The 69766-nt window shown below is 43.1% G+C and overlaps 7 protein-coding genes across 7 annotated transcripts in view; 4 read left to right on the top strand and 3 right to left on the bottom strand.

Annotated features, from left to right (window-relative positions):
* LOC121620053 (trafficking kinesin-binding protein 1-like) overlaps positions 1–7007 on the bottom strand; it is a 12931-nt gene extending 5924 nt beyond the window's left edge. Inside the window, exons 1-8 of the mRNA XM_041955990.1 lie at positions 6949–7007; positions 5009–5103; positions 4808–4954; positions 4457–4651; positions 1179–1255; positions 734–850; positions 232–332; positions 1–88 (exon numbers count right to left, since the gene is read on the bottom strand). The exon at positions 1–88 is cut by the window's left edge and continues 18 nt beyond it. Of these exons, the coding sequence (XP_041811924.1) occupies positions 1–88; positions 232–332; positions 734–850; positions 1179–1255; positions 4457–4651; positions 4808–4954; positions 5009–5103; positions 6949–7007 (879 nt within the window). The remainder of the gene's footprint in view (positions 89–231; positions 333–733; positions 851–1178; positions 1256–4456; positions 4652–4807; positions 4955–5008; positions 5104–6948) is intronic.
* A 2798-nt stretch (positions 7008–9805) lies between these two features.
* si:dkey-166k12.1 (solute carrier family 22 member 6-B) lies at positions 9806–17784 on the top strand. The gene is made up of 10 exons (XM_041955060.1): positions 9806–10852; positions 12063–12166; positions 12690–12844; positions 14122–14290; positions 14481–14595; positions 14993–15093; positions 15244–15455; positions 15603–15711; positions 15824–16036; positions 16284–17784. Exons 1-10 carry the CDS (start codon positions 10514–10516, stop codon positions 16384–16386), a joined length of 1620 nt encoding a protein of 539 aa, XP_041810994.1. The 5' UTR covers positions 9806–10513; the 3' UTR covers positions 16387–17784.
* Positions 17491–25009, bottom strand: zgc:110239 (uncharacterized protein LOC550326 homolog). Its single transcript, XM_041955059.1, has 11 exons — positions 24851–25009; positions 24072–24131; positions 23892–23984; positions 22418–22590; positions 21631–21892; positions 21349–21544; positions 21028–21221; positions 20856–20947; positions 18909–19070; positions 18271–18460; positions 17491–18187 (listed from the first exon to the last, which is right to left on the bottom strand). Exons 1-11 carry the CDS (start codon positions 24891–24893, stop codon positions 18000–18002), a joined length of 1653 nt encoding a protein of 550 aa, XP_041810993.1. The 5' UTR covers positions 24894–25009; the 3' UTR covers positions 17491–17999.
* Positions 25010–29026: 4017 nt separating this feature from the next.
* On the bottom strand, positions 29027–40793 carry LOC121619762 (SH3 domain-binding protein 5-like). Its single transcript, XM_041955644.1, has 9 exons — positions 40489–40793; positions 39856–39918; positions 37368–37496; positions 33103–33267; positions 32821–32951; positions 32501–32543; positions 31742–31958; positions 31201–31584; positions 29027–30186 (listed from the first exon to the last, which is right to left on the bottom strand). Exons 1-9 carry the CDS (start codon positions 40570–40572, stop codon positions 30011–30013), a joined length of 1392 nt encoding a protein of 463 aa, XP_041811578.1. The 5' UTR covers positions 40573–40793; the 3' UTR covers positions 29027–30010.
* Positions 40794–42256: 1463 nt separating this feature from the next.
* mturn (maturin, neural progenitor differentiation regulator homolog (Xenopus)) lies at positions 42257–49291 on the top strand. The gene is made up of 3 exons (XM_041955847.1): positions 42257–42646; positions 47190–47312; positions 47800–49291. Exons 1-3 carry the CDS (start codon positions 42488–42490, stop codon positions 47905–47907), a joined length of 390 nt encoding a protein of 129 aa, XP_041811781.1. The 5' UTR covers positions 42257–42487; the 3' UTR covers positions 47908–49291.
* A 1589-nt stretch (positions 49292–50880) lies between these two features.
* LOC121619710 (E3 ubiquitin-protein ligase ZNRF2-like) lies at positions 50881–56208 on the top strand. The gene is made up of 4 exons (XM_041955572.1): positions 50881–51628; positions 53100–53195; positions 54868–54973; positions 55342–56208. Exons 1-4 carry the CDS (start codon positions 51301–51303, stop codon positions 55397–55399), a joined length of 588 nt encoding a protein of 195 aa, XP_041811506.1. The 5' UTR covers positions 50881–51300; the 3' UTR covers positions 55400–56208.
* A 1140-nt stretch (positions 56209–57348) lies between these two features.
* On the top strand, positions 57349–60211 carry txnl4a (thioredoxin-like 4A). The gene is made up of 4 exons (XM_041955627.1): positions 57349–57468; positions 57700–57879; positions 59455–59558; positions 59741–60211. The coding sequence occupies exons 2-4, from the start codon at positions 57727–57729 to the stop codon at positions 59910–59912; spliced, it is 429 nt and encodes a 142-aa protein (XP_041811561.1). The 5' UTR covers positions 57349–57468; positions 57700–57726; the 3' UTR covers positions 59913–60211.
* Positions 60212–69766: the final 9555 nt, after the last annotated feature.

The following is a 69766-nucleotide window of genomic DNA, read 5'->3' as shown; positions in this document are numbered from 1 at the left end:
GTTCTCTTCTTCCAGATCTTTGAGTTTCCTCTGGAGTGTGTCACTCACAAATCCTCCGGAAGCTGCTTCCACTTTGCTTTTCTTGCCCCTTTGGACAGACAAACACAGAGTGAGTGAGACTCATAGGTTAGAGTTCAGGGTGAAACCAGCTCAGTTTACGTTAGAGGATAGTCGCTTCGACTTTTTGCAGATAGAAAGAGAGATGTTGACGAACACGGGACGGATGCTTACGTTGGGGAGCTGCTGGACTCATCCTCGCTCTCCTCAGCTGCATTGGTGTAAAACTGCAGCAGCTCGTCCTTCAGGTTCAGCTCATGGTGCAGCTGAGCCACCTGGAAGAGGACAGATGATGCTATCTGGTTTGTCTTCAAGCTAATAACAATGACAGCTGTGTGACATCTCTTTTCAAAGGTGACAAACATGACAAATTTTCTTCATGATCTTGGAAACTCAAGCTAACTCAAGGTCCACTTACTAGCTTTTTACTTACTATCCCTTAGTCTTCAACCATATCACATGGTCTCCATCAGTAGATGGAGTTTGGAACTGTTGACTTTATGGTTGACACTATGTTCCTGAGCATCCACTGAAGAAGGGACAGAATTTAAAGCTATAAAAAAATCTAGTAAGTAGACCTTGAGTTGGGATTGTTTTGTTAAATTGTAAAATAATCAGAATGAATCATTATATCGGCCGGTGCCTGATTGATCGGATCGTGTTTGTGTGAGCAGACCTCTTCTGCGATTTGTCCCACTCGTTCCTCCAGGTAGTCGTTCTGCTCAGTCAGCGTTCTGTTCTTCTTAAGAAGCGATTGGCCGATTCTTGCAGCCAACTCCAGATCTCTCTCTTTCTATTGGTAGGAACAGAGGAGGGGGATAGAGTATAGGGTCAATACCCCCAAACCCACAACACAACACTGGTAAACTCCATTTGTTCTTGCAGGTGTCCTGTGGGGGTGGAGGTCCAGCCACTGTAAATTTAGAAGCAGAATTCACTCACTGCTTCTGTATTTTGCTGTTTATTGATCTTTTTTTTCACAAGAATTCATACCACAGCCATGTTTCATTTGGGCAAACCTAGAGTGCAGCATCCTCTCTGTTGCAGCATCACTTGGTGCTTTAAATCCTTCCCGGTGCAGCTTTGAATTAAACTGAACAGACAAAAATAGACCATCTCACCTCCTCCAACAGACGTGTGACAGCATCGATGTCATTGTAGGTCTTCGTCATCTGGCCCACTCTGTCTGCACATAGCACTGTGGAAATGTGAAACACACAGAGTGAGGAGAAGGGAGCGAGGATGTGCAGAGCTGCATTCAGACTCAGATAAAAGCAGCGGGACCTTTCTGCTGCAGCGACCTCTCATCACTCCTGGTGCGATGCAGGAACGTGCACAACAGCATGCACACGCCGCACACGCGTTATGTAACGCAAAGTTTGAAAAGTCATCCCCTCAGAGGTGATGGACGGGTCATGTTTAGGATGTAACGCGTTATTGATGTAATGTTAGTGTATGAGAGAGCAGGACACAGAGTTGTTTTCCATGGCACACAGTGGTTGGCTGTGTTGCCCTGAGGTGAAAGCTCATATTGACTTCAAAGCTCCAATCAATAAAAAGCTGTACAAAGTTATTGAATACATTATGCTAAACCTCTGTAATCCTGTTAGTGTTACAACCAGCACACAATAATTTAACCGTCGTTTCATTAAAGCGACTTTAAAGCTTCTCCTGCAAGTAAAGATAGCAAACTGTTTGAACTCCGGCTCACACAGGCGCATTAGTGCACTGTGGGGATCTCAGTGTGCATGCATGTGTGCTCAGGGGCTGATCTGTCAAAACGGAGCAAATTCAAGGCCGGCGAGCTTCAGGAAATTCCTCTTAATTAGAAGAACAAAGCCCGAGCCTCTAGTGTATGATCGTTAACCAAGAAATGCACAAAACTGTTTCAAAAGGCTGGTTTTGCTGTTCATATATATCCTGGAAAATGAAAATACGACTTTGTAATCTTGTTGCAGCCATTAAACAAACTGTGACAAATTGCTATTGTCAGCTTGCACCTCGGTCTACTGTGCGCAAAACGCCTGGGAAGAAGAAAATGCTACAATTAGATGACATCAAACATGTCTTTCTTGGTTGTATTTTATTTTATACTCTACCTCTCTTGTCCTCCTTATAGTACCAGTCATCCAGCTCACATTCATCCCTCGCTAATCTCTCCATCACGCTGCCGCTGTCCATCACCTCCTGAGCGCCACAATGACCGGCGAGCAAAGACGACAGCGGGTCCAAACACTGATGCATTTCACTGCCCCCTCTCTCACTGCTACTGTTGAGCCACTGTGTAACAGGCCCAGAGACTGAATTACCCTCCGCCCACGTGGACACCCCCTGTGAGTGAGCGTGAGGGAGGCAGAGAGATGAGAGAGAGTGCGTTTGGAAAGGCTCGACAGCAGAGGTGAAACGGAAGTGGAAGTTGTATTATGATTTGGAGGGCGCACGATGGAGGAACGAGCCAATCAGAGCTGGCGGGCCGCAGCGTGGACTCTTCTCTCAGTTTAAGAGTGCTGACTGAACGCCCACATTTCTCCCCTTTTCACCTTTCTTTTATCTCCTCGCTTCCTCTGTCCTCTGCTATGTGCTCAACATCTATCTGCCTCCAGTAACTGTTACCATGGTAACCCTCATTCACAAACAAGCCCCTGATGCTTGCAGATACATACACACTAACTCTCTGCCATTGATCGAGCTGCAAACAGAGCCCCACCCCCCTGCACCAAAAACTACTACTAAAAAAAGTTAAGCTGACAAACAAAGCTTAATTTACCTACAAAGAGCTCATAATAACATCAGACATTAATATTAGCATGGACAAAAAAATACAGATAGAATATCAGAAACAAAGCTAATGTGACACAGGAGATAAATCTTTACATCTATACTCATACAAGCTAAAGAAACAGCATGATAGCAATACTGTCAATGAAATAAGCAACCCTCAAATGAACCAGCTCATTTTATGTTAGAGGACTTATGTCACCAAGATATCACTATAGACAAATTCATCAATATGTAGATTAAATTAAACCACACAACAGTGTGAGAACACGGAGCGCTGCATCTGAATGGTTCCAGATATTCAGAGATACATACAGTAACTCCAACAACGTAAAACTGACAAATTAGACTGTAGATCAGTGGTAAGGACCCCTTTTCTATACTGAGTAAACTGACAAACTCTGACCAAGGCACATGTTTTATGGATATTTCATATTATAGTAAATATATAACAGTAACAGTACAGAACAACTGATAAACTGGGCAATTTACCCAAATGGTGAGGGCAGTAACTGCAGGAAGATTGTGGAAAACGGGCAATGTGGATTAATTTTGAGCACATTATTTCCTGTGAATATTACATCCGAGATGAGTTTTCCAGATTTTAGCTTTTAAACAATATCTATCTGTACTATTATTTCATTTTATTATTAATTTTTTTGTTTTATATTTTTAACAATCATATATGCTTAATAGGCTCCTTTTTTTTTGACAAATTCAGTGTTATCTTCTTCTTGAAGCCAGTGCTCTATTAGCTCTTTGGTTCTTTTAACTGCACATTTTTCTAATGCTCTCAAAATCAAGAAGGCCTAGTGACCCAACGTGAAGCTTTGGCACCCCCTAGTGGGGGTTGGGAACCAGTGCTGATAACCGTGAAAAATGACTGATAGTGGTTACTGATACTGGATAAGAAGGGCAGATGAAATCTTGTTGAATTTTATTCATCTAGATTTATCTGGACGGGATTTATCTGTCAAAACCAGGTAAATGATTGTGTTATACAGACAACATTGTATAATTTACCACATACTATCACAGAAATACATACAAATGGTCTTTGATGTAGAGAAGGCTCTAACACCAATCAGAAGGACTTTGATTAGAATTATTATCAATATACATTTATAATGTATTACAATTATACTATTATTATTATTGTTATTATATATTACACAATAATGAAAATGTTTTCTTATTCTAATGCTTATAAACTGTAGAATAGAAAATGAGGCAATTTCTGTTTTTTATATACTGTATATAAAACTGCTGGCATGCACTGATGAGGTCAAGTGTGTTTCAATCTGTCAAGAGATTCACACGTACATTCACACAAACTATAGCAGATTATCTTTTTGAGAACCTTTTGAAGGATTAAATGAAGCATGTGCCCAGGTGGGTAAATCCTTCACATTTAAAGCCATGTACTCCCTGAGATAAGAATCCCAGCAGTTCAATCTCCAGTGTCCCTCCTCATCTATGTCTTTACTACATTTCCACTGCCTGAATTTGAAACCAAACAGCTCACAAAGGTCCCTTCATCAGGAGCAGAGCATCTGCAGCACAGGAGACAGATGTGTACTGTACAGGATCATGTAACTGCTGTTGATTCAGACAGACTTACAGAAGTATTTGAGAGTCTCCTCGATCTGCTCGGTGGTCAGGTCGAGCCCTGTGTCCGGCGCGACGAGGGGAGTGTGCAGCCAGTCATCGTGGTCGTAGCCGTAGACGGTGTCAGCCCGCAGCCGGTACACTGGCAGCTGCTCCTCTAGAAGACTGATGATCTCAAACTCAGGCAGGTCAGTGCTGTTGCACACATCTGGACATCAGGGAGATGATAGGGGAGGGAGGAGAGTGAGTACACAGCAGCCTGGTGGTGGACTGCACACATTTATCACATGGTCACATGGGGCCTAATATATACAACACCTTTAGATCCCACTGGATACTCTATAACAAAAACACACACACGTACCTGTGATGGTCTCGGCGTCCCTGCAGTTGGGCGGCGCCACGTGTGTGTCAAGCTGGCCGGACTCGCCCTCGCTCACATACTGCTCCTCGTTGGTGTGCCGCCGGTCGGGCTCAGGGTCCGGGTCCGGGTCCGGGTCCAGGTCCAGGTCTGGGGCCGGGGGCAGGGAGGGGGCCGGGGAGGCCAGCTTGGCTCACCTCTCACTGGTGGAGAGAAAAAGGGGCCATGGGCTTCTGGAGCTGGAGCTCCACGAGGTCAGCAGGTCCACCTGACGGACAGGAGACAGCAGGTACGGCAACCTGGAGAGGAGGAGGGACGGAGAGAAGCAAAGAGCTTTACAGAGCCACTCACTCATCAATGCACTGTCTCTTTCCCTACAGAGTCTTTGACTTCAAGTGCTGCTGCTGAGTCGGCACTGTTCTGTCTGCCAGCAAGCTGAATAAATCTACTGAAGGCCCCGCTTTTAATGGGCCAGGAAAGGAATAAGATGGCAAACAGGGGCTAAGAGCAGCTCTTGATAACAGTATGATACGACAATGAGAGCATGCTGCTTAATTCATCCACGTACAGGAAGTAATTTTTTCATGTTCTCCCCTCATGGAAGTTCATACAGCAGGTAAAACTATTGGCTGCGAGGGCTTTTGTGCTTCAATGCCACTTCAGCGGTGAGAATGTATGCAAACATGAGCCTGTCTGAAGTAAACACACCGAGCTTGCAGCTCTTCACTCTGCAGATGTGCAGCAGCCTACAGTCCGTACATGCACCGGATATCTGGATGGTGAAATTCACCTGTGTGTCAGATCAAAGAGCTGCATGGCGATGCGGCTAGCGGAGCAGAATATTAATAGAAACAGAGAGGAGGTGTGTGTGTGTGTGTGTGCATATGTAGAAGTGTCTGTCTGTGTGCCCTTTGAAGCCAGCTGCATGAATCGGTGGTCGTCTCTGTACTTGCATAAGACAGTAAACACCTGGCGATGGGTGAGTGCACCTGACAGACAGTGTTTCTAGCACATGCACATGCATGACCACACCGGTGCATAAAGGTGAGCAGACGCTCTGTTCTCTGTACAGCAGCACAACAACCTTGGGCCGCCTTTCCCATTGCGGCAGTACGGGTGTTGCATTCGCTCTCTGCTGGACGAGAGCGGGGAGGAAATGCATTTGTCCTGTAAACACCCTTTTCAACGTGCAGCTCCAGAGTCACATAATCCGTGGATGAAAGATGTATTTCCGGTTCAAACTGCCAGCATGTGCATGTGGGATTAGAAGTCCTACATCCTAACACTCCCAAAGCGCTCCCCACCAGCCCTACCATACATGCCAGCTTGCACAAACCTCCTCACCCACAAGTCTTCAAAAAAGGACAGAAAGGATGAGCTCTATTTATCTGGATGGTTATGCAAAGCAATATTTCTGTTTAATATCTCCATAAAGACATGGATTAGACCACACCCCGAGGATTTTGAGAACTAGCTCATGTTTATTGAGGACTTAGAAAATAATTACCTGATTATAGTTTGGAATATAACACTGAGGGGGGAGAGAGACCAGGTGAGGGTGATTATTCTTTTAAACTATCTAAGAAGAAGAAAAGAAAACAGTGACAGTACATAAGAGCTCATATTACTCCTGACCTGCAGTGACTGCTGCTGCTGCTGCTGGAGCTGCTGGCAGTATCCTAAGTAAACAGGCCAGGGTTCATTCATGCATGTGGCATAAACAGTGTTATTTGAATGCTGAGGGTGGGGCTTCATCTACATCAGCAGGCCGCGTCACGGATGCAGGTCTGCGTTGGTAAATCGTGTCCTTACAGTAACACGGTAAGTGCCAGCACATGATCAGCTGACCGTATGATGCATGACATCGCCATTGAAATCATTTATGTGTGAAAGCGGCCCCCCGGCACACAGCCGTACTCACTCAGCAGCGTCCGATCCGGAGGGTTTGTTCTTGGTCCAAAAAATCCAAAAGGGGCCCTGGTGCGGCGGAGTGGTGCCGCAGGGAGGAAATCGGTGGATATCGATGAATGTCCCTCGGATGAGCAGGTAGAAACAGTGTGTGTGGAGGCCGGGCGGGTCGCTGTGATGCTCTCTGGTCTGATGCTCTCTCCACAGCGCTGACAGCTCTGGATGATCAAGGTCACCTTAGCTTGGTGTCCAAAGTCGCTCCTGACCCGGTCCTCTCCTCCTTCCCTTCAGCCATGTCCCTCCGTCTCTCTTTTCTGTGTCTCACTCCCTCTGGAGTCTCGCTCAACACAGTGAAGCCGGCCAGGAGGAGAAAAACAAGACTTCTGGTCACCGCCTTCAAAATAAAATATTAGTAGCGGCTTTTAACCCAAAAAACAAGGTAGAGAGTTTATCTTGAGAGATCCGTACAAACAAATAGAGAATAAGCCATAATTGCCTGAAATACTGATGAGAATTGTTTTTATGGAGGATTCTCAGTGTCATATTAGGCAAGCAAAAACGTAAATATGTGTGTAAAATGAGCTCCAGTGTCTACACTGGATATAAATTGACACTGTGTAATAATTTGATGAAAATAATTTATTCACCAGATGATTTTAATTCATATTATGTGTACTTATATGGCTATTGGCTATGCACACCTCGGGATTTCATTGGCATTTTTGGTTTTTATTTGCATGTTACCTGATTTTGGAAATTTGGATGCGACTGTTTGTGCTTTTATTTTGAAAGTCTTTCGTACTGCATCCTACCGTACTCCATCAGACTTGACGTTTTCTCTCCCTGCTGCCATCCAGACAACTAAACCAGGACCCAACCCGTTCTGGACCGAGCATCAGTGACGTCACGAGCACCCACAACAGGAAGGGGACAGACCACGAGGCATCCATTAATCAAGAGACCGTATCAAGAAGGGATATTAAAGATTAACTTTACTTCCTAGTCATCCAATAACAAATACCAGCTGTTAAGATATTTAAATTAAATTCAATACTATCCAAAGGGCGTCGCTGGCATGAATGTTTAGGAGAAAAACGTTGGCAAAGCATCAAAATACAGTTTGTCTAAACATTTGGACACTACATAAAAATAGTAATATGAACATTAAGGCAACAGTAACATTGATACATGTCAGTTTTAAAAAGTATATCGTATACATGTATTTGTTTCTATGTGTGTCTGTGTATGAACGTGTACTACTCATGTTGTAGGCATGTAGGCAATAGTAAGCAGTGATGGTAGTTGCGGTCTCTACCAAATACATTTAGGTTTATGTAATGTCCTCTGAAGTGGTGGAAACATCACCCATCATCCTCTCTGCGTGCGTGTGTGTATGTGTTAAATCTTTCATCCTTTTGACTCATTTCATTTAATTATACCCTGGCTAGGTAAGATAAAAACACCATTCCACCCACAGACTGTATAAAAAAACTTTTTTTTTAATTGAACACTGACTAAACAGAAATCAATCAAACTCCTATGAAACTGCACCGATTGCTTCCCACTTTACCGGCTGGACTGGAGAGAGTGGAGCCATTGTTCCCCAGAGAGTAGACACAGCTGAGTCAGCCAATGCTTGACCTCACTACTCTGGACCTGGTAACGTTGGCCGAATTATTTTTTTCAAAGTTCATTGAAAAGTATAAGAAATGACAGTCTAAAACTAACATGAAATGAAAATTGTAGTTCTAGGTTTTATTAACTGTATACAAAATCAACCCTGCCCTGTCCTTCAGAGGCCAATACACAGCTCTATAGTTTATGGTGAGTGATAGCAGGTCACTAGCACTCCTTTTCATAATATAACTGGTCAGTGTTTTTATTGCATAGCATATAGCAACTGTGCAAAACTGGTTCAGTGTTTTGCATCATTGCACACTGCTGGTGCGTGCACTCAGCCATCACCTCCCACAGTTCCTACAGAAACTAGTAGTTCAAAGCAGCTCTTACATGACTATATTTTCCTATTTAATATGACTTCACTTGTACAAAGTTACAAAACGGACCCAACTGTGCCATTTAACATTTAATTTAATTAATAGGCAGTTTGCTGTATAGCCAGTTCAAGTCGAATTGATCTTTTTTTTTTGCCCCAGATCAAAAGAATGTATGAATCTATAATCTGCACAATAGATGGACCTCTCTATCAGGAAAGACATTTCGGGGTACTGTGCTTCAATTTTACAATACTTTATACTTCTAATCCACTGTGTGTATTTGCCATCTTTAGTCACTGGTTACTTTGCAGATTGTGATTACTGATACAAAATATAAATCAACCAATAAATAATTATGTATTGTTACAGATTAAGCTGCCCAGCAGGTTATACAGTAAGTGAAATTAGCTCTACCTCTACCAGCTGTAACATCAGTGACGCTTATGCATGAATGTTGTAATCCAGTTATATACATATTTTTTTTTCTGAAATTAGCCATTTTACATAATCAAGTATATTCTGATGCTAATAGTTATCTACTTTTACTTAAGTAAGAATTCAAATGCATGACTTTAACTTGATTTAACAGAATATTTCTTTATGTTATTTCTCTAATTGAGAAAAAGATGCGACTAGTTCTCCCACCACTGATGGTGCCTGGTCAGTGAACTACGTTTCAACAGGAATAACTAATTATGTCATGAATATGAGGTTAAATCTGTGATAATATTAGTCTGCAGAGTATGGCAGAAGAAATTTACTGGGGCGCACCTGAAGGCAGCAGAGGAAAGCATAACCTGTTCACCATTGTGATTGTCAACATATCGCCTTTTGAGTATACAGAAACAGGAAGCGAGACAATAAACAACCATTAACACATGATGATTCACTCATTGACTCTCAGTGATAGCAGAAACGCAGAGGTCGGGAAAGAGGGATCTGTAATTCAATCCTTCAGCAGCAGAGGGCCTCTGAAGGCATCACTGTGTTTGTTGCACACATACAACGGAGGTGTCTGTGTTACATATGATTTACCACAGATAAACAACGGTGTGGTGTAGTTCAACATGGTGAATGGCAGCATGTGCGACTGACGCTTGTGCGATTTCCATGACGGGAGAGAAGCGCTCCATTAAATTCATTCGCCTGCAGGATCACTGAGCGTCAGTGGTGTGTTGTGAGTCTTGCATTGGAGCGTCTTTTACGGGATTTTGTAATGAGGCTATGGCCCTGCCCTGCAAGTAACGACATCAAACCATACGCGTTCCCAGCTGTCATTAAAGCTGTCGGGTTTTTCCGTGGAGGACAGCATCTAAGCGGCACTGACAGTCTGTTGGATGCATGAGTGTTTTTTCACTTTCTGCTGTTGTAAACAATGGATCCAGCAGCGCGGACAGTTTCGCATTTAGTTTTTAATGCGTCAAGCGGATGCAGTTGCTCATCTGGTTTCCACATGTTGTTGAACCTTTGGCCAGCTGTCTGATTCTGGAGCGGATGCATCTTTTCATCGACCTGTGTGAACCCTGATTTAGGAAGGATCGATGCCTCTGACTGCAGGAGGGTGAGGATGGTCGGCGGGAAGATGCGATCAGTTCGTGGTTTCCTCAGGTCATCCCGGGACTGCTGTTGTTAGGACATGTTAGTAGACTGCAGCTGGACTGACGAACAACACCTCCTGACACCTCCTGAGCACCACCGCAGCTCACCACCCTCTCTGTTATTGTCTGGTGGGTGTTAGTCAAGCCTTCCGTCTTCTTCTGTGCTGGAACAGCGCCAAACTCCAAATTGACCTACATTCCCCAAAATGAATTTCGACCAGGTCCTCTCTGTCATCGGGGGCTTCGGCAAATATCAGAAAATTTTGTACATATGGATTTGTCTGCCCCAAATCCTCCTCGCCTTCCACATGATGGTGAGCATCTTCACCGGGGCCACGCCGCCTTATCGCTGCCGGGAGAGCGCGAGCTCGGTGGCCGGGAATCAGTCCTCCGTCCCCGTTACACACAGCCTGAACCTCAGCCTGTCGGATTCCTCCTGCTTCTCCTCCGATGTCTTGACACAGGGCAACCGGACCGAGCGCGTCCCATGTGGCCACGGATGGGTGTACAGCAAGGAGACTTTCCAGAGCACAACAGTCACCGAGGTATACAGAGATGCGGATGTGCGCGTTAAATATGATCTGTATGCAGCTTTAATCATCTCCACATTCATGCCCCTGCATGGAGGCGGAATCATCCCTTTATTATTAGGCTTGAGCAAGTGTGGACAATCTCTTGAATTCTTTAAAAAGACAAGCATAAGTGGACTAATAAATTAAGTAATTTAAGTGGTACTAATACACAATCTATAAGTATTTTGGTGATGTGGTGGCAGGAAAACAAGGACCACACAAGGCTGGGTTGTCCTGCAAGGAAGCCATGAGGCAAAAATTAGCTGCATGGCTTATTAAACCCCTCCCTGTCAGTGCATTGTCTACAGTAATATCAGATTCATTAGTAAGTAATTTAACACAAATTAATTAGGATAATGCACAGAGTAAGAACACTGTCTTCTTAGAATCGAAGGACATTATCAAATTCTACGTTTTCAGAAATGCTTTTTTTGCTGTCTTCCAGAGAGTTCTCTTCCAGAGAGTTAAATGAGAGGATTGGTAACACTTTCATATCTGCTTTTAAGCACAGGGCTTAACACGCAGCTGCAGCCAGTCATCTTAGGTTGGCGTAGAGACTGGCAACAGGGTAAACAGCCGCAGAAGTGCTGGTATGCAGATTTTGTTCCCTTTGGACGGAGCCGCACTAGCTGTTTCCCCTTGTTTCCAGTCTTTATGCTAAGATAACCAGCTTTGGGCTGCAGCCTTAAAATTTTCTGCACAGACATGAAAGCGGTGTTGATTCTCTCATAAAAGTAACTTTCGGCAAGAAAACAAATGAGTATATTTCCAAAATGTCCAACTAGATCACTTCTTTAATGCTACATTTTGATGAAGGGTACCTGAATATAGCGGGACCCACCTTAAAGCCCTCATCACGTCTATTAATATCGTGCTCTAGTGCTGCACATTTTCCCATTGTTTGTAACATAAAATTATATGACTATAAACCTATTGCACCTATAGGCTTTTGCAGGGGAGTCCCTCGGGCAGATGCTTGCTTTGCTCAGCTGGTATTCAACCTTGATACCAAAGCACACCTAACACTATTATAATGCCAGCATGGTTTTTGATTAGCACAGACACACGAGTGATTCCTGCCTGAACCCTTGCACACGTCTGTAAATGAAAAACAAAAAGTTTGTGTCTTGTGATCTTGCTCCACTAACACCCCCCTCCCTTCTGCTTGCTTTCCCTCTGCCAGTGGGACCTGGTGTGCAGCAGAGCCGGGCTGAACAGTCTCGGCTCGTCTATTTACATGTTCGGCCTGCTGGTGGGATCTGTGGTGTTTGGAGCCATGGCTGACAGGTAGACTTTGCTGCTCCCTCGTAGCCTGGAGCCCTGTAACCTCTGACTTTGTACAGATGCGACACACAACCACCTCCTCAGCACCAAAGCATGCTCGCACGAACAGACACTGTGAGTCTTTGGCATAATGGTTGCTATGTGTAAGCTGGGTCATTGACACATCACGCTGATTGAGTTGAAGGACTCAAGTTACGCACTCAGGTTTGACTGAGACTTCTTTTCTTTTAGGGGGATTGAATTTATAGTTGATGTTTGTGCCTTCAACACCTCATGAAGAATGATGTAATATTTATTTCATAAAAATTTCAGCGTTTGTCTCAAGGTGGAGACTAAAACTCCGCCACACTGCTTAAATTCCTGAAGGTGTGTTGGGAAGGTGTGGCAGTTTTCACACATCAGTGCTCCATATTGGCCTGCATAGCCTGGTCTCACCCCGTCACAGCCACGGTGGTTCACTTATGCACTCATTTATGCATGTGCTTAGAAAGCGAACTCATGTCCATACCCTCTCTCTCTGTGAAAGGTACGGCCGACGTTTCATCCTGCTGCTGTCCATCGCTCTTCAGACTGTGTTTGGAGTCGCTGTGGCCTTTGCACCCAACTTCGTTGTCTATGTGATTCTTCGCTTTTTAGTTGGCACCACAATATCTGGAGTCATCATCAATGCCTTTGTGCTCGGTACTAACAAAACACAGATGTGCACTCAAACACAAGCATGAGGAGACATGAGATCATTGCAGTATTCACCATCAATTGAGAATTTGCACAAATGGGGTTGGAATTATTTTGTGGTGGATTTAGTGGCAGTATGTGATTCTTTATAGTGATATTTACAGAAAAAAATGCAGCTGATCTTTTGCATTTTTTTTTCTCAGAAAAGATTCAGTAAAATATGAGGAGTTTTGCATCAGATCAAAGGTATGAAACAAAGATTGCCCGGCAAGTTTCGCCTCTCTACTGAGCAGTTTCAGAGAGTTCCTGTGGTTGAAAAAGCCAGATTGGCCAGATAGCTTGGTGCTCTTCCAGTTCCTTTCAGCTCCTCTGCAGTCAGGTTTTAATTTTTAGAAATGAGCTGCATGTTTCCAGGGAGCTTTGGATATGGGTTGCAACTACATTAACGCACTGAGATCATCTTGAATTTTCTTCAGTTCTTTTAAAATTACTGAGCTCTTAGGCTCACAAGACCCTTTAAAGAGCCATTAAAATATTTTTAAGATGAATAAGCCTGCTATTCTCACTATCTAAAACACTGATATTTAAGAGATGGGCATTAGAGTGTTTAGCCAAGCCAGTACAGACATTCATGGTATCTGGAGGGTGACTTTTCCTCCAGTGCCACAACAAGGTTCACATTTGAAATGAAATTTGGTACAGACATTCAGGATGAATTGTAAAAACTTTCTTAGATACATCAACATTTCATTTAGCGCCATCAGTATTTCTGTTTGTCTAATATTTTGGTTTATGACCAAACTCCTGCACAACTAATGACATTCCCATCAGCATCGTGAATGTGAGCATGTTAGCATAGTGAAAAGGAACAGCTGTACCTACCTGCCTCATAGAGCCACTTGTATGGCTAGAATTATATAGTTTTGTTATTGGACAGCAAAGATATGCTAGTGTCAATAAAAACATATGATAAGCATTATAGGAAGTTTGGATTCCTCACTTATGGATTAAGGAATTTAGATAACAAACATGTTACTAGCAGGCAGCTGGCAGCATCGGTGCAGGAAAGCACTGGATAGTCATCTCATTTGTCACTGATTTGTCAGACCTGCAGATATTGTAGGCCTGCTTTAAATGTCTCATGCTTTTTTGTGCTTTTTTTTTTTTTTGCCCAATCCCAACACAAACCCATACCACCTTTTCCGCTACCTTAAAGCTCCAAAACCACCACCTCAGTTTCACCCTCTCCCTGTCCTCTCCTCTCCTTCCGACGCCTCCCAAAGGCACCGAGTGGACGTGCACCAAGAAGCGGATGCTGGCCGGCATCATCACCGACTACGCATTTGGCCTGGGCTACATGCTGCTAGCAGGCGTAGCGTACTTGATAAGAGACTGGAGAAAGCTTCAACTGGCTATATCAGCTCCGGGCTTCCTGCTCATCTTCTATATATGGTGGGAAATTCAATGGGCGTCCGAACATTAGATTCACTGTGTATTCATGCATCTCTATGAGAAGAGTGCATGAATGCCCTCTTTGTCATCCTCTTTTCCTCCTCTCCCCTTATTTCTGGCACTTTCTCTTGCCTCTGTCCACTCTTCCTCCTCTCCCTGTCTGCTCTATACTCTCTCTATCTCCTGTCAGGGTACTTCCTCAGTCTGCCAGGTGGTTGCTGGCCAACGACAGGAGGGAGGAAGCCATCGCGCTCCTTCGCAAGGCAGCACTTGTTAATGGCCGGGTTTTACCTCCGGCTGTACAGGTGCATTTTACTACTTACGCTCTCATGTTAGCGAAGCTTTTTAAATCTATTTTTTGTTTGCTGCATGCAGTATGACCTACTGACAACCAAACTGTGTTACTCTATATTTTTATCACTGTCAACAAACACATAAAAAGACGAATAATGTGTTCGTGTATCTCTCAATTCTTTCCAACTTCCCTACTCCCCAAGTCCATTTCCTCATTTGGCAAACAAAAAACAGAACAAAATCTGCCTACCAGCACCTCTAAAACTCATTAAGTAGCACATTATTTCTCATTTGTACATAAAGCAAAGTGGAAAAACAGCAAGTTGTGCTTTTATTACCCTTGAAAACGTCCGGGCTAGCTGTTCCCTCACATTTCCTGTCATTATGCTTCGATTTGCGTCTGTCCAGGTTGAGAAGATTTTAGGTGGAGGGAAGCAAGGCCATTCAGCAGTGGATCTCGTGCGAACACCTCAGATGAGGAAGCGGGCTTTCATCTTGTTCTACATCTGGTAAATTGTGTGTGTGTGTGTGTGCATGCACATTTGCCTTCAAGGGTTTTGCTTGACATCAGTGACAAATGAATCCTGTATTGCTTTTATCAGTTTCTGTCTCTCTCCTTTCTCGTCTGTGGATATCCCCGTTCCTCCTTTTCGCCGCAGGTTTGTGAATGTGCTGGTGTATTACGGCCTCTCACTGGGCGTGTCCAGGCTGGGGACAAACCTGTACATGACCCAGTTTGTGTTTGGGTTGGTTGAGATCCCGGCTCGTTCTCTCGTCCTGCTTGTCCTGCCGTGCAGTCGGCGACTCTCCCAAAGCGGGTTTCTGGCTGTCGGTGGGCTTGCCTGTCTGCTCACGCTCGCTGTCCCCGCAGGTACAATGGATGCTCTGTATTGTGTTCTGACAGGAAGCTGAACTTTCTGCAAACCTTGGAAATATCGGCTTTTCGTGTGATCCTCTAATACCTGAGACACAAATGCATTTCATGATTCTTTGATAATGTCCCTTCCACTGTCTGCAGATCATTCCAATGTCCTGGCTTGTCTTGCCATGGTAGGGAAGTTTGGAATAGCAGCTTCCTTTGCTGTAATTTATGTGTACACTGCTGAGATATTCCCCACGGTGCTTCGGTAAGACCTGACTCAACAGTTTTAATTACTTTTCTCATACAACCATGATGCCAAAGCGATTTTTTAAAAACCTCTGTAGGTACTTACAACTTTTCCCCTTGTGTACCTCCAGGCAAACCGGAATAGGTGTATCATGTATGTTTGCACGGATGGGCGGTGTGCTAGCACCCATTATAAACATGCTTCACAACCACAGCCCTACTGTACCTCTGATCATCTTTGGTACCTCCCCGCTGCTGGGTGCTGCCCTGGCCCTGGCACTGCCCGAAACTGCCAACAGACCTCTTCCTGACACAGTGGAGGATGCAGAGAACTGGGATATGAGGTACTACTACTACTCTGTTTTCACTGTGGTGGGACTTTGCTTTGTGGATATTGAGTGCAAATATTGAGTAGAAATTATCTCAGTTTCTGTACATTCTGTCACTTTTGAGCTTTGTTCACTGTTCATGTGTCCTTGCTTCTCAGCCTCCATGACCCTGAACAGCATAGAAAATCTCACTGCCTGGTTTGTTCCCATGCATCCCCACACTCAAGAGCTCAGTGTGTACTTTGTATTTTGTCCCCTGCAGGTCGCCTCGCAACAAGGAGGACCGTGAGAAGTCTGAGGATATCAACCAATCAGCCAGCAGCACAGAGGAGCAGGAGCTACGACATCTCGCAAGACAGCCCTAAGTGGGTGTAACAGGATGCACACATTCCATTATTCACATATTACACAGCCTCAACTTTGTTAACAGATGAAGTACTTGACATCACATCCTCTATGCAATTACATGTCAGGAACAGATCAAGAGCTCTATGCAAGAAAACCAAACACATTTCAGCCACCAAACTACCATGCACGTGTGCATGCACAAAGCAGCCATTTCTGCATGCTGCCAAAGCAAATCAACCGCCTACGGTTTTACAAGGTAAACTGGAATAAGTGGGCATCCTTTGCAAACTTGTGCATTTCACAGATGTTTACACCTTCATTCCAATTTTGAGAAGTGGTTGGATATATTTTACATATGAGGTGAGACAGATAATTCCAAGAAGACTTTGCAGACACACAGATCGCATATTTGTATATATTTATAAATCTACAGGCATCAGCTCACAGCTCACATTTCTAAGTTTGTGCTGATTTGACAAAAAGACTTCAGTGGGCTGCTACTTCCTCTCTGATGCAGCACACATACTAACGTTGTGCAGCTTTTGTTGGGACTCCATATGGTTTTATCACACTCTGTGCATTTGATAAAGGCACACAAATATTTTTGTATAAAAGTGAACCATGTCTGTGGACTGTTTGTGGAATATCTTCATTGTACTCTAATGTTGTGTTGAACAAGCAACTGCCTCATTTTCTATGTTATCATTCTCAAGCCAAGAGACATAAAAGTAGTCAAGTGAGATTGCATGCATTAATTAACTTAATTATGCCTTTTGTTAGACTAATATAGCTCTTTTGTAGTTTTTATATGGAAACTATGGGATGCGAATGTGATCAGCATGTAAAACAATATCTGATTTCAGCAGTTTGGAAAGGTGTGTTGTTTTTATTATATTGAATTATACGCCAATGTGAAATGACTCGCTATGATGACTTCGATCTGTGAACTATCTGGTACATTTTTATAAGTGTTTAAGGGCTGTTACTGTGTATATGAATTATTGATACATATAAAGCACGGAGACCAGCTCAGGTCATGTAATATGCTATGTTACTCAGGCAAAAGGGATTTGATTTTTCAAAATCTATTATTCCTATGGCAAAGAAATGTGAGGCCAGTATGCATTGAATGTGTAAACTGCATTTGTGGAGGGGATAACCTGTTATTCCATTGCATGGATTTAGAAAGCATGACTTACTGCTGCCCACAGAATGTGAGTTAGATCAACCAGAGATGTCATGGAAGCCAAAAAACGGAAAACTTTCCAATTTTTTAATTGCATTGATTCCAGCCCAGTGCATCTGAATGCAACAAATTATAAAGTAGCGAAAGTGCAAGTGGAAATGTGTCACAAAATGTACAACTCAAATGAAGGCACTGAAGCTATGTGCCACTAGCAATAAACCTGTCAACACCATGTTTGAAAAAGTGAACGTGTTGTACTTGTGTGCGGATTGTGCAGCATCTCAATTCACTCTGGCACCATTCAGCTGCAGCGTTTAACACATAATTACCACCACACAGCTCAGTTTGATGTGATAACCACATCTCAACACATCCCACATGTCAGTCATCCCCAGGCACCCACATAGAGGCATTAACAGACAGATACTTATTCAGAGGAAATGTCTAAGCCAGTGTAACATATGTAGCATCAGTGGTGACGCCACAGTTGTTATCCTTCATAGACATGAGGATGTAGCCATCATTGCCCCAGTAAGTGGACCAGGAGTTCTTTATCAACCAGTATGGCTCCCCATTCAGGGTGCCGTATCCCACTGCAAGCACAGCATGGTCCAAATCATCAGTGGTGTTACCTGCAAACCACAAGAAACGTGCTGAGTTACAGAGAGAGAGAGAGAGACGAACGAGTACAAGGACGGACGAGAGGTAAACTTACCACAAGCAGGTTCATAATAGACACCGTGGCTGTAGAAAACAAATGATCGATGTGAAGCATCAATACTGACGGCCGCCGGCCCGTTTTTGAAGAGCGCCATCTTAAGGGCCTCTGCATCTCCTGATGTGACATTGGTGTAGCTCTGGATATGTGCAGTAAGCTGGGATGCGTTCACATGGCAAAATCCATTCTGTTCAGAAGAAAACAACCTTTAACACTGAACCATGTGCACCCGCTCTGTTGTATGTGTCCCCGTGTATGAATGCTGTGGTATTAACGGACTTGCAAAGCTGATCTGGCTATCAAGGCCAAAAAGATCGTGGACACAATTGCTGTACTGGACAGAACTTCATAATTGACTCCAGTTGGGCCACACAGATATAAACCTTTTAATAGCTTTAGAACAATCTAATTTTAAGCAAGCTATGAAAAGCTGTTATTTCAGCTGGTTGAACCATGATTATTTACCCAGTTGTCAGTTAATTCAGACTTCTTTAAAAAGTTGTCAGAAGCATTTAGTTTTATACATTAGCTGGACTGTGAACCTGTCGGTGAAGATGGTATTTATATCACAATATAACAGGCCACCTGAGTAACAGACTACTCTTAAATTAGCATTACAGCTGCAGGCATCTCACCATTCCCATGTAGGCGCCATAAGTTTCTGTTGTGGCGATGCCTCCATGTTTCATGATCCACTCGTACGCTCTCCATTCCTCCCCTCCGTCACAGCCGTTATTGCCGAAACCCCAGGAACAGTCCACCAGCATCTGCTGAGAGAGAACCTGCAGGGAGCCCGTCTGAGAGACAAAAACATTATCACACACAGATTAGTAACCTTCCTGCTCTGTACCAATCACCTCCTCTGGAAGACAAAACGAATGGTTTCACTAGCTTTGGCATCTTATTGCACTGCACAAACCTCTGAAGTTAAACTAAATGAAATAAACAACTGGCTTAATAAAACACCTAATCAGGGAAGAAAACTGGTTATGAGGAAAAAAAGGAGACAGAAAAACATGAGTAGATGGTGAGAGACAGTGCAGCTTATAATGAACATTTTTACACCATCTGTTATTTACAAGTTGCTAGGCAGACGCTGTGAGATCACGAAGAAGTCAATGTAAAATTGGCCCCCCGGGGAGTGGCTGTGTTTATGAAGCTGCTTGGTGGAGGTGGGGCGATAAGGGTACAAAGACAAACCGCTGCGACCTCACAACAGTACTTTCTCCTGGCCCCTTCCTCTTCCTCTGCGGTTTCATCATTCTGACAACTGACAAATCACATTAGTAACCAGAATAACGTATCAAGGTTAAACTTTAAAGGGTAGGATTTGCTTGCTTCTCTCCATTTCCTGACATCAAAAAAGGGAAAACTATAAAATTGCTTTAAGAAATGCTAAATTTAACTTTACATCTTTGATTGATTTAGTATGCGTGGATCTAAATAGTCTCCAAACCCACCTCCCCGCCGCCCCCCTGCAGCTTGAACGTACCTGCCGACTACACACACAAACCTTCACCCTGACTATGTTATCATTAAATTGAAAGCTGCACCCTGCAAGTTGATGGGATCGGTGCTGGAGCAGATCTTTAACAAAGGATTTGCATGAGGGGGTTTATGTAAACATGCAAAATGCAATGATAATTTTTTCAGCTCATCATACCCCTCTTCCATTACATACAGTAGAACTCCATCAAAACATTTCGCAGTAGCACACTTCCTATCGACTCTGTAAAACCACATTTTAAAATTATTTTATATTTTATTAATAACCACCCACCTCCTTCCCCTTTTCCCTGCAGTGTGTCAACTACTTCCTTATCAGCCTATCAATTAGGGTTGACTGCGCCAAGGCCAGGGACAAAATCAAGGGCGTCTGAGAGAGTCAAAGAATTCGGTCACTTCAATGGGGTGCCATCAAATCCCATAATAAACCATGCAATGTTTGGATCGAGTTGCTTGGCAACACGGGAAAAGGAATGCCTTTGAGCTTTGCCTTGCACGGGCTGGAGGGAGGCCAAAGCTGACACTTCCTCAGTTGTTTTTCTTCACACGTCTAACACGAGTTAAAGTGGCGCAGTCTGGACCAGAATTGTGCAGAAATTATTTCACCAAGCTGACTGAATGCAGATAATGAAAACATCCTCGGTCCACCCTCACACAAATGTCTATAATAATTCTACTTTCCACTGTACTTCATACTGGCCATTTTCTATTTTTACAACTGAATTGGTATAATTTTATTTTCCTTTTTGTGGTTTATTTTTCTTGAAAACTGTCACAGCAATGTACATCACTTCCAACTCAAATCTGCCCTACCTTTTCATTCATGCATCGGTATTAAACTTGTTTCTATTTAATGTGCTGTATTTTTCTCCTTTACAGCTGGAAGGAATAATAGAATTACAAGTAAGCATTTTCTTAAATATTTAGAAAGATGCCAATAATAGATGAACCCAAACATAACTGCAATGCAAATCATGAATGGCCATCCTGAACATCTGTGTCTTCAAAGAGCATAAGGAAGCAGCTCTGTCAAATGTAAATAATGCAATGTGCAAGCTGCATTTTATCCTTTTCACCTTTAGGAAGAGAGCACCCTCTACTGCTCCAGTGGTGGCGAAGCTCCAACAGGAGCCGCAGATGGCCTGGTCCTTCACTGGAGTCACAGCACCTGCAAGAGCAAAGTGAAAACTCGGATCTCCTGCCAGGAAGATGCATTTTTGGTAAACATTTTAAAATGTGTATACTCACCATAAAGCCTCCAGTCAAGTGACTCAGGTACTTTCACCCCGTTATAAATCTTTGCGGGGAAGGGGAGACCTCTGTTTGGGGTCTTTCCCCGCTTCCTTCCCCTCATGGTGGCTAGCTCCGACATGGTGCGGTCTGACAGAGAGTTCAGAGCCAGAGAGAAGGGCAGCCCGGCTCTGTTCTTGGAGTGGACATACCTACAGTGACAAGAAAACAGTTGCCAGGTCATCACAAACCCTTCATTTAAAGCATCGCCTATATCCATGCTGGACTGCTGTTCATCGTTCTACGTCGCAACTCATCATTGTTCAATGTTCCTCTCACCGGAGATTATGAACAAAGGCGTGCTGCCTTTCCTCGTGCTCTCTGTCATCGCTGTACCGACGCTGGAATTTCTCCTTGAAATGGCTGAACATGCGCTGAGACTGGCCTGATGCTGAGGTGTGGATGAGATCTTTCATTGGATTGGCCAACATGTGGTGCTCCACTCCTGGACCGGGAAAGCCCCCACAACTCATCCCTGTAGGCGAAGAATTGACAAAACAGATTTTGCTTTTAAATTTTCCTAAAACACCCAGATGTATGCAGCTACAGCAGAGCACAAACCTTCAGGCAGCGAGAAGACTTTCGGGTCCACATGGGTGCTGAACTCTTTGTAGTCCACCAAGTATTTGTCGTAATGTGACCCCAGCAGGGTGTTGTATCCCATCATCTCATAATGGAGGGGTACGGCAGTCTCGTCTTTGTCCTCTGCACCTCCCTCTGAATGAGTCACCCACAATGTGTATGTGTTCTTCTTGTAACCCACAGTGGTCACGTTCTGCCAAACTTCACACAAGGAACCTCCATAGTACTCCATCCTCAGGAACTATGGGAGGGATTAACATTTTGGTTAATGTAATTATGTCATTATGAGTTTGGGTTGGTGCAAGGCCATGAGACTATGGAGTCACCAGTCAACAGCACAATGAATTTAAAGTAAATCTCAATCATTAAGACTGCAGTGTAACAGACTGTCTGGAAGACCTACGGCCCTGCTGCAGGAATTCACCAGGCAGTCTGCATGTCAGGGAGTGCTACGCTAGTTTCTGTGACGGCTGAAGTGCAACACCACAAATGCAAAGGAGCAGCAAATACTTACGCCTCCAATCTGTCAACTCAGGTTCAGTCTGCACTTGCATTTTAATGAGTCACAGAATTTGTTGCAACAGGAAAAGTGAGTAGTTTTCACTTCAGCTATTCTTTTCCTGTACTGTAAAATAATCCAGGATTGGCAAACTGCTAAAGGAGAGCAATGACCTCCAGTCTTCACCTTTGTTTATGGTGGTAAGACTTAATTTAAGTTTTGGTTTTCAAATACTTCACGGAGCGCTTTTTTTAAACGCACACAGACCTGGAAGCCCTGCACATCGGGCAGCGACACCTGCGGTGTGACCGCTTCGTCCTTTGTTCCGTTGGCCTGGAAACACTTCATCACATTCTGCTCTACCTCGGTGGTCTCAGGAGTGATTTTGTAGGCAACGCCCCACTGCTGCTCCGCCCCCAACTGATAAGTCGACACCTGGCCTGTTGATGATCAACGTGAGAGATGTTAAAGTTAGATGTTATTGACTCCTTTAATCTCATCAGGAAATTACATTTACATACAGTGACAGCTTTATTTTGTTAGCTACCCAATGTCTGTTTAGCCGTTTAGCTGCCCCACTGATTTGTTTTAAAGATAGGACCCAACCTGTACGTGTGTGTGTGTGTGTGTTTATTTCATTAAACCCTTAAGGAACTAATAATGTATTAAAGTCTGTTTACACTGCACACAAGTTCAAGACTATATAAAAATATCACAATCCAAATTTCCAGCTCTGTAATATCACCCTAACTATCCAAGTGATATACCCTCATATGCTACACTGCAGTGTGTCATGTGCTTATTTTAACTTTGGCTGCCAGATAATACCTTGACCCACATAAGTATTTACTTTGTTATTCTTAGGTTTTTGGCTACTTATTACTACTTACTCATAAAGTAACAACAGGCCTACTGTGTAATGTTTTGTCTATTCTATCCACAATTGGTAAATTTGCTTTTGTTTTGGTCATGCTAAAGTTAAAGACATACTGTACTGTTATAACACAATGAGATCAACACTAAGGCTACAGCAATGCAGAGCAACAACATTTCAGGCTGTAAACTTTACAAACCAAGTCTGAAAATAGCATGATGCTGGACAGCGCAACTGCAGCCTGCTGAGATTTTATTGCTGAACTATGAGCAGGACGCACACTTTTACTTTCTCTTACAAAGAAAGACACTAAAACATGAGGATGGCTAAAACATGACACTCCGCTCGGGGACTTTTGTGCGGCACAGCGCTGAAAAAAGAAGGAATGAGTCGTCACATCTTCGTATTCAACAGCCAAATCGAACTTAACAGACAAAATTCTCAGTTTGGGTAGAGCCCTAATAAACACAAAACTGACACTAGGTGATTGTAAGTGTGTAATTAAATATTTGCTCCAAGACATTTTGTTCCTTATCAATTTGTGATTACAACTAATAAGTGGTAAGTCACTTATAACTGAGAAATTGGAATTTTGACACTAATCAGGATGGCAATGGTACAAAATACACATCTTAATCTGAAAAGAGACAGAAAAGGTTCAAAGTCACATGAGTATGTAACATGACTCAACTGAGTAAGTTCCCCAAAAGTGCTTATTCATTCCTTTTCACTTCTTTGTTTATGTTCTGCTCTGGTCACTTTGGTCTGACACAACAGGTTCTCAGTTTCACATCGGTAATCCAGTCAGGCAGGGAAAATACCGACTCAGGTCTAAGAGAAACAGCCACAGATCAAGTGGTTTCTTACCATGGTAGTAGTCTATTCGGCTGGACTTTGCCACCACGTCTAACCAGGCCTCAAATGGCTCCTTGATTTCAGCATAGGGCAGAGAGATGACCCCTGCAGTGGAAATGTGAAACAGTTCTGTAATGAGGCTAAATTAGGAGGAAAAAGAAGCCCGGGCATGTAATCTGATGTCCTGTTTACCTTTGACATGATAGCTGTTCCCAAAATTTGGCAGAGAAGGGACTGCTTTCCCCTCTGCAGCTGAAAATGAACACAAGAAGTGCTGAAAGGTGCGCTGCATTTTTAGTGTTAATGACCTTTACTTCATTTAAAAGGACAAACATATATACATATATATCGCACTTGCATGTAAGTCCATTGTTATAAGGCACTTTGAGCTGCAGTTCTTGACAGGTGCTATACAAATAGTCTATTATTATCGTTGTTATTATTATTTTAATCAATAAACTCATCGCGTTACACGAGCTTCAGATGTTTACACTACCCACAATCCCTCACACTGTTTTTTCGCTCAGAGAGGGAACAACAGAAGGAATAACGGTAGCTGTAACAAGTAGCTGTAACTTAATCAATAGTATCGAATGGTTCATCGCATTTACACCGAAATAATAAGTAGATTTAAGAGTTTCACTTGGGATCATAAAACAGATTTTGGGATGAATCTGGCTATCCTGATAAGCAAGTCGACTCTAAATACAACGATCTTTGACTGAAATTTGGCGTGAGAGTATCTACATTCATCAGCACGTATCGGACACAGTAGCAGACATACTTTCCTTCGTATATGACGGCATGTATAAAATGTATTTTGTAATGTATTTCTTCAGCTATCTGAAAGATTACAGTCATGAAACGACCAGCCTTCTTTATAACACTGGTAGCTGCTGTCTTAACACGTACATTAGCTAACTGTTAGCTTACTGGAAACATGATGCGGCCAATTAAACGTTGCCCCTTACCTATAACAGTCCAAAAAAGAACCGCAGCAATATACAAACGCATTGGTTCTACTGTGAGATCAGAAATACAGGAAACGAAACAGTCAGGTGAAACTCAAACCTAATTATACGTCTCTGCAACCTACAGCTCCCCAAAACTAACTCCGTTAACAAGCGGCACACACGTCCTCACTCAACCAATCACACCGTGGCGTGGAAGAGTGTGGTCCAATCACATACGAGAGGCGGGTTTTAGTTGCAGAAGTATCATGTGATTTGTGTCATATGACTAAGTAAAACTACAGGTAAACATTTTTGGGAAAGGTTTTACGGTGCCACATCGCTGTAACATTATAAAGGAAATATGTCGACTGTAGGACTTTTGAAAGGATCAAGGTTGCTTTTATAATTTTTAATGACACATCAGCCACAGCCACAGCAAAGGCTGTGCCACTACTCAGCAGAAATAGGAGCTCCACACCCGTAGAGACCTCACCTGATTGTCATAATTACAGTCTAGCAAAAATACAATTTTGGGCGTCATCATGTGTCAAGTTACTTTAACTCAGCCATATCAGCAAAAGACTCCTCTCACATACTTTAGTTTTGTCTGTATATGGAGGGAAGACCTGAAGAACCGTCTTCCTCTGACATTATCTACGTGCTAAGGCCACATATACAAATAGTACTCAGCCTTTTACTATTACAGCCATTACTTACATTTAAACCAATACCACTTCTCTACAAATTACAAGTTCTACAAAATATAATTCCACTTCTACAATGCATAATAGAAGTCTCCACCAATGCCAGATGAGTTCAGACTCCAGGCAACACAATTTGTAAATGCACTGAGCGGCCTTCAGAATTCAGTGTACAATATGTTTCATGGCCTTAAAGCAAATACAATCAAACCTAACTGGTACCAGGGAGCAACTCAGAATCAGAAAGCAACTTCTTTTATCCTGTAACAAGGGAGTGTTGTGCCATAGCCAGTTGGGGCTGGAGTCTGGAGTCTGCAGTCACAAAACAACTTTCTGCATTCAAATGCTTGGAATGCAATGTTTTGTATTGGAATGTTCTAGAGTGGAATGGTTGAATTCAGCATGGAAAGTTTTATGTAGAATGACTTTTTTCTCGACAGTTCTGGAAAAGAACTTACTGCAATGGTATGTTCTGGAATGAAATGTCCTGGAATTGAATGTACTAATTTAGCATGGAGTGTTCGAACATGGAGAATTAACTTTTCGCCATATATTCTGGAATAGAATTGTATGCAACAGAACATTCTAGAATGAAATGTTGCTGAACAAGTAAGGAAGGGTAAAGAGGATAAAAGAGATGAGAGAAAATGGGAGGAGCAGGAAGAAGAGAGAAGAGGAGAAGAGAAGGAAGACAGAAAGAATAGAGATAGGAGGTGGAAGGGGAGAAGGTGGAGCAGAGAGGAGGAAGAAGGAGGAGGAGGAAGATGTGATGATGTGTGTGCGAAAACTGAGAGATCAAGGTTCGAACTAATGCACTAACAGTGCAATACTACAGAGCAGACTACCAATCATAACAGAGGACCAAACTGATGGAGGTTCAATCAGCTAATCAGCATCAGCTGTGTGTAACTGTAATTAACTTTGAAAAGTACAAGAACTATGACTCAAACAAGACTCCCTAATTCAAAAATCCTATATCATATCCTTGAAATGAGCTAAAATAACCAACAGTGAATGAGAGAGCTGAAGGCCACTCTGGCTACTTTGAAGCTGAAAAATCCATGTCTGTAGGTCAGGATAATTTTCTGGAAGAAGACAAATTTTGCAATGTTTTGATATTAAGGGAAATTTGTGGGAGTAAGTGTTGAGGATACTTTTTTTTTTTTTTGAAAGATTTTACAGATCCTCTCCACCCTAGCGATGATGTCACCCACTCTATCTGTGAACATTTTGTGCAATACACACCCATTCTCAGCTCAGAAAAGGCAGGAAAAAGCATAAATCTTTAACCATCTCAAAACCAGCATTAATGGCTTTCCCTTGCATCACTGCTTGTCATATTCCCCCCTCCATCGTTATGGCTATTCTCCTGCATTTTTATCAGCTATTTTTTCCCCTCCTTCCTTGTGGCTATAACACCCTGCACCATTGCTCACTAGTTTCCCCATGCCTCATTTATGGCTATATCCTGCTTCTTTGTTTGTGTCTTCCCCTGCATCATTAATGGCTTTTTCCTGCATCACCATTTGCAATTTTTCCGCTGCATCTTTATGGCTATTTTCCTACATCATTGTTAGTCTTGCCCTGCATTCCCGACTATGTCACTGGGCTTCTCCCCCTTCATAGCTGGCCTTATTCCCTGCCATTGATAAAGTTCCTTATTCCTTCATATTGGAGGCACCTAATCCATCGGATCATCATGGTGATCTACTTCGTGCCCCAGTCTCAGCGCCTAAGTGTATTTCTTATGTTCACAAAAAATTTGATCTTATTTAAAAACTTCTCATGGTCTTTTGTTCTTCTTATAAGTCTCTCTATTGCTGTATATTGTGCAGTGTTTGCATTGGTACTGATTGTAAATCATGTGTGTTCACATTATTTATAAATCTTAAAACTACATATACAAACCCTGCACATACCCCCATGCACATTAAAAATGTTATTGGTGAGTGAGTTTTAACTGAAGCTAATGTGAGGCTTCTGCAGACTGAGAAATATCACTCTTGTTTTTGCAAAGTGCCGTCTTTGTGCTACCATCCCTCAGCAAGAAACCACTGCCAGAGGAAATACAAAGAGGGAATGTCTAACTCAGACTGCTGAACCATCATATTAGCTTCAGCTGAACTTTATAATGCATTTTTAGACATAACAAGGACTGTGGATTTTGTCCCCATTTCTTACATTGGAATTGCTTTAGGAAGAAAGCTTTTAATGATCAGCAACCAAACATTGTTTCAGTGTTCATATGGACTCATGGATGCTGTTTTAAGACAAACTTGGGGAATATGAACCTATTCTTGTAGTTTCTGTAGCTGGGAGCTGGACTGTAAGTTGGTACATTGTATGGAGACCAGAGTTTGCGCTGAATTGTAGCTTTCGGGATGTAAAGCCTGAAACTCCTTCTAAAAGCTAAAAGCCTCAAATACATACAGAACCCAAACCTAGCACTAGATGTCACTATCTTACAGAACATAGTCATATTATCATTGTTATTATTATAGATCTGCTCTGCAAGACCTGAGTTCAGAGCTATTCTGGCACAGACATTGAAATGCAGTATATTTGAATGATAGAAGCTCACAGGAGCGTGTGCGGACAGGCAGAAGAGAAAAAGGCGTTACACAGTAAAAAGAAACGGTGCTGCGCTGCACTAACTAAAGTCATGAGTCAGCAGGACGTAAAAACAGTCGGGGTCTGTGTTCAGTGTACAGCTGAGAGACAGAGGAAGAGAAAATAGTCTGCCTTTTTAACTTTTTACGCAACGTTCAAGTTCAGGTCATGTTAGGTTTTCTAAGGAGCTGTGACCAGCTTAATGGCTAAGACTGGAAAAGTAAGGAAAAGAAATTACAATAATTTAAAGTGAGGTTGCACTGACTAATTGTTTTACAAATCTGTAAGCATCAAAGCTGTACCCCTCTTATCTACACTTTGTGTTTGACACCTTATCTGCAGTCAGCTGAACATGGTGAGTCAGTTTCAGACTGTTAATCAACCTTTTTCTAATACAGTACGCTGATTATTATGATTTCACAGGTTTAGGTTTCTAATTCCTACAAAAAAACTGGTTGCTGTTGGTGTGTGATGCTGCTAACGAGATCATGCTGGGTTTATCTGTTTAATATTAATGGAATATTTAGACAGTTTGGGGGCTATTTCTTTGCTGGGATCAGCAACTTTCTGGCATCTGCTCAGAGCCAAGAAACAGTCAAGCACACTACCCCCTTTAAAACAGACAGTTGTTCTCTTTATACTGCAATTTTATATACAGATAAACAAGCAATATATAATGTGTTTAGGTTCTGGTTAGTTGATTTTGTTACCTTTGGACACGGCCAGACTGTTTCCTCTGTCTCCAGTCTTTGTGCAAATATTTAATATTAGATTATTAGATTAATATTTAGATTCATAACCTTAAGTACTAACAGACATTGTCAAAGGCTGATCTAAAAAAAATAATCAGTTACATTTAGCACATGTTTATTGCTTATTCTGTTTTAAACAATAACAACAGTAACCACAAAACATTGTTCATATACAAGAATACAGGAGTATAAATATAGAATATCTGTATTACGGGGTAGCATTAGAGCATTTGAGCACAACAAATACACACTAAAAAAAATCATTAGCTCAATCATCTCAATCACCACCACGTCAGACGGTGGCATGGACTCAAGAACACATTCACTCACTCATTCACGAATCCAAACGGAAGACCATTTGTGTCTGAAAAGGTTCAGTCCCGTCTGGAGAAAGTCTCTTCTTCAGTTTAGTGCTCAGAGTGCTGCTTGCACTCCACTTTCCTCCACGTTCGTTGAAAATTGACATTTAGGAGTTACAGGAGGAGCTCAATAAATAAGGCAGAACAAGACATAATCCAACATCCCACAATTTGTTTCGTCCCATTCTGTCCTTCAAGTGGAGGTTCAGATCCACAACAGAGGCTCACTGTTCACATCAATACAAAACATCCCTCAGTGGTGCAAACTGTAGCATATCAACATCAATAAATGTTTCACTTCGACACTTCACTATAAAGCTGGAGACGAGTTACACCATTGTTGAGAGGACTGACAGGAAAGAAAATCTGTCATTCTGTACAACACAGGTTTCTTTCTGGAACAAAATATTTGCCCCGTCAGCCGAAACAGAGCATCCTTTGCAACCGGAAGGAAGGGGGTTTATGGGAAATGAAGTGTTTTGAATAATGTCAGCACTAATAATACAAATTACGAATCATCCTGCCCCTGCTCTTATGTGTTTACAATACATCCACATGTGTTCACAATTTATTCGACAACAATGTACTGATGTTCAGATACACTACATATAGCACCTTTAATATGACACCATCTGATGTTTAGACAACATGGAGACATAATGGTTGGTTGGAGCTGGGAGTGTGCACTTCCTCCTGCCCTGCTGAGTCCAGTCTGAGGCTTGAAGCCGGGCACAGGGAGTGTCCCACAGATGTGAATTAGACACTGTTGAGTAGTAGAATGGTAGTGGCTGAGCTGGGAGAGGAAATGTCAGGGTCAAGGTAATGGGGGTCTTGTTCGTCCCCGGAGCCCGCTTCTTCCTTTTGTGCAACAGTAAAGGTTAGCTTGTTCAAACCAGCTTCTAGCGTTGCCTCCGCTCCCTCAGCTCTGTCACCTGCAATACACACAGAACCAGAGGCCATGCACAGGTGAGTTCATCTGCATGTTGTACTAAACCAAGGGTACACCAGTTTATCTTTGCTGAAGGAAACAGAACTTTGTTAATACTTTCCAGTTAATGTTCCCCACCTCTTGCATAATGGATTTTTTTCATTATTACAGAATAACCCCATTTTTTTTATCAGTGCCAAAGTTAAAGTTGTGCAATACTGACTTTGGCCTTTAAGAATATGTACAGTGCCACATTAGATAAACCCAGGTTCAAACCTGTCAGCTCAGCTTGACACTGCTTTTAGCAAATATTCTGTGTATGAATTTTGTCTCTCACATTGTCTGAAGCGTTACTTAATCATTTCTTGGCAATAAAGTGTGAGTGTTTTCCCCTAAATAATGTATAAGATCCTACAGCTGATATGATTTAAGACTCACAAACCCACTCGATGATGACTGAAACATCCAGCCAGGCTCTGTCCAAAGTTCAAGAATACACCTATCAACCTCCCTCTAAAGCCCACAACTTAACATGTTGTTCAGAGTTCGATTAATCCACGCACGGACCAGAAAAGTGTAGCCACAGTGAGTTCCTGGAGCCTTGTCAGTTGCCAGGTTTGACACTGTAGCTGGAGCTGCTGAAGTCCTGGCTGAAGGTATAAACTGGTATTTGCCAACAAATTGAAGTTGCATAACTTCCTCTAAAACAAATTCTATAATTATCTGTAGATGTGCTGGTACACGTATTGTTGAACTTTCACAGCCAGGCTAGCTGTTTCCCCTTCTTCCAGTCGTCATGGTAATCTCGGTCTACCATGTCCTGACTTCAGCTCTATTCTTAATGCACTGACATGAAATTGGTATTGATTTGCTTACCAACCTATATTTCAACAAATATGGGCATATTTTAAAGGCATTGAGCTATTTATTTAATGCTACAATAAAAAATGCAAAAGAAAAATGATGAATCGAATCAAAAGTCAACACAAATGTACACACTGATGTGACAAACACACACCTCTCTCCTGGTCGCAGTCTGGAGAGGAAGCGCCACTGCACTGGCTGCGAGGGCCCAGGAGAGGTGAGGCATGCCCGGAACCGCACACTGACTCTGGGTCATGAGAGCTACAGGGGCTCACTACCTCCAGGCCACTGGGACAGGAGGAGGAGAGGGCAGAGGAGGAGGAGGAGGAGGAGGAGGGGGAGGAGCAGGGGCTGCAGAGCGAGGACGAGGAGTAAGTGCAGGGCATGTCAAGGGGGTTGGAGGCAGAGGTGGAAGGATGGGAGGAGGGTGAGGAAGGCGAAGAGGACACGGCTCGGGGTGAGGAGGTGGAGTGAGTGTCTGTCTCCTCCTCTGAGCTGCTACTGTGACATCCCTCTTCGTCAATTGATACGGACACCACTGAAACACACACACACACACAGACAGATACACACACACACACACACACAGATATGCACATTAAACATGCAGACATACAGATGCACCAACAAAACCAAAAACGACTAATATGTGTGAATGGATGAACTGTTCATTTCTAAGCTTCACTTTTACTCACTTGACAGACCGTCTGACTCCATCTTGAAGTTGGCGATGTCCTCGTTGCCTTCATCCCCCTCCGCGCCGACACCCTGCTCCCTGGTTCCCATGACAAGGGAGCGCCGCTGGGCATGGATCTCTTCGGAGATGCTCTCTAGGTTGCGCAGCGCCGCGCGGTACTCGGCCTTAGCGACCACAAGTTTGGCCTGGCGCTCATCCACAAGACGCTTCAGTTGCTTTGAGGAATCAAACACAGTTTCTTCGTAAACACCCATTCTTGGTAAAACTGTATGTACAGCACGAAAGAATTATAAACACTTTAACATACAAGAAAAGTGTTTTGTGGGCTAAGTGAGCCATGCTAACACTGTAAGGCTGTACTATGGCAAAGTTATGAGTTTGATGCTAATTTCAGCATTAGATTCACAATGACAATGCTAATGCTAGCAAGCGTTAACATGCCCTTGTTTGCTCGTTAGCATTTGCTAATTAATGGTAAATAAAGTACAGCTGAGAGTGATGACAGTGTCATTAGTTCTGCAGGTATTTGGTCATAACTTAAAGTATTTGAGAAATTAAAAGTTTGACCTGATGATTTATCCTGAAGGTAACATGAATGAATGTGAGACATTTCAGTCTGGACCAAAGTGGTGGACTGACTGATCAACTAACAAACATCAGAGTGGCCAAAAATGTATAAAGCACACTGCTTTGAGCCGGTTAAGTTTAGCAGAGTGTTTTCACTTCACATTATTTAAAAGCCTGCTAACAAACATACCTCAAGCTGTAGATAATACTTGGCCTTCAGTTCAAAATACGGCCTACAGGGGGAGAAAAAGAAGCAAAACTGAGTGAGAGGGAGGAGAAACGTTGGCAGTTGTCACTGGATAAAACTGCTGGAGGAACACTCCTCTGCGAGCAGCTGCATTCCTTGGCTCTTACAAAGGGAGCACACCCCAACACCACACAACCAACACATGAAACATCTGGACTGCATCAGATGACATGAGCGTAGCCCCTCTTTCTCCCACACACAAGCACACACTCACATAGCGAGGCCCGAGCAGGGGGGAGAGAAAGGCAAGCGAAGGCGCAGACCTGGATTTGTTGATGGAGCGTTTGAGTTTCTTCTCTAACTGCCTCATGTGGCTGATGCAGGAGTTGTAATTGGCTGCTGTTTTCCTGTGTTCAGCTTCACTGCGTGTTCTCGCCTGCTCCGCCTCCATCACCTGGAACAATCAAAAAAGCAAAAACAAAAGATTCACAATTCCAGTACAGTCACATCCACTGCTTCCACTTTCACTCCACCGCCTCAAATGACTTGTTAGGATGGAACCTTTCAGGATTTTTCAGCTGTCTTGCATCATGTGCTGTACGTACCCTCTGTGTGGCATGGTTGAGCATTTCCTGCCAGGCGGAGTCAAATTGGCGGCTGTCCTCCTCCAGCAGTCTCTCCTCGGCCAAGGCGATGGTCTCCTTAGCTGCCCGCAGGATTTCCACTGCCCGCTGGAACTCCTGAGTGGCCTTCTGGGCTTCAACCTGGGCCTGCAGTTCAGAGAGAGGGGTAGCTAGAATCACATCGAATGTGAAAGCAGCTTTCGAGTGACACATATGTCTGTTGTTGGAGCTCAGGGTTTCATGATGGATTTCACTCAATTCTGATGGCATGAAAAGTGTGAAAACGCTGACAGAAAGTTTAAATCATAGCATTGTGACAGCTTCAAAGCACTTCAAATTTTGGTTATTAATTTCAGTTTGGCCCAGAACTAGCTCTCGCATGGCATGAGTGCAGCAGTAGTCCTTGTGCTGCGTTCAGTGGGTGTCTGTGTGTGTTTTATGACCTATATTTCCCTTGGAGGAATCACAGTTGACAGCCATAGAGGGATGGAGAGATTATGCATCGCACCCACACACACACGCACGCATGCACAGAAAGACAACCGTGCCTTGATCTCATAGACAAACAGAAGCTTTGTCACTTAGAAAATCTGACACATTGTCAGGGGGATCTTCCAGCCCACAGTCACAGTCAATAGGAGGATTATTCCCATCATGCTGGACATATTTGGACCCACTGACTTAAATGTCAGTGTACGGTCTGAATACCAAGATTAGGCAGCTACAATAAATCTGATCAGATTACTGTGAATATATATTTTTTTAAAAGAGACAGATCTTTGGTAGTTGTGAAATGTGTAAATCTAACGTGCATTTTTTTCCAATGGTAAAAGGTGAAACTAAGCTGGAGGGGAGATTCAACATCAATGTTTGGGGCTCCCAGCTACAAATATCTGACTCCACCTTGGCTTTCTGGAGAAAGTCTGGTATTAAAGGCACGACAGTACAGAATTCAGCTATGATGCAGACATATATCATCCATATTGACTGGGATGCTAGTTTTTGGAACGCTCTTATCTACGTCCTTGTCCTCCAGCCCATCTCACAGGTTTTCATTGTAAGAAACGGTTTACAGGAGAGAAAAACGTCACAGCAAATGCATCTGTGAACAGTGCTGCACTGTTATCTGGCAAATAATTTTACTTGCAGGCATCCGACATTATGCAACAGCAGGTCACGCCGCTCTAGTGCTTTAAAAAGCTGTACGGGTTTACAGCAGATGTTGTTCAGAGCAACAGTTGCTGTAAGTATTTCATAACATAGCCTGTAAGTCTGTCAGTCTGTTTTGACTCTATAATACAATGGAAACAAACGCGTTGGTCTAGTTTATGTTTCTACCCTTGTGTACTTTGAATGAATTATTGTATACCATTGTTACAGCTAAATGGCCATTTTAACCATGAATTAAAGGCATCGCTGTTTCAAATTGTTTGAAAGCCCAAAGCACTTTCATTGGAAAGTTTCCCAAAAAAACAAAACACTGAGTTTAAACATGCTACAATGTTCAGACTGAGACTCTTTATTCTTTACTCAGATCCCTTTTAGCTTCCACAAAGATAGTCTCCCTCGGTTCCATACAAAATATCTTGTTGAGACTCTTCAAATCCTGCTTCAGTGACATTTTGAACAAGCTGTCTGATGTTGGCTGGGAGCATATTCCTGGCTGGAAAACCTCTGTAAAGAACTGTTTGTTCGTGGACTTGGTACTACCAGCGCTGGACCAGATGACTGAACTGTGCTGCAGGTGCAGCAGAACATGAGATCTAACAACACAAATCACAACAGGAGATGGATTTCATTAAAATAGAGATTGCCCTTTCCCATATTAGAGACAATGTAATCAGTGTGGTCTGACAAAGACAGCAAGTTATCTAATTTAGCACCCAGTAGGCGGCCTGCTCAACTGAGATCTCATCTATAAACTAGTTGAGATCAGTGGTATTAGCCAGGACTACTCCTACTGCCATGTATTTTTATCACAGCCTTCCCAGTTTTCTGTGACATTAACCTTTGTAACAAGACTCCTGCCGCTGTCAGCCACATTTATGTCTCAGACTGATTCACACAAACTGTAGGAAAAGCTGGCATCCTCTTTGTTCTTATTGTTTTGATATCTGAGCATTGCAGTGCTTAGATATGCTATCCACGGTGGTCAAGGCTCCTTCAAGGAGGCGAAGAGATAGAGGAGGGGAGTGGGGAGATAGTAGCTGCTCTTTGAGTGTAATCTGTTAGTTTGACTGGCGAGATGAATCCCCCCTCTCTGTCCCTCGACGTGACCCATTTCCCAGGCTCAGAGTGGAGAGGGGGCGCAGAGAAAACAGAAGGAGGATGATAGATATTTGATGAGGAGACTCCACCAGCGAGGAACGGAGACTTTAATGCTATCCCTCCATGGTTTTTTGTCAGGTCGGAGATAAAATGTCACACCGAAGTGGCCGTCCTTCTCAGGGCTTCCTGGACAGAGCGGCAGCACACTTCCTTTCTCATGCAGGTTTAGAGTCTATTCATAGTGTTGTCAGTACCGTATCTGAGCAAACACAGTGGCCATGTGAGTCTTTCTTTACTTTAGCAAAAAAACAACTGAAAAATGACAAAGCTTTAGCACCCTGGTGAGTAACATGCAGCCAAAGTCGAGTCAATTTGCCATTATCTTTAAGGAACAAAAGCCTGCTGAGCAAGGGCCAGCATGCAAATGACTGAGCACTGTTATCAGTTAATTAACTTGATGTCATGGAGCCCACAGTATCTGACTTTCTACGGCAAACAAAACAGCGGTTTTGGTCTGAAATACCACCCTCATACATGCATGACGCCGGCTCTTATCATCCTACTAAAGGGTGTGTTTTTGTCATGTGTGTGTGTGACTGCGTGACTCATTTTTAATTCACGTGTCAGACACTGTCATTCTGTCTGACACCTCCGTCTCTGGAAATTCACCCCATTAACAGTATTTGGGAGGTGAGAAGCGGAGGGTGAAGGGGTGGAGAGAAGTGACAGAAGCAGGGAGTGGGAGAGGGGTACAGCCAGACAGACAGGCAGTGGTGCAGAAGAGAATGCTGGGTAAAAAGGACAAAAGATAGGACAGTAGAGGCAAATTCCTATACACCTCCCCCCAGTCTGCTGGAATGCACATTGGGGGGAAAACATGGGTGGTTGGGGGTTGAGACTGGCTTATGTGTGGGGGTAGGTGTAAAATTGTGTGAGTGTGTCGGTGTGTGTGTCTGTGTAAGTGTTTGTCCTGCTCGGGTCAGTGAGGGTAAGCTTTTGAATCCCTTTAAAATAGGTCATGTATTAAATATTAAATATTCATCCATAAATCATTACCAGACAACACACCAGTTAAACCCGAGGCCTTCATCGGCTTTACTCTGTTGAATCCCCCGATCCTACACACACACACACACACAAACATGCACAAAGCTAGGGAGGGCTTCTGGTCCTTCCACGTGAACGTAGGTCCCATCAAAATTGAAAACCTCCCAGTAATCCTGGACTCTCACGTGTTACTGTCACAAGCAAATGCCACCGTCAGGTAGTTTGTCATATTGCAAGAGATAAACAACGACACACACACACACACACTACAAAAACCCAAAGCACGTACACAGTCTATTTCAGTTTGACAGCTCAGCTCTGACACACAAATGTCAGCCTTCTGATGAATGACTCACAAGCTTCTTCCTTATTGGCCGAGAAGAGGGGCACGCTGGACTCTAAATTTTCAGTGCTATCCAATCAGATCAAAGCCTCAACGGGTTGGAGCAATTAGCCAGTAAAGGACATGACCCACTGGAGAGCGAACAGCACAGTTCAGCCCACCAACCACTGAGGAAGTCGACCTACTTTGCGTCGACCTGCAACAGTGCGGCAAGCACGAAAACACAGAGACCTCCAAGATGCACCAGGAGGCGAGTCAGATTATGAAAAACATGGCAAGTCTAGCAGTTTGAGTGCATCTCGATTCGTCTTGCCCACACTGCGTCGGTGTGTGTGTGACACTATCAAAGCATGCAGAGGTAAGACTGAGTCTAAAAATAGACGTCACGTGACTGTGCTCCCTTTAAGTAGATATAAGCTGAGCTCTTTAAACTTCTCATTGCTAATCCTCAGTAAGCCTGCCCTCACACTCTCTGTCTGCCGACCTCAGAGTCACTCCAGCTCTCTTCTGTGATTCTGTGACTCTGTGTGTGTGCGTGTGTGTGTGTGTGTGTGTGCGTGTGTGTGTGTGTGTGTGTGTGTGTGTGTACCTGTCGTGCTACTTTGCGGGCTTCCCAGTACGGTTTGGAGTCATCCACAGCTCTTCCGATCCTCTTCACCTGCTCGTCCAGCTTCACTGTTGCCTCCACCAGCACCGCACGAAACCTCTGGCGGCAGTCCTACACACACACACACACACACACACACACACACACACACACACGATATCTTTTAAACTTCTCGATTTACAGTCACAATAATGCATTAAAGAAGGAGGTATAAGAATTTTTAGCCATGTTAGCAGTGAGTCAGTCTTGGTCCAGACTGAAATTTTGTACAGACACTCGAGGTCGTGAGGATAAAATTCACATTCTTCCAGTACTGAATGAATGGCATCCCCCATCAGCCTTAGTGGCACTTTGTGCTGAGTGTGCAAATGCTAGCATGCTAACACACGAAACTACGTGAACATGGTGAACACACCTGTTACACATCTGCATGCTAACACGCTGATAATCAGCTCAAAGCACTGCTACGCTTATTGTAGCCTCATAGAGCTGCCAGCATGGCTCTAGGCTCGCAGTCTCGTTTGTCTGTACTGCAGGTCAGTTAAGGCACCGCAACACTGTCAAGGAATCAAATCATTCAAGTGAAATTTGGTCATTTACTCAGCACGATTCTTTTTTTTTTTCTTGTGTGTGATGTCTTAAGCTTTAGCCACAAGTTGGTTGCCTCAGGTGCTTGTGCTCTCCTGCTCGCCCTGATCAGTTTGTCCAGCTCTTCTAATTCAAGTCATCACTAAACCATTACCCCAGTTCAAGCAAATTCATTAAAATACACGGCAGCTGTATCTTAGTTATGGGTGTTGTTGAACAAACCTTACATACATTCTTTGGTAGTGAATTATATAGAATAATATCTATATGTGAGAGTGTGTGTGTGTGTGTGTATGCACATTTTTTGGCATACAAGCCAAGACAGCACTGCAAAGGTAGACCTGTTATTCTTAGATGAGGTCTGTCACCATCTCGTCTATATGGCGCGGTTATATTTGAATGTACTGTATGTGCTTGCTGGAGTGTGTGTATGTGTGTGTGCAGTTGCGTCTGTTTGAAAGGCACCGTCACCTGCATCCTGTCCATAAAACTGACAGAGGAACACACGACAGGGTAAAAGAAGGAAAGGGGAGAGGGCGCGACAGGAAGCCCAATTCCTGTGACATCATCATGTTTTCTGACGTCCTGTTCCTGCGATAAGAGGTAGTGACGGGAAGTTAACTCTGTGTGCTGCTTGTCGTAGAGTAAACTTAATGATGGCGCACATTCTTTGCTTCGATGTGTTTATCTGTAACACGCACGAGGGGAGGTTTACCTTTATTTTGGCGGAGTAGAGAGCCTCATATCTGAGCATGGATTTAACCTCACTGCCTCAGCTCTTCCTGAATCCTCTGGATCTACTGTGTATCATCCATAATCAGCTGCAGACTGTGCAGAAAAACAGCCTGCAGCCTGCCACAGGCACTTCTGACATTCTCTGCACTTTCATTCTGCCTCACCATGAATGACCTTCTTTCTTTTCCTGTTTGTTTATGTCTGTGTGTATATTGGAACTTTGGCCGTAGCAAAATAACCAAAAAACAGCAAACGGCAGCTGATTCCTTCACACCAGATAGGTAAAAAACAACCAGGATCTATGACAATTATCCAGCATTTAGCTTGAAAACATGAAATAAGCAGTATATAATAAATGCCGTCCTCTGCCTCTGCCTCTGTGTCTGCTGCAGCACTGGTTTGTGGTTGTTCCCATGTGAGTGAAGGCCTAATGAGAAACAGAAGAGGCCTACTTGGAGGAAAAGAAAAACTGTGGCCTGCCTCTGGAATGTTTTTACTTTTGCTGAACAGTAACCCTTCTTGCACAAGTCTGAATCCAAGTGAGCGCTGTCAAAAAAAAACGACAACCCACCATCTACCTTTCTATTGTTTCTCGCTGCGTTTTACAGTGTTTTTCCTCTTTAAAAGCGTTCGCTTTGTTTTGGGCTGGGAGTTGCGAGGAGACGGGCAGAGCACTTGGGATTTATATTGCAGCAAATGCGCCATTCAGATATGACACTTAACATTCAGCTCATAGTTATGTCTCCTGTAGCACTGAGAGTTCATACAGCGCAGTGTTATTATGTAGGAGTGACAGTTGCTGCTTCAGTCTTTCCATATTTTCCCTCAGAAGCAGCTCCCGCATTTAGACAATTTCCATCTTTCCAAGACATTCCATGCAAACTGTTTCTAAGCAGTGGCCTCGTCGCTAGGCAAAATCCTGACACACAGAAAACTGTATTGGAAATGAATTACCTCACAGCACTGACAGGATTTCTCATTTATTTAGAGTAAAATGGTGGATTATCAGTCTGAAAGTGAGTCTTAATGGCTCCATGAGATGGGCGCTGTTGCAGCACAACTCAGCCATGGCTGGAAGTGTTTACCCCAGCAGGGAGAGGCACTGACGACGATGACAGCAGTGTTGGCGGCTGGTGCTTCGTCTTACCTCCAGCTCGCTCTCCCAGCGGTTAATGTCATCTGTGGACTGGTTTAACTTCTCCAGTTCTCCCTGTTTACAGAAAACATGGCATGCATGGACCAGCAGCAACACACGCGCACACACACACACACACACACACACACACACACACACACACACACACAGAGCGGAGGCATATAATTAACACACTTTGTGTATCTGGAGGCTAAACTGTGTGACCTCTGTTTACCAATTTTGTGAACATGCAGCCCTCAGTGTGTGTGTGTGTGTGTGTGTGTGTGTGTGATTTGGGAACGTGTGAAAGAGACAGATTCTCTTGTTTCTATTTATGAACACCTTGGGACATTGCACATAATGACTATAATTGCACAGCTGACACATCTGGCTACCAATTACTTCTTTTAAGTGGAACTACACTTGCTGTAATAGTAATAAAAAATAAATAAATAAATAAAATACTACTATTACACATATTACTGGCATCGCTCTGTATCTGCTCCACTAACTGTGGGCTAAACGTTTTTTTTATTATTATTATGATAAAAGGCAGCCTGACAGTCCTTTTCATTGGGCTTCACGTGTTCATCTCAATGTCACTTTCACTGGTAGCAACATCTGGATCTATTAAAAAAATCTCACCTGGATTCTTGGATCCACTTCTTCCTCTTCCTCAGCACAATGCGAGTCCTCCTCGCCATTATTCCCATTTTGTAAAGGGTCCATTTTTTTAGGAGATCCGGAGATTTATAGCGAAAGAAACTGAGGGTCCTCACGGCAAACAAAGCGCGACCCCGGGGTGCTGGACGGCGGGGGTGTCCAGCAGTGATCCGCCCTCACTAACCTTTACACAGAGCACGCTGCATGCTCCAGGCAGTTAAAGGTTTCCGCTGAGAAAAGCAGAGGAGCGCGTCAGGACGCGGGGGAGACCCTTCACACTGTGGAGGAGCTCAACCTCAGGGAGCGACAGCAGATGAACTGTGGAAAAGAAAGTATTAAACTTACTGTAGTGATCAATGGGACCACTTCTGGTTTGGACTTTCAAAATAAAAGCATATTTTCACATTGACGCCTGAAAGCCCTCAATTTAACGATGAACAAAGTTTGGGAGGAATAGATTTCGCCGCAAGCACAACACCTACACAAAATGTATTTCCATTCATTGTTTAAAATAGTTAAATGCCTGACCTGTCGTTCATCTGACCCCTGCAATAACAAATATGCACACATACTGTCATTTTAGTTTATACATGTTATAAAATGGACAGATTGATGGTTTCTCTGTTAATCACAAATGTAAATAAGGCTACATTCGTTAACAACTTGTGATTTGTTATTGTCTGGTACCAGTGATAAAAGAGCTGCCAGTCTGTAACTTTAATGTACTTAATTTAACTTAGCTACCACGTTCTGTGAGCAAATCTCCCCGTTTCCCTAAATCACTCTTTTATTTTGACGGGACACAGACCCAAGTGTTCCGGTCTATTGGAGCACACTGATGACGGCTTGACGCAGGTCCAGTGTGGGATGGTGAGATGGTTTCACTCGCCCTCTGGTGGTGGGTGACTCCTGGGAGCAGGGAGGGTCAGACTGGAGGCACGACACTGACAGCAGGCTGAATTCCAGTAAACACTGGTGGGGCGTTCATGTTGACCAGTGGATCCCAGTGGGGCGTTGAGAGGAGGTCTGAAAATGAACCCCGGGGTGAAGTGAGGGTTGTATAAATATTGTATTATTAAATTTTACCTATTTTTATAATAATATTATTGTTGTTGCTGACTTTGGAAAGAGTTGCCTATTTTGATAAAAGAAGAAAAAAAAACTTTTGCACCGGGTCTGGTCCCCTAATCAGTGGATCGAGCTGACTCAGCTCTTTCCAGTATGTGCACCATGTGAAAAATGCTTATGAACATCAGTGAGTGACTGGAGTTTAAAGTGTAGGCGTACTCATCCTCAGCTGGTACAACCTACACTGTGCCAAGAGAATACAATTATGAAGGCTACAATACAAAATATGTTATTTTTTGTGATTTAGGTGAACTGATCCATAACGCAATCAAATATAAATAGATTTCATGGTAGCATCATCTGTGAGTCTTTTCTCCATATACCTCATATACTAGTGTATTCCTGTTTGTGTCTATATGATTTTCATATGAGACTCCTACAGCAGCTTCTGTATTTCATAATGTCAAATTTCCATCAGGATTCAGTTCACTGGCCTCCTGCATGAAGTCAGCAGGTTCAGCTGATACAGTAATTTCGCCTTGGGAGTCGGCCTATACAGCGCCTCAGATATGGACGGCTGCCCGGCTTCACTGTTCGTCATCGCGTTTTTTCCAGCGTCCTCCTGCGTATGCATGTATGCGACCGACGGGCTGATTTCATAACGTGGGGAGGAAGAGAGGAATGGGGCTTTGAGAACGGATGAGCACCAGACCGGGTAGGCTCCGCGCACCAACAGCGTTATCTCCGTTCCCGGGCCATGCAGACGGTGCAATAGAGGAGATGCGGTAGTGGAGGCTGCTGATGCTGCTGTCCGATCAGCTGTTTTTTGTGTCTTGAGCATCATCGCCGCGACGGCCAGAGAGATCGAGATCAAGCTCCGGAGCCAGGGACACCGCAGACCGGATAACAGAGGATGGAGTTTAAGCATCTGGTGGAGGCGGCGGAGAAGTGGTGCTCCGGTAACCCGTTCGACCTCATCTTCGCCGAAGAGGACGACGAGAGGCGGCTGGACTTTTACGCGGAGCCCGGCGTCTCCTTCTACGTGCTGTGTCCCGGCGGCACCGACAATTTCGTAAGTGAGCCTCTGCAGGGCCTAAAGCTGCGCGCGCGCGTGTGTGTGTGCGTGTGTGTGAGAGAGAGTGCGCGCGTGCGTGCGTGTTCTTGTAGGTGTGTCGCGGGTGGGCTGTAGGTGGGGTTGTCCCGGCAATTGTCCCCGGTTTTTCCAGCTGATGGACATAGAAGAGATGGGGAGGGGGGGCTCGAGCGAATATTTGAGGGGATGATGTCATTCCAGTTTGTGTGCACACCGCGCGCACACCCTCCCCTCCTCTGTCGACTGTGTTTTTTCCTCCATCATAATCAACTGCGATAAACCTCTGAACCACAACACCATCAAGCTAGACAGGTTAAAAAAACACACGAGGCCTGTAGATTTCAAAATAAAAGCATACCACACCATTACGTTGCATTCAGAGCTCAAAGTAGGGCCTAGTGAGGTCGATACAGCTGCATCGGTGGAGAAGTAGCAAATTAACATTGAAATTTCTTCTCCTTAAATGTTATTGTCGTTTTTTTATTATTGTTTATGTTATTATTATTATTATTATTCAGCAGATATAGTAGCTGTCTCCACTGACTTATTTGATCAGAGAGGTTGAAATTCTGCGGACATACAGTAAATAATTAATATATCTTTGTTTTGAAGGAATTGTCACCAGTTTTCTGCTCTGATTCTGTGTTGAGTCCAGATGATCTCTGTGGATTAAGTGTATTCAAACTTAATCTGGTGGTTTTTCCTTCTTTTTACCATTTTCTACATTGAACATCAATACCGAAGACATAAAAACTGCAACCCTGATTCCAAAACAGGTTGTCTCACTATGAAAACACAAGTGAAACAGAATGTGATAACTTGCTAATCCTTTTTACATAACACATTATTGAGTGTTTTACTAATCAGCTTCAGTGATTTTTGTAAATATCTGCTTATTCTGAATTTGATGCAGCAACATGATTCAAATGAGTTGGGACAGGAGCAACAAAAGACTGGGAAAGTTGTGGAACGCTCTAAAAACACTTGTTTGGAACAGGTTGATTGGTAACAGGTGAAAGTATCATGATTGGGTATAAAAGGAGAAAGACTCAGCCGTTCACAAGCGAGGATGGAGCGAGGCTCACCATTTTGTGAACACATAATTATTTGAAGGATGTCACAACATGGGCTCAGGAAAGCTTTGTGAAACCACTGTTGGTAAACACAGTTCATTTGCAAATGACTGCATTCTGGTTTTATTTATATTTTACACAGCAGCCAAACTTTTTTGGAATCGGGGTTGTATGAAAGTGAACATGTGGTAAAAACCAATTAAACACAGTGATGAAACTGGCTCTCATGAGGAGCATCCCAGGAGACAAAGACCAAGAGTTAACCTCAGCTGCAGAGGAGAAGTTCATTACAGCGAGCAGCCTCACAAATCACCAATTAACGGCACCTCAGATTAGAGCCTGTAGAAATGCTTCACAGAGTTCAAGCAGCTGACACGTCTCAACATCAACCGTTCAGAGGAGACTGTGTGAATCAGGCCTTCATGGTCAAAGTGCTGCAAAGTAAACCACGACTGAGGGAGACCAATATCAGAAGGTCTGACCAGTCCTAATCTGTCTTTGTCAGTTACAGAGAAGGTGAAGGGATGGTCTCTGTGTGTGTGGTTCCCACCGTGAGGCACGGAGGAAGAGGTGTGGTGATGTCGAGGTGCATTGCTGGTGGCACTGTTGCCACTTTACTGATTTACTGTAGTACATTACAGTGTATTCTTTTAGTTACTTTCATCTCCCTACATGAAACAAAATTTCCTAAGAATATTGAATCCCTTCATTTAATTTTAATTTTATTTAATTTAGATAACAGCCACATTTAAAGGTCCTCAGCTGGGGACTGGCCAGTAGAGGGCACTAGTGTGGCATCCTCCATGATCCACAAATAACCCAATAACAACAACAACAACAACAACAACAACAACAATAATAATAATAATAATAATAATGACAATATTTCTGTTTGAAATATGGACTGTGCCCAGTAATATGTGTGGAATATGATTTTATATGATAATGATGTCATATTATGTTCCTAAACGACTCCTCCAGCTGTTTGCATGTCTCAACAGCTCTGGTTTGTGTAGCAGTTTAGCCATTTGCTGATTCAAGCAACGAACATATGACATAAAATTTAGCCAATCAGCGTCCTAAAATCTAATCCGAAAAGGGCCATTACTTTTTTATCGCCCCAAAGGAAGCTTCTCAGGGCGCCACTCTGACTACACGATAATTCAGTTTAATTTACCCGACAGGTTAACTTAAAGTTAATTTCTATGCAGGTACAGACTTTAATATCTCCACACACTTGTCTCCAGTGTTTACAGTAAGGACTTAACACCATTATTCCAAACTGCACGTGATGCTTATTTTACCTTTATATTGGTTTTCCCAACAAAACAAAGCCCATATCAATAAATGGACATTTTCAATGACACGTTTTAGATTATACAGAATTCGCCTGTGTGGGTGAGCAAAGCAAGATGCCCTGATGTGTTTGTCAAGGTGACACTGACTGCTTTTTATAAAATAATGTTAAACATTTCCCTGCAAAGTAGCAATGTATTTTTGATACCTTCACTTTTTTGCATTAAATCGGACCGTTTGCTGCGATTGACAGGATGTGGCAGAACCCCACACAAACACCTTAAGTCGTTAAAATCCCCCAAACTCTAGACACAACACGGGGGATGTGAGCTCTGTGCTCATATCCTGGTAGCACCACCCTCATCATCTGCAGACACGCTCTAGTGTATCCTGCACCAGCGCGGTGCAGTGGTGGTGTTGTAAGCCCCAAAGCTCCTGAGGCGAGACCCACCCTGCTCCCTCCTCCTGCTCAGTGACAGAGGCTAACAGGGTGGAGAGCAGATGGAGATGACCCAGGAGCCGGGGCCTCTGTTCAGCCAACAGCACATTATGTCACACTGACCCTGGTGTTGTGTGTTTACAGGCCTCGCTTGGTCTGTCCCACAGACGGCAGAGTAGGGCCGCCTGAGCCGGGGCTTTCCAGTCGTTACAGAGAACAAAACACAGCGAGAGGGTGAAACAAGGTGCAGCTCCACAAATACATGACGCGGTTCATTCGCTCTTAACGGCAACTCATGCCTTCCATTTTTCCTTTGTCTCCCTCGCAGCTGTCAGTTTTTCTCCTGAATCCAATGCATGTCAACTGATGCAGCCCTAACACTCATGGACACACACACACATACACATTCACAGTTCTCTGCACAGCTAGAATAACTCTCTGTCTCTCTGCAGGCCTCTTTAGATCTAGTTACTCTCGCTTGATCAATACTGCTACCAGCAGGGTCTCTCTCTCTCTCTCCGTCCTCAGTTTATCTCGTTTTCCCCTCAGAACTGTGTTTCCTTGCACTCTCCCTTCACTAGAGGGCGCTGTGAGATCAGTTCCACCACAGCACCAGTGCAGCGGTGCATCACGCTTTCGGCTCTGTAATTTCCCTCAGGGCAGGCCCTTGCAGTTTTCAGTTATACGGGTCATGTGATGCAGTGTTGAGCAGCGGATAAACAAGAGTGATTGGAGTTGATCTGTGTGATCTGCTACAAGGTGAGGTTTTGAGGCACACCCGCCCCCCCGGTGTGAGAATCCGTCCATCAGTGTAAACCTGGAGCGACTGTCCCTGAGCAGTCAGAGCTGGAGGGCTCAGTGTCAGCTCTGTCGACAACACTGTGAATGAAAATGTCCCCCCGGGCTAATTCACATGACTCTCATGGGACTCCTAAAACTCTCACATGAAGGTGTGTCCCTTTCACACATCAGGACACTAAATCCTCCACCTTAAAATTCCATTAATTCACCCACAAATAGTGATGAAATTAAGATTTTATTGTATATTTAAGAGGACAATTAATAGATTGTAAAATGTAAAGGCATTGGTTTCATGTCATTACATCAACTTTAAAGGGTTTTTCGCTCATTAAAAAAACCCCTATAGTGCCTGTATTAAAATTACCATAGCAGGTAATTTAAAATTCCACCTTAACTCAAATATTAACACGACTAATATTCCTCCTGGTCATTCTGTACACTTGGAAGCCCTGGTACAGTCACAATGAACTGATGATGAACTCAGTATGACCACTTCTTCTTGAGGCTCACGCTAATCCGGACCTAATATTGTTGTATCTATGTGAGAGGGGAGTAATGAGAAGGGATTCCTTAATTCAGATCAGTTCGGATGAATTATTAGCTGTTCTAGTTGTTTTCTCGCACGTCTCCTCGGTGAACATTCAGGACTTCATGTATCTCCACTGTGTTATTTTCACTCATCTGTCCACCGCACGTCCTTGAGCAAATGTCTCTGTATCTGGTTTAATTGCTTTGTTCTAGTTTTCCCCCGTGCCGTTCCGCCCCTGACCCAGCTTTACTTGTTTACTCGTACGTTTCAACGAGTTGTAGGCGACTGCTCGGCCCACACGGGGCCACGCAGGCGGAGGAAGTGTGACAGCGTTACGTCACCTGGCGTGAATCTTTGCTCATCTCTGTTTGTCTGTGTCTGTAGCATGTGTGGAGCGAGAGCGAGGACTGCCTTCCCTTCCTACAGCTGGCCCAGGACTACATCTCCTCCTGCGGGAAGAAGACTCTGCTGGAGGTGCTGGAGAAGGTCTTCACGTCCTTCAGGCCTGTGAGGAAACGAAAGAGTGACGCTCACACTTTTCTTTCTAACTTGAATAAAGATATTGTTAGTGGCATTTTAAGGGGATAATTAATGAAAAAAATAGTGGATAACTGTGTGTTATTAATATTAAGTGTGTTAAATGGATTATTAGCATGGTGTAAGAGCTTTTTAGGGGCAAGACCCCCTAAGAATTAAGCAAATGACAAGAAAGCTATTACTTAAATTAAATCTTGAAGGCCTATATTTTGGAATTAACTTGAAAATTTAGGCTTTCATACTATGTGATAAAATGTTGGGGTGTTTACCCTCAAACCCCTTAATGCATTATAATCCATTCATTTACCTCGTAAATAACCTAAAATTTGGATTAAATAAACAAGGTGAATGTAGTGAAGTGGAGGCATAAAGTCGCATGAACTGGAATTACTCTGTCAAAGTATTTTAATCTTCTGCTACAACCTCTAACACCACCCTCTCCTTCCGCCTCCGTCAGCTGCTGGGTCTTCCAGACTTAGATGACGACAGTTTCGAGCACTACCACACCGACATGGAGGGCGAACCGGGGCCCGACCACCAGCAGATGGGGGTCAGCCAGCAGTGATGAGCCCTGAGGCGAGGCCTGCTGACCCAAAGCTCTGGGCCTCAGCTCGTCTGCCCAAACACTTAACTACACACTCTAATCCAAACACACACACACACATACACACACACACACACACACATAGCTACTTACAGTCAACTTGCTAAAAATGCACCACCATGTTCTTGAATGTCTCAGTGGCTTTGCTTCCCAAAGAGTGCACTGTGTTGCACTGTGTTGACCCCCTCCACACCCGCTGCCCTCCCCACCCCAACCCCTTGGCCTCCAACCAAACACACACACACACACACACACACACACACATTGGGGCTACGTGAGCAGTGGCCACATACAATGCAACTATCATAATCATTCACCATCGGGTTAGTTAAAGTTCCACAGCACAGCAATATTACATCGGCCTCAGCTGGCTTCGTTATGCAGAAAAACAGTCGGATGTTACGGCAATACACACGTTACCCCCTTTGGTTTGGAGATGAATGTGACAGATAACCCGCTTTTTCAGCTGTTTGCTGACTCAGCAGATAAACGAGAGCTAGACAGATAAATGGGTGAAAACCAAGGGTTTGCGGCCTTTGGGGCCTTTGGGGCGACTGGAGTGACGCAGATAAAGAGAGGGGAGGACGGAGCGATGGCCGTGATGTAGGTTCAGGTGGGGCAGCTCTCGAGCCATCCTCTTTTTAAACACACACTTAAAGTCGCTGTGTAGGGTTTCAATCAAAAGAACTTCAGCCCCCCCCCCCGCGCGTGGAAATCAAAGTGCGCCGCTTCAGCAGCGTGGATCATGTCTCGGGGTGTGCACACCTCGGAGAGCTTAGGGTCACTTTATGAGGACGTTTTTAAAATCAGTTATTATCACATGACCATCACAACAAAGGCCCCTGCTGCAGCTTCAGCCCTTCCCGGTTTGGGTGCCTCATCGTCACATGACACCCTAGCTCTGTCTTGTAGTCTTCCTTCCTGGTTGTCCGTGGTTCACAGTTTACCCCCCAATCTGATAATTCCTAAAGCTCGCCAAAAACCTCTCTCCGCCTGTGTCGTTTTAAAATTCCTCTGCTCATCCTCTGAGGTTTCTCTGAACCATGCGTTTAGTGAGCGCACACCCAAAACCCCTGAGTGATATAGCAGGGAGGAGAAAGCATTTCTCCACCCTTCCTGCCCTCTCCACCCTCAGAGCGTGTTGTCGTGTGTCACAGCCAGTGCACTGCAATGCTTCAGGCCCCCGCCGCCTTCAACCACTCGATCCACATGCAAGACTGTTCCAGAGGGTCATCTTCAGCCCGTTTACTTTGGCTTGTAAATGTTTGTCTTTTTATTGCCTCTCTGAGTGTTTATCATGCAGTGTATCTTCTGTTTGTCCTCAGATGTGTGTGAAATTGTTCAATAAACCTTGTGAACAGACAGTCCCGCAGGCGTCTTTCTGTTTTTTCCCTTAACGGCCTGAAGTTAATGGAACACAGGGCGCCTAACATGGAGGGCTTCTCTTATCGCAGGGTGGACCGGTGACCCGCCGCTGAGCCACTGACGACAGCCCGCTGGTGTTACTGGGCTTGACGTCAGGCGCCACCTGATGCGCCCGCTCAGAGCTGCGTCAAGCTGGAGACTGGGAGGGAGCTGCAGACAGGAAGCTCAGCTTCGACTTTCAAAGCAAAAGCACAAAAAGTGTCTACGAATGAGGTTTATGTATATAATATGTACACATCTCCAAAAGTGGTTCAAGTGATTTGCCCGGCTATTTCAATCCCTAAGAAATAATGTGGCAATAAAGTTAACTTTTATGATACTTTTCATGGATTAAAAGCAGCTCATAGTGCTTGACATCAAATAGTGCAAATTTAAAACAAATAATATCCCAAAAATATAGCAGCTAATGAAATATCATAATACTACAGGTAGTGTTTTACAGATCTGTGGCTCAGTAGTGTTGAAAAATTCAGACCAGAAGTAGCAACAAGTAAAAGTACTCAGTGCTGTATTATCATATTACTAACAGTGATTGGGATGAAACTAAGTACATTTACCAAATACCGGAATTAAATACATATTTAAGGTTTGTGCTTTATTTGAGTCGTTTCCTTTCATGCCACTCATTCTACTACACTACATTTCAGTAGGAAATAATGTACATTTTACTTCACTACAATTATTACTTACGTCACTTGTTACTTTACAAATTAAGAACAGCAACAGAACAGAAAATTTAAGTTACATTAATTTTGATAAATGTTTGAGTAATGTTTCATGGAAAAAAAATGTATGGTTAACAGTCACAAGAGACAATTGTTTGTATTGAGTACTTTACTTTTAATAATGTAATATATATTTTCCTGATTATGCTATAGGCTATATTAGTATATATATTATGTAGGTAACATTTTCCATGACTTTCATGTGTAATAGATTATTTTTACAGTGTGGTGTTAGTGCATTTAAAGATCTGAATACTGCTTCCACCGCTAATTATTGGTTTGTTATTATTGGTGCATTGACATGTAACCAGTATTGTATCGCATTCTATGAACTTAGCATGTGTGTTTTTTTAAGTAAAATCTTCATATAGAAAGTAATTAGTAGTAATAAAGGGAAAAATACAGTACCGTATAAGGTACAAAGAATTACGTACCATACAATGGAAATACTCAAGTATGGTACAAGTACCTCAAAATTGTACTTAAATGCCGTACTTGAGTATAATTGCTTATTTCTACTCCACTAATGAAGTCGCCACAGAATTATTCTTCAAAGGCAGGATGGTAGAACAACAAGTTCAATGGCAAACAAAGACAAAGGCTTGCCTGCAGGCCACAGCGCCATATTGTAGACACGGAATTTAATTAAGCCACCTCAGTTGTACGTCACAATTGTAAAGTAGTAAGTTCACCGCTTTTACTTTGAAGGCGAATTTATGTCGTCCTGGTGGACTATCGGCAGTTTGACGGAGCTGCCTCGCAGGGGGGTGGAGGTCGATCCTTGCTTTTATTTTTCTTTCCAGACGGCCACAGTAGAGCACAAAAACAAACTTGAACCAGATGGGCAGTAGGTCAACACTTGCGCCAATGTCCTCGTCTGAAGGGGAGGAACTGAAAACTGAAAACTGACGCGAGTTTGCCTTTTTTATTTTTCCATTGTTGAAAAAAAGGGAAGGGCTCTGCCAAGAAAAAAAAAAAAGATCGTTTGGAAATTAAGTTATGCGGCAGTGAGTGCGCACTTACGCACAGGGCGCAGCGTAAACTTTGAGATGTTGGATCAGCTCGCCTTTGTTGTTGCTCTTGTGTCTGGTTGTATTTCCTTTGTTTGTGTCAGCTCTTCAGCACTCACTGTGACCATGTGTCGTGGCTAAAAACTTTAAAGCGCACAAACAAAACAAAACAGACGAGGTAAGCCGGAGACAGCATGGGGGGCAAACAGAGCAGCCCGGTATTTGATGGCAGAACTCGGGCTTATTCCAGCTCCGATCTCCCATCTGGAAACTCCAGTGCAGGGGAAAGGATTGCGGGGTTTAGGTACACCAACGGACCAGATGGCCCCAGGATACGGTACACGGGTGGAGGGCCAGCAAGCTCCGGGCTCAGTATACCGGCCGGCGGCAGGTCAGGGTCACACGCACTCAATCAGAGCCTCGATGGCACGGATGGTGACGACGAGGGCCAGCTGCCTCCCGATGGTCACAGGTTGCTTATTGGGTCCCTGCCGGCTCACCTGTCCCCTCACCTGCTGGGAGGTAAGATTGCAGCGGGTTTCTACCAGTACGTAACAGTTCCAAACATCTGGCAAGAAGGAAGTCACATTCATCCGAATAATAGGTCATTGCTCGCTTATGATACTTTTTAATCTCCCGATTTCCTTGTTGTTCCTGAAGTACACATTTATCTGTGTTACTCAGCAGTGAGTGGAGACATAGTGGTGCATTATGCTATTTTCATCCTTCTGTAGAGGGTGTTCATTGTTCTTAGTGCACGTTGTCATTATCTTATCCAAGGGGCCATTTTTTAATCTCATGGTTTAACTAATATTTCTGTTCTTAATTCTGTGTTTATTGTGGCACTCAGTTTGAGTTTAGTCAGCATGTTAGTTCATGTACAGTGGGGTACTATTTGTTTATGATACTCCTACACAGTGTCATAAGTATTTAGTTTCTTAGTATTTTTCCATTTGACATGTGATACCTGGCACATGATAACAGCAGTGTGATGACTGAGCCCTTTGTTTAGCACTTCTGCTCTTTTATTGTAGCCACAGGTGGCTCTGCTGCGCTGCACTGCCATCTGTCTGGTATTGCCTCGCCTCTGTCTTGCAAAACTGGCTTGTTTTTCACTCCGGCTGAGAGGGAAGAGTGCGTTATGTAGGTCAGCAGATAAGAGCTTCCTGCTGGTTACACATTGCCTGACACACATGCACGCATACACGCACACGCAAACTTCTTGAATCCGCAAGTCTTGCTGCTTTTCAGCTGTCTTCAGACCAGACAAAGCAGGGCTGATGTAACGGGATGGTGGCGGTGCTGTAACATCCGCGTAACTGGAAAAGGAAAGCTGCCAAACAAAAGATCCAACATTTCATAGTCACCTCACCTCTCACCTCCTTCTGATTACCAGCATGGGTAATTTCCTTGATAGGGGAGTCTAATAATTAATACCCTCATCAATAACCTGTGATGGTGACTCTGCAGGCCTGACATTGTCCCCACGGGCTTGTCCTATTTCCTTCATCAGCACGACAAACACATGACACGAACATGAGGTTCAAACCAGACACAGAGATAATTACTGCCTGCATGTATGATGCATTTGCAGTCCTTTTCTTGCCTGAGGTGTTGTCATGTCAAACAGGACGTTATCTTATCGAAGATCAAGCAGTACCTTGCCTATTAATCTTTGTGCAGCTGAGAATAAAGATGAGGTCAGGAGGCCACGGCCATGTGGGTCAAATGATGAATTAATTACTTATTTAATTCATAAATGCAGTGCAATAAATATGAAGGCATTTCAGCTTATGGATGTGTAAGTTGTAACAGATTGTTTACAGCAGACAGAGCGTTAGCGAGCGCATGCAGGTGTTGGGTCATTTAGGGCTGTGAAAGCTCAAAGTCATGCAAACTGTCCCAAGCCCTCTGCTGTTTACATATCAATAAAAAGTTATGAGAGAGGCGTTGGCATATCTGGGTGCTCATGTTCTATGTGTTTTCCTCCCAGGCTTCCACTGTCCTGTTTGCTCCAAGTTTATGGCATCGGATGAAATAGAGAAGCACCTGCTCATGTGTTTCAACAAAATGCGTCTCAACTACAACAGTAAGATTCTGTTCACTTTTGTGTACACATGCAAAAGAGCGCGTGAAACGCAACAACATCGACGCTGGTGCGTCAGGGTGGCTGAAAGCACGTCTGCAAATGTCCAATATTCAGATCCTTTTCTAAAATAGAAGTCGCAGCACCATGTGCACCATTCAATGTGGAAATATTCCATTAGAGTTATATCATTAAATATTACAGCGGCTCCCAATCTTTTTGTCCTGTGATCTCTTAAATCAGTTCAATGTCTGCTCGTAACCCCTTATCACAGGTTAGTGTGGACAAACGTCCTGGGAGTCATATTTCTGTCATATACTGTTTCATTTGATGTTCAGAGCCCTGACAGGGGAAAAGTGTGTTTCACAGCAAAGTAGCAAAAATGATATTTTGCAATTATACTTGATTACTACTAATAATGTATCACTTTGTAAGTTACATTTTAATGGTGTAAGTGGTAGACATGGACCTATTTTTACTGCTTCATTTACTGTAAGGTAGTTCAATCAATTATAAAAGCATAGTTTTAGTAGGTAATAGTCTGCAAGGTAACTATTAACTATGGCTGTCAAATTAATGTAATGTAGTGGACAGTATCAAGTTTTAGGCATAATGTATCATAGGAAGTAATCAAGTAAAAGTACCTCAAAATTGTTCCTAAATCCAGTCCAAAAGTGTACTTATTAACGTTTCATGACTGCTTCTGTCCTCCCTTCCTCAAACTTTTATGACCTTTTGTTTCTGCAACTGGATCATGAGGACAATACTGAATTAGTGTACAAAGTCTCGAATGAAACTATTCTTAGACTAAGAAATCATTACCACATAAATGCACCTGTACTAGACGTCATACGATCAAAGCAAAGACAGCTATGTGACACAGCTGCACATTTACAGTATAAGTGCAGACTAACTGTGTGTGAGCACCTGTGTAGTGCACATCCACATATGTGCCCACACAGGAAGGGCAAACGCATGCTTGTCTGTAGACATACAGTTGTCACTACACACACTTCCTGCAAGTAGAGGCATCCCAGGCTTGAAAGTGTTGCACGCATGCAAACAATGGTAGGTTGCTCCTCACCTTTCAGCTGGTACACAAACACAGCAGCATGCATGTTACAGATAAAGATACAGCGTGTATGCAGCTCATAGGCTTCGAGGTGCATCTTAGCTTAGCATAGGCATATAGATGTGTAAAACAAATATCAACCCTCTATTCTCCATCTAACTCATGCAAATCATATTAAAGTACATTTGAATGATTCTATCTTAGCTCTACTGCAGGAGTCATTTTAATGTGTGCACATGAAAAGCTCTAAACAGTCCTAGTTACTTCGTCGCCTCAGGTATTGACACTGGGGCCTGTCTTAGCTCAATACGCAAGTAAACATTTGACGTAAGAGGAAGCATCATTATCTGATCTCAGGTTTGTGCTCAGTACTCAGTTTTCTTCCCGTTATTAAAACATATCATCAAACTACTCTACAAAGAACAGGATCATACCAGAATACCACTTCTCATCTAGGCACAGATGACAACAGGTATTCGGGTATCAAAGGATAAACAGATGCTTATGCAGAATTCAGTGACTGAACTGCACATTTTGATGCATGATTTGGTTTGCCCGGCAGCTCTTTTCTCACTTTGCCTCTGTCCGTATTGTCTTTCTCAGAGGACATCCTGTCCAGAGACTCTGGGGAATGTGCCATCTGTTTAGAAGAGCTGGAGCAGGGAGACACCATTGCCAGGCTGCCCTGCCTCTGTATCTACCATAAAGGGTAAATAACACACACAAACAATCCTAAATAAACCAGCTGTCCTTGGGAAGAGTTTGACAAGTGCATAAAATGCACAGTCACGACTTCCAGAGGTAACCTGAACTCTATTTTTAAAGATTTACGAGTTCTGATCAATGTTTAAAAGGAATAGAGGACGTTTTGGGAAATGTGTTAAATTAACATGCTAATTAGGCCAGATTGTGAATGAAACACCTTGCGAAAACACACACATTTTCATCCAGGTAATTATTAATTAGATGAAGATGTTTTTGAAAAGATGTCAACTTTAGATGATTTAGCAAAAAAAAAAAAAGAAAAATGTTTATTGTGATTAGCAGAGCAAAATGTAATTCAGCTCATCGTTTCAGGTGTATAGACGAGTGGTTTGAGGTGAATCGCTCGTGTCCAGAGCATCCCGCAGACTAGGAGCTGCAAGGGTACAGTTTCAGGCTACTGTGCCTGCACCTCGTCCCAACACTGTATGTTCCAGCCGAGCATCAGCGCTCCTCAGGGATTGTAAGACATTGTTGTGTACAGGATTTTTCATATTGCCTCATGGAATATCGATGGACTGTGGATATGTTTCTCTAGACGTCGCGGGATGTTCAAAGAACCACTGGTGGAGTTGTTTTTTCTCCAAAAAAATATGTGAATGTTCCTCACGCCACCTGCTGGCCTAAAGTTGGCTCCTGCGACCTGGGATCTGAACTGAACTGATTTGCTGAACAAGGTGTGGTGTTATGGCAGAGGACTTGTATAATCAACACGGTGGGAGAGTGTGCCTCTAGTAGCCTTTTTTCAGCAAAGATTTAGTTTCAGAAAACTGAAGGCTGATGTTGTGCAATGTAAAAACAGCCATACAAAATTATATCAGCTTTAATGGGTGATTACAGTGTTAATGTTAGTTCTGAAGATCTTAATTTTATTGCAAAATTGGCTATCATTGTTTGTTAAACAATCTTGTGTCCTAGACCGAACAGTCTAACGTGAAATAGTCTGACTTTGTTAATCACCTGGCCATTGAGAACCACAGTAATGTGACTGTGTAGTTTAGAGTTGGAATAAAAGATGGGTGAAAACATATCTAATGATGATTCATGCTCTCACTAAGGAGTGCCATAATATGCTGCTATGTCGTAGACTGGAAACGTTTCTTATAACCTTTGAACCTTTGTTCAGTGTACTCTCTGTTTGTACTGTAATGAACTGCACAACAATAAATGTTTTATCTTGTCTCTTTACTGTGTGAAGGCTATTTAATATTTTAATGTAAAAGTTTTTTTTTTGCATTTGTTTATATATATATATATATATATATATATATATATATATATATATATATATATATATATATATATATATACACACACACACATATATCCACATCTACTGGAAAACTCCCCATCCTCCAGCATATAAATTACTATATGCATTTTTTTCTTTCTAAAATGGCTGGAGACAAGAGGATGAGTAACAAGGAAAATGAGCCAATATAAAAGTTTTGAAAATGCATATATATTTTAAAGCATTTCTACCATGGATGTATAATTTACACAGACAGCTTGGATGTCAAACTTCCCAAGAAGGCACAAGACAGTGGCATCACCTATGACAGATTCTCCATTATTACGTTCCAGAAACAAGACAGCTAATATCTACAGTTTTATCAAGCAAGAGAAGGCAGTGAAATAATGTCTCCCTGGAAGTGGACATGCAGGGGCAAGGATCAAGCATTATTTCTGTTAAATCAGCAGTCTGGGCAAATGTCAGCTTTCAATGTCAGCAATGCAAGAAAAGATAGCATTTGGACTTTTATAATCTGAAAATGCTGTCCTCGTATTTCACATTTCATGTTGTTGCATGTTCTATCCAGATTGAACACACCAGTGAGAGAGGTGTAAAAGAGAGTTCTCTTGGGATTGATTTAGCTAAAATGTGTTTAATAGCCATTTTCTGCCATTCAAGTCTGTTGCATTTATTGTAGAAATGTTGAAAACTTACAAATTCACCATATATAGCTCAAAAGCAAAGAACTCCATCTAAGATACCAGTCTATATAAAATGATATATTAAATATAAGATTCTGCTCAGTTCCTTAAAGAATGTATGATGAGGTGTTGCAGTATCCAAAACATTTTTCCCAGTTAGTAATAAATCCTATAATTAATCAGTGTATAGTGTTGTAGTCACTTATTATTCAAACTCCTCACTGATTAAGTTTTGAGTGTACCCTAAATTCAATGTTTCATCATTAACGTGTTTTTCTATTTTTTAAAATGTTTCAATTACACACGACAAACATAACGCAATTTTGACGTAACCACGTCGCGTCCACGCTGTCGCTTTTTTGATGACGTTCACGTACTACGACGTAACATTTTCGAAGAGGTACACAACAGCAGCAAAGGCAAACGTAGTTTTGCTTTGTATTGTGGTAAAAACGATAGGTTTTTTTTATTTTTTTTTAACCACATACGCTCCCCTTGTAATTTAAGGTAAGTCTTGACGCACGAATCGTTTTATTTCCTAGCTTATAAGATTCCCCTCGCGGACTTTTCCTTGACTGAAGGCGCTCGGCTAACGTTAACTTAACGTAAGCTAGCGTCAAACTAAAAAAAGAGCACACTGCTGCCTAATCCATAAGCAGAAATCGTAATTTTCATGGATGTTGACTAAACGTTACTCTCGATTTTTGTGGCGCTAAAGTGTGTTGTGTTTATTTTCAGCTTGGGATCCAACATCTTAACATCAAGATGTCGTACATGCTACCACATCTCCACAATGGCTGGCAGGTCGACCAAGCCATCCTATCTGAGGAGGACCGAGTCCTCGTGATCCGCTTTGGACACGACTGGGACCCAACATGTATGAAAATGGACGAAGTTCTCTACAGCATCGCTGAAAAGGTTTGATTAGTGTTAGCCTATACATCGTTTGTGTTGTGGCATTAGCATCCTCAGCTACCCCGACTACCTAAACGTGCTCAATAGCACCGCCTGCTGGTCAGCTTTGACAAACGTACTATAGCTTTCCATAGAGAGCACACTATTCGTGAATATGAAACTGAAGTACACACGGTTACACTGTCACACATACGGTTCTAGTTAACATTCTTGTTCCATTTCCATGGAATGAATATCTGGAGTGGGTGGTTTTAACATTGCTGTGGGTGGAGCAGGCGGTCAAAAATTAAACATCTGTCCCGGGATTTATCTGGTAGGTCAGTGCTAACCAGAAGGATGGCGTCAACAAATGAAGTTGAACATCAGATCAAAGCAGGCCATTAGAATACAAAAGCAAAGCAAGGGAATTCTGACATTTGGACAAATTTCTCAGTTGTTTGGATGGAAGAGAACTGGACTAATCTAGTTGTGACAGATGTGCAAAAGCACTTTTATTTGCACATATTAAACAAGATACTATTGAGGAATGTGTTGCACTTTGCTGTAGAGACATTCGGCCATAGGACATCATTCCTGGGACTGTAAGTGTTTGTTATAAAAAAAAATATGTTCTGCCTCACCCACATCCCCATCACTGTACCCAGACACATCAGTGGGAAACGCAGGCTCTGCAGTGGCAACATGGATTAAGCCCATCATTGAAACACATATATGTGCCATCACAACGGATGCATGGACCGAGGATTACCACAAAACGTCATTCATATCCAGCACCATCCGTTACACAAATGATGACGGTCTCGTTTCGGGGGAGGAATGGGGGTAGAATATGGGTTGCATTAGTATGACTGTGATTATGCACTGGAACGTAAAACAGATATGCATCGGTTTGCTAACACTACACAGTAAGATAAGGTGTTTCCTCTGTGGGACAGGAGAAGCTACACAATCAGTGGTGCGTGCATGAATAGCCAGAATCTTTGTTGGTGCAGGCAGGAGTAGACACACATTGTGGGAGCGGGAGGGAGTTATACATAGTCATTGCAGCAGTGACCTGCGATGGACTGAAATCCAGTGGGAGTGGGTGGGAGCAGTTATGACCAACAGGAGCAGTACAGTTTATGGTTTGACTTGGCCTCAGCTAAAAATCATCTCAATATTGCTGTTGTAACACCTAAGATTCTCATTGCAGTTTGTGATTGTTGGGTATCTTACTCTGTAAGCAATTTTTCACACCACTTTCTTAAAGATGTAACCATCATTTTATTTAAAATTGCCCATGCTTTATACCAGCACACTAAAAAAGTGAGGTGCTGCCAGTGAGGCAAAGGAGGTTAAAACAAGGTTAAGTAGCCAGTTTAAGCGTCATGTAAACATCCCAATGTATTACATGCATGGGACTGTAAACTGCAAACTGGGGGGGGGGGGGGGGGGGGGGGATTCCAGAGAATTCAGAAAATCCAGAAACAGATTTTTCCCTGTTTACCTGCTGGTTGTTGATATATAATATGTCTGTGTGTAAGGATACCATGGTAGTTGAAAATTGTATTAATATCCTCTCTACATACATCCTGACAGGTAAAGAATTTTGCTGTCATTTACCTGGTGGACATCACCGAAGTGCCCGACTTCAACAAGATGTACGAGTTGTACGACCCCTGCACCGTCATGTTCTTCTTCAGGTAAGGCACTCCATGTCTTCATTTCAAATATCAATGTAATTTCTACTTAAATGATGACTACTATTCCATAAATGAACACGGTTGCTGTATGAGGACCGTCTCATATAAAGCTTTCCTGTCTGTCATTGTTGAGGAACTGCAGTCCATTGTCAGATCTTCATCTTGTTATTGTTGTGTTTCAGGAACAAACACATCATGATTGATTTGGGCACCGGTAATAACAACAAGATTAATTGGACAATGGAGGACAAGCAGGAGATGATAGACATTGTTGAAACGGTGTACCGAGGAGCAAGAAAAGGAAGAGGTCTGGTGGTGTCTCCAAAGGATTATTCTACAAAATACAGATATTGATTTTTACTTTTATCCTCAAACACCTGTTTTTTTTCCTGATATTTTGTGCCACAACACAAAGACTACAAGTTACAGAAATCAAGGAAGATCATATTTTTTACATTTGTGTTTTTGCCAGTGAAACAGGACAAGATTCTTATTCATAGTCACGACTGTGTTACACTGGGCCATTTGTGTTTTTTGTGTGTAGATAGAGGTGTTGTTCAGTGTCTTCAGCAACAAGTTTCTTTTGTGATAATGGGTGTTTAAGAATGCATACATGGTGTAAAAGTTTTAATAAACATGGATGGATATTTACATATGAAGGTTTTTCACAGTATGTTTGCATTGGAGCACTTAACTGAAATCCAGTTTGTGTTTTTTTTTTTTTTGAGGGTATATAATATAGATGGGACAAACTTGACAACAAGACTTGTAACCAAGCATGTTATAATCTACCAGACAAAATGCATAACAAAGTTGGTGTGCTCAGTAGAATGCAGTGACTGCACTTGAGTGGATGCTGCCACTATTCCTGTTGTGTTTTTTAGTTATGCATTGCATGATGTACCTGCATGGTACCGGCCACTGTTGATGTTTCACCGTGAACCCACAAAAACTACTTCAGAGAAACTCAACAGCGGTTGGGTAATATAACAAACCTCTTAAAAACTCTGGCTCCGTAGCATGTGAAGTTCATAATGTCTGTTTTTTTTGGTAGTGTCAGGTATGTTGAATTAACTTGATCATGTCGGAGAGTTAAGTATTTGGTCCATTCAGCTGTTTAGATTTGATCAACATTTGTATTTGGTGTTGTAGTCAGTTAAAACTGACAATGTGAATGCCATTTCCCTAAAACCTCCATCAGGTGGAGCCAGAGATTTTCGGCAGGTTTTGTAGCATCACAGACTGCAGATGAAGTTGATGCAATACTAAAGATTCATATTGCCTATTAACCACTGATTACATTAGTTTAGTTTATTGAATTTAGTTGTCAGGGACAAAAACAAGAACATGAAAAAAGAAGCACCCGATTTAGCCACAAGCTAATTTCCACCTGCAGTGTAGGAAGGTAGACGCAAACACTAATACAACTAATGCAATTAATACAAATTCAAAATACAATCAATACTGAATGCAATCATGCACACTCCAATCATTACACGCAGCCATGTGTAATATAAATACTCATTCCCGCTCGCCCCTCCTCCCCCCGCCAACACTATCCAGCAAATCAATCGGTATTCAGTGATTCAGAAGCAAGTGTATTAGCCATGGGTGCTCACACAACATGTGTGAGCCAAAAACCCTACAGAAGGATTTAAAACAGATTAGCACGCTGCATGTACAATAAATAAATACGGAAAAAAACTAAATGGTAAAAAAGCAACTAGTCAGAGTAATGGAAACATCAGCATGCAGCTATAGGAATAGTAATTGCACAGTAATTGCTGATTATTGTAGAGTCACTGTAGGGAGACATTCACATAGCTGAGTTAATTGTTTATGAGTGTGATCTCCTGTGGGAAGACACAGTTCTTGTGTCTGCTTGCTTTGGCGCACAGTGGCCTGTAGCGCCTGCCAGGGGGGAGAGATTCACATACGTTTTGGCCAAGTGTGAAGTGTCTGTGATGAACAGTGGACATCCACTAAGAGTGATTTTTCCTGACATAGGTGTTTGTTGTCTTGCAGCCTCTGTGGACCTCACAGCAACATCATTTTTTCGGATGCTGTATCGTCACTGTAGTCGAACTGGGTTTTAATTCTTACCTTTCTCAAGACATTTCAAGATCTTTTGACCTCTGTTATTCCCACAAATTCAAGACTTAACTTAAAATGCATCCATCAGAGTTACTGGATTTTACTCCAACCTTGGAAACTATTAGCTCCTGGATGAACAACCTTGTTTTTTTGGCTTTCTCTATCCACATTATTTACACACTCCAAAACTAAGAATCCCACGTAAACAGTCCCATGTAAGATAACAAAGCAGGGCAATTAATACAGGCCTCGAGTCTTCCTCTAGGTGTTCGACCTCCTCACAGTTTTCATCATTAGCCTCCAACCCTGACAGTATTTATCCATCAATGACGAGAGAATGATAGAAACACTGAAAGATATGGACACGGCAAAGAACAGAGGAGCAAGAACATGCAGGGTGAAGGATTTGGAGAGCGAGAGAAATATCAGTAGCTGGGTCTCATTAATATCGGTTAGCTGTCAGCTCCATCTCTTGCAGCTCCTTATAGCCAGACACAACACATTGCCTGGGAGACAGAGCCCAATTTGTTGAGTGATAGATGAGGTGAAAGGGGATAAATTCTGTCTATTTCACTGTATGTGTGTGTGTGTGTTTGGACCAAAGATGGCGAGGGATCCTCTCCAGAGTAAATAGTCTGACCTCTTCACCTCTCCTGAGTGAGACAAGTTGGGAGTCATCTGGGATAAGACCTCCAATTGCAGAGTGTGTGTGCGTGTGTGTGTGTGTTCTTTTGGTCGATTTGGGTTCACTGTACTGCATATCTCTGGTGTTGAGATGCCCCCAAAAGCTCACCCCCTCCCTCCACCACCCAGCTCCCATCTGATCACCGTCTGGTTGTTGTAACTGCCCGGAGCTCTGGCTGGAGGAGGGGATGATGGAGGGGAAGATGGGGATGGTTGAACAACAGCTGGCCATCGAAAGGAGGAGACGGGCGGCCTGAACTGCTGTGGTTAGCGCAAAAACAAAACACTCTGACCACACTCGGCCTCACTTGAGTGAAAACCACATAATCTCTAGAATATTAACTTTTCAGGAACCAGAAAACGCTGCGTTTTAAGGTTGAGTGACATTCATTCCAGAAGCACATTATATGAAAGCTGGGTGACCTCATTGTACTAATGTGTGTACACTGGCAGCATGAGTGTATTTACAGTTCAAAATAAACTAATTTCCTCATCTTTATATGTATGGACCATGTTGAGGTCCCATATACCCCACCCCCAGCCCCGAGGCTTCCCATGTCCTTTCCACTTACATTAAGTTACAGTCTGGCATGCTTTTGTCTTTGTCTAGCCTGTCCCTGCAGGGCCCATGTACACCATTACTGCGCCATTGCCCTCATATGGAGCGCGGGGGCCAAAGGCCGCCTCCATTGGTCCATTATAATTCACATTATTATGCATTGTTGTTCCCTATTACTGTTAATCAGCTCAGCCTCAGGGGGAAAAGAGAGGCCTGGGCGGCGAAGGGTTACAAGGAAACTTTCAGTCTAGACACATATGGAGACATGGCAGGATGTACGGCACAGTGTGTCTGTGCTTGAAGAGAGAAAGAAAGAGGTAGAGTTGTTTTTCCAGTGGACAGTATAGGGAATATGCACACTCACCCCTAAAGCTGTGGTAATCCACGATCTGTTTTCAACTGATAGTGTTTAAATGGATCCGCACAAAGAGGGTGGAGCAGGCGGGCCGTGAGGATCATCCGGGTGCCAAGGGGAAGACATGCTGGCATCTCTCCATCTTCTCTCCCTGGCTTTCCTCCCTCCCTCCTCCTCTAGTCTGTCACTGTCCATGTGGGTTCCCAACATGGGGGAAGGGTGAGGGGCAATTGCCAATTTCTGGGACACCCCACCCCCCGCCCCTGCAGCTTCCCCTGTTGGCACTGACGCAAACGCGCACACATATACAAATCATGTGTTAACCCCTTCCCTTTGCCCGGCGACTGGTCGCCGTGCCTCGTCCAACTGTGTGTCACATCTCATTCTGAGCCAATGGCTTCTCAAAGTCAGTCTGGATCCTCATCATGACTACGTCATGCGTGGAGTTTTTTTTTTTTTTTTTTTTTTTGATGCGGCAAGCGGGGAAATCAGTGTTGCCATACATGACTGCAGTGACCCCTAAAACAAAGCTCTGGACCCCTGATCACAGATTGCATATGTCTATATGTGGTGGGCACTTCCACAAACTACTCAAATTGTTCTTTTAAGGGCAGAAGATGTAAAATGTTCAGAGTGATTGGAGGCAGATGAGGTTCAGAACAAGGCCACTGGAGTGTAATCTAAAGCCTAAATTCCTTTAGGAACCTTGTTTACACCACATATATATTAAATGCTAACACTGCAACTGTCTGTAATTTAAAACTTTAACAAAGATTAGGAAAAGTCTGTCAAAATGTAAACATTTGGGAAGTTTGGGAAATGAGTATATGTATATATGTGATGTACAGCATTATATTATTAACTGTAGCCTCTTGCACATATACAGTCATCAAATCTCTGTCAGTGTATATCTGTGGCCTCGCGCTTGCATGTCCTTCAATTTGCTCGTCCCATGAACTCCACGTCTCCTCCTTTCGGGTTATATCACAGCCTCTTTACATAACCGACACACCAGGGAGAACTATTGAGACTCATCTCTTCCAACAGTTTTCCTTCGCTAATTCCTTCAAAGGGAATGCCATTGGAAAGACGTGATGGAGATATAGGAGGAGATAGTTCACCGTTCTATATTCCGAGAGGAGCGATGGAGAGAAAAGGCTTATCTCCGAATGTATTCATCCCATCTTTTTTCCTCTAAGATCCACTCAGTTGCGTGGGCTTTGGGGTTGGTTTGAGTTTTGTCCCTGTGGGGGAATTACTCAGAGTAAATGAAGTATTGCCTACAGGTTGGTGAAGATTAACAAGAGCAGATGTTTCATACTGATAATATGCCGAAACAAACACACACAAACCCTGCGCCATTAACGACCCCCCGCCTGCCTCCTTTCCTAGATGCTGACACACTTAGCAGCCCTGTGTTATGTTGGTTTAATTCCCTTCTCTTCTCCTCCTTGCATCTGCCTTTTACTCCACTTAGGGACCTGTGACTAAATGGATTTGCATCTCTGTTCCCGCATCGTTTCCCAAAGGGGTGTGATCCCTCCATCTGCAACAAAATGAGGGGTCTATTTAACTTAGCTGAGACAGACACCAGTGCACAGAGTGGAGGTGTGTTTATGCGGCACTGCCGCCGCCGTATGCCGCGCACACACACTGAGCAAACACACGTAGATCACATGAGGCCCCGTCATGCCACGCATTCACTTCCATTCATGACAGGCGCCTCCATTCAGAAGCTTCGGACCCAATTAGCACCTGCCCAGTCCTCACAGGCGGACCAGGCCTCCTGCTACACAGGAGGTGTGGCGCTGAGAAAAGCCCCAGCTGAACCAACAGAACCGGAACACACACACATACACACACACTCACTCACTCCAGGCGTAAACGGGGAGAAACTTGAGATGCCTTACTCCTACACACACCACACTCTGACAGACACCGAACTTTCTAACTGAAGGGCGTGCACATTCAAAAATGACTCTTCTCTACATGAAGTGTGCTTATCTTTTGACTTGAAGCGGTCTGTGAGTATCACACACTGAAGTCTAGTTTCAAGTCTTGGGGAGCACCACTGCACATGTGAAAGAAGTTGTACAAAGCCTTTTGTGGCTCCAGAGTGAGCTGTGCAAAGGCTGAAGAATGGCCTCATGTGACGTTACTTGAGGCAGGGTCGGGTTGGTTTGCAGCCTGAAAAATCTGTGGGTGTGGAGTTAGAAAGAAGTCAACATCTCTGCTTGAGGCTAATAGTGCAAAAACACTACATTAGCTGCTAACACATGAATCTCCAACTGTACTGACAGGGGTGGCGTTGTATTGTGGGTGATGTAGGTGCCAGGTGTTGACAATGAAGAAGACTGCGTAGAATGGAAAAAGTTGATATCTCTGGTTATGCTGCACCGATTTTGATCTTTTTTATTAACTGTTCATCGTGGATTCGACATGTTATGGGGTGCAGTGGTAAATTGGTGGTGATAGGCAGGAGGACTTCCTAATATTGGTTACTAAATAATTATGCCTCATTTTTGTAATCTACCACTTCTCTTTTCTGAGCTAAAACCAATCCTTTCACCACAGGCAGCATCTCTACATTTTTTATGGTGACACTGAAAGGTCAAGCCACTGTCTTTGCACATTATGATCGGTTTATTTTTCATGGGGACCAGTGCTCAGCCTGTGAAAACAGTCTTTGTGTCAGAGGTGAACTGACTTCCTGCATTACAAACTGGCACTGCAGAGTTTGACAGATGTAGGCATTTACCAGCAAATGCTAAAATCCTATCAAGTTGCATTATGGGAAATGTAGGACGCAGCCTATTTGGAGATATGGATTACACTGATATTCACAATTCTTTATTAATGTGTCTTTTGCAAAGTCCCCCAACTTCATGCAAGTGAAATACTAAAATACGGGTGTACCTCTTTAATGCATTTGGTCAATGTTATCCTATTATCCTTTTATTAGAAATTACATATTGATCAAACTTTTTTTCACTTCTGATTTTAATGGATACGAAGTGTTTTTTTGTATAACTGATCAATAATTTATTGAAGCAGCACATAAGCTGTATTGATTGTAAAGAAACATGTGCTCACACTCCATGAAAGCATGCAGGGATATAGTCATGTAAAAATGATGACTATTCGGCCATATGATCACTGAAACAATCATGATGAGGAGGACAAGGACGTTGACGATTAAATAATGATGATGCTGATCATTGTTGTCAACACTGATGCTGCTGTGTGTAGCAGATACTCTGTCTGTTTAGATACAGACAGAGTTTCTGAGCACTACTCCCAGCCAACAAGCCAACACGCTTTTCAGAAAAGATTTTGTGTATTATGGTCCAAAAGGTGTTTCATAGTTTTTTGCTGTTTTTGTCATTTACAAATATTCAATATTCAGACTAAATATCAGCAGTTTCTAATCTAATTACCTTGGTTTTAGTGGATAGTGTCCCACTGTCTGAATTGTGTTCCTTTGTAGGTTTTCTACCATGCAACAAATGACAGTCATGAAGAAAAACTAGATCTTGAAATATCATGATAATGAAAATTGATTGACACAGACTATGTGCTACTGGATTCCTCAGTTGAAAAATGTTTCTGTTTGCTTCCAGAGGCCTGAAAGCTTCAGCTGAACCCCGCTTCTTATCACACAATCCCCATCGCCCTCTCTCCCTGGCAATCTTCATCCTTCCTCCTCCCTCGCCACTATTTCCTAATCTCTGCTCCTGTGCCTCTACATCATCTCTCCCTCTCTCCTCCTGTTACAGCCACTGTCCCCCTACCTGCCTGACTGTGCTGGTACAGCCCCCTCGCTCTGCCTCTGTCAATGTATTTTGCCCTTATAAGGAGAGAGCACAGGCAGACTGTACTAACCGCGTGAGCTCGGCGGGGGTGTTGCAGGGGCAGGGAGACCACAGCGACTGTAACGGCAGGGCGAGATGGGAGGAGGATGGAGGAGTGAGGATGGAGGGGTGAGGTGGTGGTGGTGGTGTCGAGATACCACACTTCTGTCAATGACTCCAAATAAGACGACAGAAATAGGCACAAGAGAGGAAGGGGGTGGGGCGGGAGAGGAGAGGCTGGTGATGAGAGGCAGGTGAATGTATCTGCGAGTGAGGATGCTTCCATGTCAGGCCGAGGTGATGTTACTAAGAGACAGAGCACCGACGTTTACCTTCCATGTCAAAAGCCAAAGTTGGTGCGCAGTGATAACATGCATTTCCAAAGCTCTCATTTTCTCGATTCTGAGGCTGTGAGTGGTGTCTGCATGACGCCAGCTCACCAGCTGCCCACATAGTCATCGATATAGGAGTCTAACATTTAGCTGGTGAGAGTCATGGAGGGAGAGTGTGGGCTTCAGCGCGGATGTCTGTAGTGCAACGTGACTGGTCCACGCTTCAGATGTTCCATCCTTTGATGAGAGGAATAAGACGTCCTTTGACTGGGTGAACCTAGCCCTACCAACTAATGGTGGATTTCAGATTATGGAGCATGTTCCCACCGATTATCTTTCAAGGTGTACTGATTTAGCATCACAGTCCTAGAACATTATTAGACTCTGAATGGAAAGTTTAATTAGAATTCATCAAATATAGTCTTCTTACCTGTGAAAATCTGGCACCGACTGCACATTACTCACGTAACTCAACTGCGGACAGTTCGGTTGGAGATTTGGGTGTTTTGCTGGCAGTGACTAATGTCGCTCTGAGTCGCTAGCCTCACGCAGAGATGAGGGGCAGGATACACAGGTATGGAAAGGTTATTGCTTTCTAACTCTACACCCCCAGATTTGATTCAAACTTGTAGTCTTCAAACCAAACGGACACTTGAGGCAATTGATTAGACCTCACACAGCTCCCTCTGGAGCCACACAAAGCCTTATGCAACCTTTTTTCACATGGACATTAGTACCTCCAGAGACCTGAACAGACTTTGGCAGAGTTCCTATTTTAAACGAATAAGATTAACACAGCAAACACTGAGATTTCTTTGGATCGTCTTGATTTATTGGGGCATGTTATCACTGTGGCTAGAATTGTTTTGGTTTGGTCTCACTTTAAAGTAATCATGAAGATTTTCATGTAGATAAATGCATGTTAAGTCGCGGTCCTTTGCCGACTGTGATACCACAATGGTCAAATTCGCAGTATTACAAACTAGCGATACAGTGTCTTTCTCTGCTAGTGTTGTGAGTAAATGGTTACAATGGCTGAACAAAGCAATATAAGATCAATGACTATAGACAGTTAAATGACATAGAGGTGACATAGTTTGAATCTCTGGGAAGTGAGGTCCACAAACAGACCTGTAATTACTGCTTATACACAATGAACAAAGATCTTTGAGAGAAAGTAAAGCCACTTTTTAAAGGAAGTCTGTTCCATTAACCCATCTACTGTTGCAGTCTGAAGCGACCCTTTTCCTTTGACTTTTAAAATGTGACATTTCAGTATAAAATCCTCCAGAAATAAATGTCCTCAGCTTTGATTTTCTCACCCGAAGTTGCTCTTTCACTGTGTTTCATTTCACTTTAATGCTACTAGTGCACTTTACTTCTCCTCATAATTCATAAAGCATGCCTTCATAAAGACTAAACTCAGTCTCAGTCAGGCTCACACACCACAGGCAGTCTCTGCCATTCATGCAATGACAAGCAGGATGGGACAACTGACCTGAAAAATAATAGACACTATATAAATAATCTACGGTGCTCCACCTTATGCCGGTTGGCAATAATGCTCTGGTATTAATATTTCAGTTAAGAAAGACCTCCATACTTCTCTTGCACTTTCCCATATTGCAGGCTGGGTCTTGAAAAGACAGCCTGTCCTTTTCTCACTGAAGAATCAATACAGACAATCGAACTGAAAACACTTTCAGTTTCACAGCTGATATGATATTAAGGAAGAATTTAGAGCGTGTTAATTTTGGTATATTATATCAGAAGAAGAACATAAAACAGAGGCATCTGTGTAATTAAAGTTAATGAACAGCTTAGCAATCATTAATTCATATTTATGTACTAAGGGACTGTATATAGTGGGTTTCACTGGAGGCAAACTTTTCCTAGAAGCTTATGCAAATTGACTCACTCACCATCCTCCCTCAGTATCCTTGGATACGAGGTATCTATTCATTTTAGTCTCCTTCGCTGCAAAGCTGCTGTCTTTCAGAGCAAAGCAACCAAATCAGGTGACGATCATGTACCTCAGCTGGGGTCTGCAGTATCTGCTGTTCCATCTGAGACACACACACACACACACACACACACACGCAGAAGGACACAGGTGTGAATTTCACTGTGTGGTGAGAACAATTTCTGTGTTGTTCAGAGATCAGTTGGTCAGGAGGGTTCAATACAAGGCCTCACATCAAAGGTGATGTTTATTCACAGACAACAGGCAAAGCTCACCGTCCTCTCTCTCGTTTCAAAGAGAACATCTGGTCCTGTGCATATTTGCGCCATTGGGGCTGGCGATGCTTGCTACAACTGCGAAACTGGAGTAT

Source organism: Chelmon rostratus, chromosome 16 (assembly GCF_017976325.1).
Source record: "Chelmon rostratus isolate fCheRos1 chromosome 16, fCheRos1.pri, whole genome shotgun sequence".
NCBI lineage: Eukaryota > Metazoa > Chordata > Actinopteri > Chaetodontiformes > Chaetodontidae > Chelmon > Chelmon rostratus.
The sequence above is the reverse complement of the archived record's forward strand: the minus strand, read 5'-3'. Positions and strand labels throughout refer to the sequence as shown.

What these genes read in the sequence shown, in the direction of transcription:
- si:dkey-166k12.1 (XM_041955060.1), top strand. Translation starts at nt 10,514, where the DNA reads ATGAATTTCGACCAGGTCCTCTCTGTCATCGGGGGCTTCGGCAAATAT. An exon ending in CTGCTCATCTTCTATATATG is followed by an intron (nt 14,291 to 14,480) that starts GTGGGAAATTCA and finishes ATCTCCTGTCAG; the next exon opens with GGTACTTCCTCAGTCTGCCA. An exon ending in TTCATCTTGTTCTACATCTG is followed by an intron (nt 15,094 to 15,243) that starts GTAAATTGTGTG and finishes TTTTCGCCGCAG; the next exon opens with GTTTGTGAATGTGCTGGTGT.
- zgc:110239 (XM_041955059.1), bottom strand. Translation starts at nt 24,893, where the DNA reads ATGCGTTTGTATATTGCTGCGGTTCTTTTTTGGACTGTTATAG. An exon ending in CCGAATAGACTACTACCATG is followed by an intron (nt 22,591 to 23,891) that starts GTAAGAAACCAC and finishes GATCATCAACAG; the next exon opens with GCCAGGTGTCGACTTATCAG. An exon ending in CTATTATGAACCTGCTTGTG is followed by an intron (nt 18,188 to 18,270) that starts GTAAGTTTACCT and finishes TGTGGTTTGCAG; the next exon opens with GTAACACCACTGATGATTTG.
- LOC121619762 (XM_041955644.1), bottom strand. Translation starts at nt 40,572, where the DNA reads ATGGACCCTTTACAAAATGGGAATAATGGCGAGGAGGACTCGCATTGT. An exon ending in AAGTGGATCCAAGAATCCAG is followed by an intron (nt 39,919 to 40,488) that starts GTGAGATTTTTT and finishes TTCTGTAAACAG; the next exon opens with GGAGAACTGGAGAAGTTAAA. An exon ending in AGTATTATCTACAGCTTGAG is followed by an intron (nt 31,959 to 32,500) that starts GTATGTTTGTTA and finishes GATTCCTCAAAG; the next exon opens with CAACTGAAGCGTCTTGTGGA.
- mturn (XM_041955847.1), top strand. Translation starts at nt 42,488, where the DNA reads ATGGAGTTTAAGCATCTGGTGGAGGCGGCGGAGAAGTGGTGCTCCGGT. An exon ending in CCGGCGGCACCGACAATTTC is followed by an intron (nt 42,647 to 47,189) that starts GTAAGTGAGCCT and finishes CTGTGTCTGTAG; the next exon opens with CATGTGTGGAGCGAGAGCGA. An exon ending in TCTTCACGTCCTTCAGGCCT is followed by an intron (nt 47,313 to 47,799) that starts GTGAGGAAACGA and finishes CGCCTCCGTCAG; the next exon opens with CTGCTGGGTCTTCCAGACTT.
- LOC121619710 (XM_041955572.1), top strand. Translation starts at nt 51,301, where the DNA reads ATGGGGGGCAAACAGAGCAGCCCGGTATTTGATGGCAGAACTCGGGCT. An exon ending in GTCCCCTCACCTGCTGGGAG is followed by an intron (nt 51,629 to 53,099) that starts GTAAGATTGCAG and finishes TTTTCCTCCCAG; the next exon opens with GCTTCCACTGTCCTGTTTGC. An exon ending in CTCTGTATCTACCATAAAGG is followed by an intron (nt 54,974 to 55,341) that starts GTAAATAACACA and finishes TCATCGTTTCAG; the next exon opens with GTGTATAGACGAGTGGTTTG.
- txnl4a (XM_041955627.1), top strand. Translation starts at nt 57,727, where the DNA reads ATGTCGTACATGCTACCACATCTCCACAATGGCTGGCAGGTCGACCAA. An exon ending in TCTACAGCATCGCTGAAAAG is followed by an intron (nt 57,880 to 59,454) that starts GTTTGATTAGTG and finishes ACATCCTGACAG; the next exon opens with GTAAAGAATTTTGCTGTCAT. An exon ending in ACCGTCATGTTCTTCTTCAG is followed by an intron (nt 59,559 to 59,740) that starts GTAAGGCACTCC and finishes GTTGTGTTTCAG; the next exon opens with GAACAAACACATCATGATTG.